The 72,089-nt window shown below is 44.1% G+C and overlaps 1 protein-coding gene and 1 long non-coding RNA gene across 3 annotated transcripts; one reads left to right on the top strand and one right to left on the bottom strand.

Annotated features, from left to right (window-relative positions):
- Positions 1–10,269: 10,269 nt before the first annotated feature.
- LOC120639920 (proline-rich protein 2-like) lies at positions 10,270–11,163 on the bottom strand. Its single transcript, XM_039915838.1, has one exon. It carries the CDS (start codon positions 11,161–11,163, stop codon positions 10,270–10,272), a length of 894 nt encoding a protein of 297 aa, XP_039771772.1.
- A 19,466-nt stretch (positions 11,164–30,629) lies between these two features.
- LOC120639794 lies at positions 30,630–33,026 on the top strand. 2 transcript variants are annotated; one of them, XR_005661668.1, is made up of 3 exons: positions 30,630–31,164; positions 31,285–31,349; positions 31,615–33,026. It is a non-coding gene; the product is annotated as an uncharacterized LOC120639794 (long non-coding RNA). The 2 variants fall into 2 exon arrangements; XR_005661669.1 differs by having other exon boundaries at positions 31,254–31,349.
- Positions 33,027–72,089: the final 39,063 nt, after the last annotated feature.

Below are 72,089 nucleotides of genomic sequence, written 5' to 3'. Positions count from 1 at the left end.
AGTATCCAGGGGCTATGCTTTGGCAACGAACCTCAAGTATTTTGCACCTCTGAAGGTATGTTTAGTCATAGATGAGAGATTAGCCTGTTCAATTATATTTTACCATTTTGATCATAACGGATTAACACATTTGAAGTGAATAATTTGTAGGATGAAGCCAAGTTTGTGGTAATGATAAGGGTAGTCGAAATCAAGGGTGCACGGGTATTTGCAGAGCATTTCATAGAGACACTGCCAAATCATAATGTAAGTACATTTAAACTCCCTCAAGTCATAAATAAGTGATATTGTAGATTTTGATGCACCATCGTCAAAACATACACTACTAGAAAAGAGGCATTCGTCCACCTCCAGTTAGTACCGGTTGCTTTAAATCCGGTACTAATGCCAATTTAGTACGGATTCTATATCACAGTGCTCCCCGGGGCCATTTAGTACCGGTTTTTAACACCACCCGGTATTAAATTCCACTATTTAGTACTGGTTGTTGTAACGGCTCGGTACTAAATGCCACCTGGGGCTCCCAGCCATTTAGTACAGGTTTTTAACACCACCGGGTACGTACCGGGTGGTGTTAAAAATCGGTACTAAATAGCCTGCCCAGGTTACATCAAAAGGATAGCATCTCCTATCTACTCACATGTGTTGTGTGAGTGGGATGGTAGAGGAGACTACGCACGAGGCCACAGGTCATGAGTTCGAACCCCATGGCGTACGCGCATTTATTCAAGCATATTTTTTAAGTGATGGTGCATTTAGTATCAGATGCTATGACCGGTACTAAATGGACCTCTCATTTAGTATCGGGCAGTTGGTACCAGCTGTGGCAGCCGGTACTAATGGCGCCTGCCGCCTAGTACTAGTGCCATTTTTGTAGCTGTGATAACCCTGACTAATACTTTTTACTACAAAATATTATAATTGGTCAAAATGTATACTTTTATAAAACAACATAGATATATCTACTCATATTATTTTTAAATATCTAAACTCAGCATATAAAAATAATTTGCTTTAAAATCTTAGAACGAATGGTATGATTGACTATGGATAAGACCAAAACGCCATTTATTTATGGCTCAAGAGAGTAATATGGATCAGTCGCCCCTCGATCATTGATTCATCGTATGCATGGCATGCAAGTAGTTTTAAACGCGGTGGGCAGCTTCGTCTGCCTCAACAAAGACTACCATCCAACTCGTGTGTTCCCCGAGATGTCCACCAAGCTGCTGCAGTCCTTCTCATCGGACGACGACAAGCTCAATTAGCTCTATGGTAGTCTACTCGTGGGACCTCGTGTAATAATATAATAAAGATCTATTCCTACATAAGCCGTCACGGGCACTTGCCTGAACCTAAAGAAATTGTCTGTAGTTTTAGTTCGGATCACACTGTCACAGATGTATCTTCGTGACTCTGAATATGATTTATGAGTCCCCCTACAAGTCTGCAAAAATTGGCAGAATTATAGGCCACTGTGAACACAGAAAGATAACGATAAAGATAAGAGAAGCGACTGTGCCTCGTCCCTATTCCTTGTTTCAATTTGATTTAATATGTCTGCTACATGATGATTACTCATGACGATTGCTGATATGTTGAGTCACTCGTATAGCCACTGATTCAGCTGGGTCATCATTCCATATATTGTATTTAGATTATTATAGTTTTGGGAGTCACGACGCATGTAAAGGGAATAGAGGTACACTACCACAGAAAACACCTGTAGCATCGTGTTGACAGCCAAAATTGGCACTAACCGGTCTGACCGGTATGACCGAGCGGTCTGACCGGTCAAGGCACTGTGGCCTGTCCGGCAGGGGCCGACCGGTCTGACCGGTCCAGGTAGAGTCCGAGTACAACTAGAGATTTTTATAGATTTAGATATATAAACAGGATTTTTGCGGGATAAGTCCACCCCACCCTATAAATATAAAGGGTCACGGCCGATTAGAGAATACAATCGAACAAAATCAATACAAACTCTACTTTTTATCTTCTTCTCCAAACCCTAGCTTTTCCAACCCCATCTGCTGTTTTCCCCTCGTCTCTGTGACGTTTGAAGGCGTTCTAGGTGGCCTGCCGATCCTAGAACAACCCTACGTGCGCCTACCCTGACGGGGTCCCTCCCGGGTTCGCGTTTGTCGGCCGTCACCGATTCTCACCGGCGACCGGTCTGACCGCTCCACGCAGAGAGAGCTGCATCAAGCTCTTTCTCGCGCCGCACGATCTAGTGCGTTCATGTGTTGACCGAGATTTGCGACAACATACTTTTTGGCGACTCCGCTGGGGAAGAAAGATCTTGGTTAATAGAACCGATCTAATCTACTCCAAAGAAGATGGGCTCCAACACAGAAATCGACAAGGAGAACATCATCCCTTCATATGAGCATCTTCCGGAGGATGTTCATTTGCTGCTGGAGGAGCGCAAGAAGAAGCGTGATGAAGAAGATCTACAAGCGGCGCTTGTGAGCATCAAGGTCGGTCGATGCGGCAAAGTCACCAAGATCAAAGAGATCGACTTCACTTCTACCTCCTCGGATGCATCTACTGAGGTAACATCTGCTGCAACTGCTCCACCTTCTGGTGTTACTATGGAACAAATTCAGAAATTGTTAGCTGAGCGTGATATTTATTGGGTTAATTGGCTTAGCTCTAAGGAAAGGGAATCGGCTGGTAAGAAACCAAAATCAGCCGATAAACCTCCATCTGTTTCTACTTCTGAATTTTATGTTCCTCAACCATCGGCAGCATCTCCTACGAGTCAACCTCAATATGGGATGCCGATAAATTATTTCAGTGATCAAACTGTTACACCCACATACACTGATCCTATTATGAGTATTCCTGGTTCGGCCAACATTAGCCGAACGAACGAGATTGTTCAGTACACACCACCAGAAATCTCCAGGAATTCAGTGCCACACCCCGGTCCTATCTCCGACGAGATGTTTGACCGATATGTGCAGCATTGGCAAAACCGGCAAAGACCGGTATATCAGCCCGGTCAGACCGGTTCCCCCCAACCGGTTCGACCGGTCGTACCGACCGGTCCGACCGGTCCATCCGGTCAGTTTGTTTCAAACCAGCGAGAGGTATCTACATCCACACAACCAAATTCTTCGAGTAATTTCGATAAAATACTTACTGATTATAAGAATGATTTGGCTAATCTGTTTAGGGAAAGTTTTGGAGTGGATGTTAGAAGTAAAACCCGCACATACCAAAAGCCGTATCCTACTTCGTTTGATTCGGTTGCATACCCTGCTGGTTTTAGGTTGCCTGAGTTTGTTAAATTCAGTGGGGAAGATACTAGGAGTACATTTGAGCATATTAGTCAGTATCTTGCCCAATTAGGAGAAGCTGGTTCAATAAACGAGTTGAAAGTACGTTTATTTTCTTTATCTCTAACTGAAACCGCTTTCTCATGGTTTTCATCTTTGGTACCTAATTCTATTGGTTCATGGGAACAATTAGAGCAGAAGTTCCATGAGCACTTTTTCTGTGGGTATGATGAGCTTAAATTGTCTCACTTAACATTGGTTAGACAATCGCGTGATGAATCTGTCAATGATTATATAAGACGGTTCCGCGATACAAAAAACCGATGCTTTAGTGTGAATATTGCAGAAAAGGATTTAGCTGATTTGGTTTTTAATGGCTTGCACTCTCATATTAAAGAAAGATTAGGGGGCTATGATTTCTTTACTGTTACTCATGTGCATCAAAGAGCTTTGGCTATAGAAAGCCGAAGCAAAGAGCCTCAAGATTCTCAAAGACATCATCGTTCTAGTGTGCATACTTTAGAATGCAATTCAAATTGTTCGGACGATGAATCTAATGATGTGTATGCTGCTGAGTTCGCTTGGCCATCTCAAAATAAACCATTTACTTGTTCTGCTCTTAAGCCGATTCAGAAAAATCGGCAAGATGAACGATTTACTTTTGATGTATCCAAGTGCGAGAGAATATTTGATGAGTTATATAGGATTGGATATGTTAAGATGTCACATACTCTACCGCTGCCTGAAGAGTTGAAGCGGCGAACATATTGCAAGTTTCATAATATTTTTTCACATGCTACTAATGATTGCAATGTGTTACGTAGACAAATTCAATCCGCCATTAACGAAGGACGATTGGTTACTCCTAATATGCAGGTTGATCAGAATCCTTTCCCAGTGCATGTGTTGGAATTGAAAAATCCTAAAGTGCTAGTTCGGCCAAGTCAAGCCGAATCAACCAAGGGGAAGAATGTAGTTATTGGTGATGAAAGACCTGAAAAGAAGCTGATACAGGAGATCCCTCAAGGTGCAAAAACACTCGGGGGGGCAAGACAAGAAGAAGGCCGACAACAAGTCGACCGGTCTGACCGGTGCGCCCAGTAAATCTGGGAACTCCTCCAAAATTAAGACAAGGCCGAGTTTTAAAGAACTCTTGGCTAAATATGAGAAGGAAGGGAGTGCTCAGAGACAGAAGGGGCCACCAAGCAAAGTCAAGGATATGGGATCATCGTCAAGACATCAAGAGCAATCGAGTCAAAGTAATTATACATCATCTAGTGGACCGATTGCTCCATGGTATTGTTGGTATCCTTATTTTTATACACCTATGGATTATAGTAGGATGCATATGCAATCATATTATATTCAATATCCTCCTATGTATCCAAATCATGCATTATTACAAAGACCGATTGTTGCTAGCAATAATCCGGTCAAGCAAGATGTTGATTGCAGCAAAGAGAATGGGAAGAGCAAGGAGCAAGATTCAAAGTATTTACAGCAGACGTGGTGTCCCTCAAGTTTGTCTCATACTCAGAAGCGAAGGCTGCAACGTATGCGCAAGATGGAGGCAATGGGACAACAAGTGGAGACCGTGCCAAAGACGTCAACGACATTGAAGAAGGTGTGGCGGCCCAAACAAGTTGTTTCAACATTGACTTGAGCAAAACATGGCTGATGTAGTGTTAATCATCGCCCTTAGACAATTTTGGCTCAGAAGAATGTTTTTTTGGTAAGCAAGCTTTACCAAAAAACAGGGGGGCATATGTTGATAGCCAAAATTGGCACTGACCGGTATGACCGAGCGGTCTGACCGGTCAAGGCACTGTGGCCTGTCTGGCAGGGGCCGATCGGTCTGACCGGTAGGTCCGACCGGTCTGACCGGTCCAGGTAGAGTCCGAGTACAACTAGTGATTTTTATAGATTTAGATCTGTAAACAGGATTTCTTGCGAGATAAGTCCACCCCAGCCTATAAATATAAAGGGTCACGGCCGATTAGAGAATACAATCGAACAAAATCAATACAAACTCTACTTTTTATCTTCTTCTCCAAACCCTAGCTTTTCCAACCCCATTTGCTGTTCTTCCCTCGTCTCCGTGACGTTTGAAGGCATTCTAGGTGGCCTACCGATCCTAGAACAACCCTACGTGCGCCTACCCTGATAGTGTCCCTCCCGGGTTCGCGTTTGTCGGCCGTCGCCGATTCTCACCAGCGACCGGTCTGACCGCTCCACGCAGAGAGAGCTGCATCAAGCTCTTTCTCGCGCCGCATGATCTAGTGCATTCGTGTGTTGACCGAGATTTGCGTCAACACGTCGGCTCAGATGATCTGTAGCTGTGGGAAAGCAATTGACGATATGCATGTGACGCTATAAATCATATTTGTAGCCTGTGAGGACATGACCTCCGTGCATACGACCATGCTTGGAGAATGGCATAGAGACCAAAGAGATCAGCAAGGATTTTCAAATCGAGATGGAGGCCCAAAGCTAATCCGGTTTGAGTCGCCAATGGGAAGCCCAAATCAAGTTCGAGTCCACCTCGGAGTTCAGGAGCAGCACGCACTAAAAATGATGCCCAAGCCGCATACGGAGTCCAATTTGAGCGTTCTTTATATGCATGGAAAGATAATTTCATAGAGTTTCCAATGGAACTGGTTTCAGGCCCAAATTCCATCGGAGTTGATAGGAATCGTCAAAACAAGTGGACGTCCAAAATCTATCAAGGTGCTGCGACACATCTTTTGGGTCCATTAGGGATGTGTCCAGGGGGTTATGCACACCCTAAACCTCATATTATCAGTAGCCACTGCCTCATTAGGGTTTGGGGTTTTGTTTGAGTTTAGTTTTCTATCGAGAAATTGAATCGTTCATTGTAACTGTGTCGATTAGTCCTTTTACAGTGATCCAGGGCCTCTGTTCTTGTTCTACTCGACTGTGGCGATTAGTCCTTTCATGTTCAGAGCATGAACCTTTTATTATCCTATTTTGCCTCATTTACATCTGCAATTTCAGATTGTGTTCTTATCGTTCTTGTTTGTGTTCTTCGTTTCACTTGCAGAAAATTCAATTGGGTTGTGCTCTGCTGATCACCTTTGGAGCAGCGGTGTAACGGTGGTGGGTTTCGAATCCTTGCTAGTTAGAAGCCTTGATCATGAGTTGAGTGTTCCACAAATCGAAATTACCATACCTCTTGGAAGATCCCCGCGCTTGGCGCTATAAATTGGTATCAGATTCCGGGTTTGCCGTGAGGTATTACAATGTTTTTCCCCTCTAGATTCGTTTTGTGTTTCCCTTACCTAGAGTCCATGAAAAGCCATACACAAACAGTCTTGTTTATCGCTGTCCTATCACCCTTTGTGCCGGTGCAATTTTTTATTTTCAGATTGCTTCACTGAATTTTAGTCCCTCCGTTGTCGTTGTGTTTGCCGTGTCTAGGTTTGTTGAGTCCAGCTTGAGTCAAGTCGTGTCTCTGTGTTGTGGTGTCTCACACTTTGGTTCTATTGTGCGCATTCATGCAAATATGTGAACAAAAAGGTTCCAAGGGCTGTTGTTAGCTAGTACCATGTTGTGCCAAAAAAAAAATAAACAGCAGCAAGATTTTCTACCTACGCACGTGGAGAAAAGTTAAAGAGTCTACGTTGGCTGTACCTGTACAATTCTTGTGGCACTTTCTTCTATTAAAAAAATCAGTAAGAAAAAGGCAAAGAGGTGCAAAAAGAAAAAGAAAGAAAAAGCCGCACCCCAAAAGCAAAAACGGGAAGGGAAGAAAAAAAATTCAGAAGTGCTTACATCTTTTTTAGTCCCTCTGCTGAGTTGTATCCTTTGCTTGCTTAAACTAGGTCTCATACGAGTTTAGGCCGGTGATGTAGACTAGCTTGGGACTACTTTTCAGTCTTGCAATTTCTGAATTGAATTGTTGCTCATCCTTGCTACCATATTGTGCCTATCCAAGCTCCACATACTTCTGATCAATACAGGTTCACCTTGCAATTGTTACACTCAAGCTACAATAGGTATCATTAACCGGCCACCGATTGTACCACTCGTGTTGCTTTGGTAAGAACACTTGTAAGAGCGCGTGGTAAGATACTTGAGAGTGTGCGACTTTGCCCCTTGACCACATCCTAGTAGATTATAGGAAAATATACATTTGTGTGTTTTCTTGTTTGCTACTAATAATGGCAGGTTATATAGCACTCACCGCTACAGCTACAGTTCCTCCAACAGGTCATTCTAAACGATCACCCCCACCTACTTATGATGGTATATGTGCTGAAAAAAATATTGAGTGGGAACTTGCAATTGATAATGTTTTTTCACAATGTTGTATCTGTGAATGGAGAAAAAATTCAGAATGCCACTAGTATTTTAACAGATAGTGCATCAGTTTGGTGGGATAAGTTGTGTGAATCTGATAAACCTAGAACATGGAACGACATGAAAACCCTTATGGGAGAAACTTTTATTCATGTATCTAGTTGTGAAGATAAGGTGCATTCTTTGGAGGATACATCCCTTGTTGTATGCCCTTCTATGTCTAACATTTTGCAGACCAACCAAGTATATGAGAAAGACACGAATGGCATAACAGGAGACGACATGGTTGCTGCACCAAATTTAATACAAGAGCCATCCATTGCTGTCACACATGTCATAGCTGAGCAGGCGACCAAAGGTACTGAATTTTGTTCTACTACACTCACAGAAGGTGAGCATTCTGTTGACGTGCTGAATTTTTACACCAATGGTGCTATTCTTGAGCAACTATTAGTGGAACCTTCTCTTAATTTACCTTTATCACAAGATAATTTTCTTGATGTTCCTTGTGAGAATGATGACGTGCATGATAATATTTATATTATACCCCTGCAACCATTGATGAAAGATCATGCTATATGTGTATTGGAATCAAACACTTGTGCTGAAAATAGACATTTTCTTCACATTACTAGTGATGTTGATGAGCTGAAATTATTGTCTTCTTTAAATACTTTGGGCTACATTGACTTTGATGTTTGGTGTAACCTTAATTAGTTGGAGGAGAAACTTTTTGCATATGCTGATTTGCCATGGTTTTGACATACATATTGTGGTAGAACCACTCAAATTAATCCGGCTCAAGTGCGCTAGTCATCACCTTAAAGACAATCCAACTATCACACACTTCAAACGGAGTAATCTAACAGTCCAGTCGGGTAATATCCCGGTGAAACCACTTGAACTAGGATCGAACAAAACGTACACAAAACCCGCACGAAGGCGAGCCCAGAGTTTACAACATTCCACAACTTTTACATCACTGAGTCTTAAATTGTATTATAAACCTAGTTTGAAATTCATAAAGGTAGTTCAGAGTTTAACTGCAGCAGAATCAGGTAAGCTTACCGATTATCATATTTCTCGGCATGTGGTTAGTATATTCAAATACTTAACCACCACTACCACACACGCATGAGTTGTTGTGATGGTAACAAGTCATAAATTAATTCACTATAAACTTGTAATCCAATCAACTCAAGTGATAAAGTAAAACACTTTTACCTACATTTCATTGGGGCAGTTATTTATAGAGTATTATTTATAGCTTGGCCTTTTATAGGGACACTAGTAAGTTGGCCCATGCTAACGCTACGGATAAAAAAACAACATATGTAATATTTATGTGTAAGTGTGCTCGTGTTAACGCTACGGATAAATTTCAGACATACAAAGCCATTACATTGTTCCAGGCCAAACTATTGCTACACAACCACATTCATCCCCACGCTCCATCCGCATCTGCTCTCTTCGCCTCCCTCGCGCAGTCCCCAACTGCCACCACCTGCAGGATTCTGCAGCCGCGTGCACCGCCCCTGCGCGTGATCGAAATCAGTTTAGAAATCATAACAGAAAATAATGTTTTCTTTTATGTGCAGGTAAAGTAATTTTGTTTGAAAATTGAAATGCCTCAAGTTTGCCACAATTGGCAGTGTCATCATCACAATATTAGCGGTTGCAGGCTTGCAACACACAAAAACACTATACTATATGGACAAGTGCGCTAGCGAAGTTTCTTCAGAAATAAAAATCTTGCTGCTTATTAATTCGATTTCCTGTATAAAACAAATTAATTGTCTACTGAGAGGCACCATGGGCAGGCGCTGGACACCGGTGCCACGACCGACCGGCCAGCGCCTCCATGTGCACGACGCCCGTAGAGCAGCAGCAGCAACATACAGTTGAGGACCCGATTCACACAAGATTAGACCATTGATACGCCACCCAAGTTCTTGACCTTAACTCAAAACAAACAAAACCAAGTAGATTGTGATAACAAGTAACAAGTTACAAATCTGAAGCACCAAAATTGTACCAAGACAAAGTTAACTCATGGCAGACTTAAAAAAGATCTGCATCAACATATTAACAGTTACTGCCAACATGAAATCCCCGCTCCCTCTCCCTCTCCCTCTCCCTCTCCCTCTCTCTCTACAAATAAAAATTCACCATATGTTAGTATTGTTTGACAAACATGACATATGAAACATGGATATCAGGAAGCATGACACCCTATGAAGTTGTGATACCTATTATTCTGGTAATATATATTCTCATATTATCTGGTTACGAAGCATGTATAAGTGAATCTGCGATAGAAAAGAGCTCTTTTATATTTCTAGATATGTACTTAGTTGGCCAAATCCACTGCTAAAAAAATAATGAGTTGATCATAAATAAAACAGTTAGTTACTCTCCTAAGCAGTAACCTATCATGGTTCCAATGATCATAAATCACAGAAGTAGAAATCTCTCAAATGACAGGCATATTCAAGAAGCAATAAGCAATCGGCACACGTCACTCTCACAAGGAGATATCGACACGAATAACTGCTTCTCCTCTGCGTTTACCTGCACAGGAACCGGTGGGTGGGCGCCGACTGTCGCAGCGCAGCGTATCAATGGCTGCGCTGCCGCCGGCCCTCATGCCAGCATGGCACAAAAGCTACGCCGGCCTGCTGCGCGTCCGGCCAGCACCTCCTCGCAAACGAGCGGCAATGCAGGAGGCCGCGCCAGCGCCGCCGGAAAGGTGAGGGCCGCTCCATGTCGCCCAGACAGAGGAACCCGGCGTCAAGGCAGATCCAGCCAAGAGAGTCTTAGATCCGGCGAGGGAGAGGGTATATCCGGACCCCGGCGGCAAGCCGGCCGCGGCGTGCCTTGCCCCGACGGCGAGCGCCGCACGGAGGCCGCGGAGGGCCTCCCACCGCCCGCGATGGCGGCACGCCGGCCGCGGGGGGCCTTGCCTCGGTAGGCACGTGCAGGGCGCGCCGCACGGCTGCCGCGGAGGCCCTTCACCCGTCCCGGCCGGCGGCGTGCCCGGAGGCGCAGGGCGGCAGCCCCCGCCGGCCTCGGGGCAGGCACGCGCAGGGGCCGCGGCGCACGCCTGGAGGCATAGGGCGGCAGCCCATGCCGGGGAGCAGGCGCGCGCCACACGCCTGGAGGCGCAGGGCGCCAGCCCACGCCGTCCGCGGGGCACGGACGCGCCGCGCGGCCCGTCAGCGTTCCCGGCGGGCGGAGGAGCGCCGACGTCGGCGTGTCCAGGGGGCGGAGGCTGCCCCTTACGGCGGTGTGGCCGGCCGGCGGCAGGGGGCCAAAGGAGGAGGCGGCTGCGGAACGGTGAATGCGTGCCCCGGCGGGTGGAGGGGGCTGGGCGAGCGGCATTGATGCCGAGGAGGGGACGGGCGCGGCCAGACGGCGGTGCAGGAGCTTGGTCGCACTGCGGGCATGCGGCGTCGGCGTAGGCATTGCCAGGTCGGGGGCGCGGCAGGTCGCGTCCGCAGGTACGGCCGGGCAGCGCTCTGCAGGTCATGGTCGGGCGGCGGCTGCTCTGCCATGCCATGGTCGGGCTGCAGGGAAACAGAGTGAAGAGAGAGAGGAAAAAGACCGATTCAAAATGATTTTCCTCAGTAGTTACGTGGACTGTCCACCAGTAATAGGCGGACTATCCGCCAGTAGTGGAGAAAATAAACATAACACCGGACAGTCTGCCAAGGTACGTGGACGGTCCGCCGGCGAGCTATAGGAAAAATTTACGTTCGGACGTCCTAAGAGCAAGGCTTATGGTTTCGCTCGCTCCCGGCGAAAAGAAAGCCTCCGTGGACAGCAATTAATGCTACCGCGGCAGCAGCAGCACGCGGTGCAAGCAGCAGCGGCCAATGAACAGCGAGCGTGACAGCATCGCAGCGAATAGGAGCTCCGCGCGCTCGCATGCGCCTGCTCCCAGCCGGCGTCTCGCGAGACGGTCGTTCTCTTCTCTCTCCTAATTTCTCTCTCTCCCACGTCGGACGCCGCCGGCTCTCCGTCGCCCATAATACTTGCTCTAAGGCTTAATGCAAAAAGTTTGGGTGTCCAAACGTTTCTACTGCAAACGGTCTGCCCATGGAAACCGGACTGTCCACCGCTCGGATTTCAGTTGGCGGTTCGGATGTCCGAACATCCCGACTGCAGACGGTCCGCGCATGGGTACCGGACGGTCCGCTCCAGCTGACATAGGCATTTGTTTTAATTGTAATTGATTATGCATGGTGACATGGTTAATGATCTTGTTAACCACTTTTTAAACACCTGGGGTGTCACACATACTATGCTTTTGGCTAGGGATGGCACCCGCGGGTGTGGGTGCGGGTTTGGCGAAAATCCGCCCGCAGGCAAACCCGCGGGATTGGAAAAAACCCGCCCGCGAGCAAACCCGCGGGTGCATTTTTGCACCCGCACCCGCACCCGCGGATTTCGGGCGGGTTTCGGGTGCCCGCGGGTCTAACAACAGATGTAATAAAAATGTACAAATTCATCAATTTAAACAGTCAAATAACACATTTCTATAAGTAATAAGAGCAAACTAGTATCAAATCCATTAGTTCAAAGTAATAAGGACAAACTAACAATAAATTCATAAGTTATGTGCTCATTTTGTAGTTAGGATAGTTGGGATTGACCTTATCTAAATAGGTTGGGTTGTGGTTTTTTTTTTCCGGACGGATGCGGGTCCACCCGCGGGTGGAATCTCAAATCCGCACCCGCACCCGCAATATGCGGGTGCGGGTGCGGGTCCACCCACGGGTGAAATATCAAACCCGCACCCGCATCCATCGGGTTTAAAATCCGCGGATACCCGCATCCGCGGGTGGAATTGCCATCCCTACTTTTGGCACATATAACATTCAAGGAGACTATACCATACATCGAGTTTATATTTGTGCAAATCTGAAATCTCCTTTGGCTGTGAAAGAATCTGATCAGGTAGATGGATGCAATAGCAATAATCTTGTCATGCCATGTTCCTCTAATTTTCCTTTAAAGACACAAGTTAAATCCAAAGAAGGGGAGCATATGTTTCTAGTTAGTACTCATCTTTTGCAGGATAGTATTGACAAAGATCGTATGCATTATGATCGTGAAGCTTACAAGTTTTGTGACATCTGTATTAGAGAAGACATCCGGACCAATTGGATACATGGTCATGTTTCATCTCACAGTTTCAGTTTCCATTATTTTGGCAACCCCATTTGCTGTCGCATTGTGAAGAATCAGTTTCAAGCACAATCGACACCGAGTACGACTTTTCATCAAGAAAGGGAGGATGATGAGGACATGACCTCCATGCATATGACCACCGCTTGGAGAATGGCATAGAGACCAAAGAGACCAGCATGGATTTCCAAATCGAGATAAAAGCCCGAAGCTTATCCTGTTAGAGTCGCCAAGCTAGACGGCCAAATCAAGTTCGAGTCCATATCGGAGTCCAAGAGTAGCACGCACTAAAAGTGACGCTCAGGCCCGAAGCTTATCCGGTTCGAGTGGCCAAGCTGGAGGGCCAAATTAAGTTCGAGTCCATATCGGAGTCCAGGAGCAGCACGCACCAAGAATGACACCCAGGCCGCATATGGAGTCCAATTTGGACGTTCTTTATATGCATGGAAAGATAATTTCGTAGAGCATACAATGGAACTGGTTTCAGGCCCAAATTCCATCGGAGTCTGGGAATCGTCAAAACAAGTGGACTTCCAGAATCTGTTAGGGTGCTGCAATACCATCTTTTGGGCCGTTGGCCCGTGATCGTGTAGGGGTCCATTTGGGACGTGTCCAGAGGGTTATGCACATCCTAAACATCTTACAATCAGTAGCCGCCACCTCATTAGGGTTTGGGGTTTTGTTTGAGTTTAGTTTTCTTATCGAGAAACTGAATCGTTTATTGTAACTGTATCGATTAGTACTTTTACAGTGATATAGGGCCCTTGTTCTTGTTCTACTCGACTGTGGCGATTATATTAGTCCTTTCATGTTCAGAGCTTGAACCTTTTATTATCCTATTTTTCCTCATTTACATCTGCAATTTCAGATTGTGTTCTTATTATTTTTGCTTGTGTTCTTCATTTCGCTTGCAGGAAATTCAATCGGGTTGTGCTCGGTTGATCACCTTTGGAGAAGCAGTGTAACGGTTGTGGGTTTTGAATCCTTGCTGGTTAGAAACCTTGATCGGTAGTAGAACCGATAATGTAAATTGATTTATAGAAATAGTTGCAAACATCAGGTGAGGGTAGAAACAGTATGTCTAACATCGATTGGACACGGTAGAAACACTATATATAACGTCTATTTGAGGCACCACATGAGGGTAGAAGCGCTATAGCTAACATCAGTTCGAGACACAACGTGAAGCTAGAAACACTATATATAATTTGAATATTTAATTTCAATTTTGCATTCAAATTTGAATCATATTTAATTTTCAAATTGGATTCAATTCATAGAAAACATATTTCATCTAAAAGAACATTCAATCCATAGACAAATTTATATAAACATAAATCTCATCATAAACTGTCATAGTCATAAAAGTATAATTCAATCATGCACATTCCAATAATAAACGCTACATATGTACATGACACCTTATAAAAGTTGCTTCATTAGGGTAGTCCCAGAAACTACTACTAGTTTGTAGCCCATCAGAGTTTTATTTACATAATAAAATCTATGAAACGGACCAACATTTGTGCTGCCAAATATCATTCCTTTGTACATCTGCGATAGTCTCAGGATAGTCGAGCTATCGCATACATCATTTTCATACCATGAATTAAATAAAAGTACATCTCATATCAGAGTATTTATTACATAACAGGGGCATAAGCCAGTACAAGTCCACTGGACTGAATCAGAAAATGAAAATGCAGCATGAAGATGGAAGCTGGGAACTCATCCGATGGGCAAAGACTAAGTGCAGAATGATCCGTAGCCTCAGGCCAATCCATCATCGAAGTTGTCCCCGTAGTCATCAACTGAAAGCACGTAGGTATAATGAGCACGCGAAGGCGCACCCAGCAATACTCCTCCACTTTCAGCGCTGTAGTAACCAAGGAGTTTGAGTCTGGGGAATTTCAAGGATAGATAAGGGCTATTTTGCGAAAATAGCAGTTATCCCTATGTTAGAAACCAAATCAAGTTTTTCATCACAAGGGGGGAGGGGGTTGTTTTTCCAGTATAGTTAGCCGGAGACTGACACTCCACGCTATCTCAGCGTCCCGCTAATCACAAATCTAGGCCGGAAGTAACAGACAAATAGAAGGGAAGAGGAAACACTAGTGTGGGCTGCTTTCTCCAATGGATGTCCATGACTGAGGACACGGCGAAGTACTTAGTTTTCCACCCAGTAAGGGTTATACATCTGTACCCACAAGAAGCATCACCTCGCCGACCCATCAGCCGATATTAGAAGGCAGTCCCTCGTCAAACTAGTGGACTCCTTCCGGGTCACTACCCTCCATGTTGGAAAGCACCACATGCTCCGGTCTAGATCTGTCTGCCTCACAAAGATATGGCCAAGACATGGCACAAAGCCTCCCTCCACCTTAGAGCCAGACCTCTCCTAATCACTGCACCCTGCTTTTCCTGTAGTGATGACCAGAAGATCCGCTCTAGTCCAAGAAGTCCACACTCAATCGTGACTTGTGGTGTGCATGCTTACAGAACCTAGGAGATAGGGGTCAACTACTAAGTCCTTAGGGTTGACCAGAGCAAGTTTCTCCATACAGGCAAGTCAACACTCCACCCTCAACACGGGATACTCCACCCTCAACACGGGATCCCTGTGCCTACTCTGGGTAGTCCTGCTACTCGTAGCCTGGGTCCTCCGAGGGGCCCTACGGGAAGTCGTGGTATTTGGGGCCATTCCTCGCATGTCACCACCGCTACGACCACCACCCCGCCACCACCGTCGCCGCCGGTGGAACACCTTCGCCGTCACGCCGGCCTCACCACCAGCATCACCGTGGCTGCGTCATCGCCATCCTCCACGCCGCCGCACACCACCGGCTCGCGATAGCTGCGCCGTTCATGCCACGCCATCTATGTCACAAGGTGCGCCTCGTCGCGGTGATCCTCCTCGTGCCACTCACTGTCCCTGGCAACCTCGCCACTGGTGGTACTGTAGCCACCATTCTGTAGCTGGCCCTAGACCCGCAAGATAGAGACAGTGAGATAGAGAGGGTATGGGAGGGGTGAGTGAGAAAAGTATTCATTGAGAAAATAGGTCAAAATTTCTGGAAAATTGGTAAAATGTGTAGAAATTCATAGGAGTATCCAAAAATTTCAAATCCAATTTTGTTAGATACCTGGAACTGAACTCTATTGCAATGGATAATTTTTTCCATGTAGTTATATTTCTATTTTAGCTGTATAATTAAATTTTCAGTTTTGTTGTAAATGCAATAAATTCAAATATAATTGTCCAAAAATTAGTTTAGGAATTTTAACATGTATGTCATGCATAGAGATAACTACAGTAAAGTTTCTAGTAATATTTCATGTCTCTATATTTTTGTACACTTTAGATTTGTTTAGAAACTGCTTTAAATTTAGTGAATGTAATTCATTTCGTCATAAAAATTTGTTAGATGGCACGTGACTGGATATACGCTCCGGATCGAACTACCCTAGCGTTCCTCGTTGGTCTCCTTGAGTTTCTGCGTGCATGCCGGAACGTTAATAGAAATTTCATATCGTGCCTGTGCATTGACTGCAAGAACGTGAAGAAATTTTCTGATACGAAGAAAATCCACTTGCACATTCTAAGGAGGTGTTTCAAGGCAGGGTATACATGTTGGACCGAGCATGGGAAGAAGGAATCATGGAGGATGATGCAGACGATGATGATGAAGATGTTTGGAATAATGTGGTGATGGATGATGGCATTCAATTTGATGGCCCTACGACTAATGTGTCGGATGAGCCTCAAGTGGAAACCAATCTCGACCAGATGTTGCGTGAGGGTGGCCGTGACCTGACCGATGAAAGGGACATAAAGAAGTTCAAGCGGTTGAAAGAGGATGCAAGGAAACCTTTGTATGCATGGTGCAACGATGGAGACTCGAGGGTGCACACGACACTGTCACTGCTGCAGTTGAAGGCCAGAAATGGGTGGTCAGACAAGAGCTTTGGTGAACTACTTGGTGTCGTAAAGAAGTTGCTCCCCGAGGAGAACGCACACTACTATAGAAATCTAAACCAAGGCGGGCATAATGGCTTAACCGAGGTGGTTTTTGCAACCGTCTCGGACACAAGGCCATGGTTAATCGTGACCTTTACCGAGGCGGTCATGTAACCACCTTGGTTAATAGTTTAACAGAGGCGGTTTTTTGTGTAATGCAACCGCCTCGGTTATTAAGTATTAACCGAGGCGGTTTGTTTAAAAAAACTGCTTCAGTTAATACATATTAACCGAGGCAGTCAGTCATTATTTGCACGCCTCAGTTAAGGTTTTCCAAAATAAAAAAAAAAGCTTACTTCATTTCGAATTTGAATCTGAAAACAAATTTGAAAGCACATACAAATTAGAAAATACATGTATGAAGGATAAACACACACACACACTGAGTGAATATATTAATTACATTCATGCATGTCACACACTGAGTTCACAAAATCACATCAAATGTTCACTAAGCACCTACTCGAAGAGGTCCGGTAACTTGTAGTCGTTCAAGTCGAGGTCGGTTCTCCAATTGCGTAGCTTCACGTACTTCTCCTCCATCACTAGCTCGCTCTTGGCATAGAAGAACTTTCCATCAACATGACAACATTCGTCGGTGACAACCTTACAAATGTCGGATACTGTTTGAGTGATTGTTGAATTGTCCACCATTGACCTTCGCCACCATGCTATAGATTTTTTGAGCTACCGCCAGCTCGGTTGTATGCTTCGCAAGACCCGAGGCACGCACAAGCATAGTATCCACACAAGACCGAGCCTTCAGGTTGCTTGGCGCACTGCATGCATGTAACACATAGTCATTAGAACACATAGATAGCATGCATGATGTAGTAGCACATACAATTCTTCATACGTACCGGGAATTGTCGCCTAATGCGCAATTTTGTGCCATGCTTCTGCTTCTTATGCTCAGACCTCCGATCATAGCAATCGGGGTCTTCCATGTATTTCCTGTAAGCACTGTATGCCAACCACTAGTGTCAACAACAAATTTAATATACACTTTGAGTGCATAAAAGAATCTGTCGTCACTTACTATCGTAGACAGAATTCAAAATCCTTGTACCCTTTCTTGTTCATGTTGCACAAGGAGTCGAATATGACAACCTTTCCATCCCGAGGATAGATGCAAAATACATCCCAATGGCCCATGATGCTGTTGACACTCCTTAGCGCCCCAATTTATGTACCGCAAGCGCACGGATCATGGTAGCTTTTCCCTTAGAGTACTCCCCCAAGGTTTATCAATCCGTTGACGGACAAAGAACTACCTAAGGTTTTCAATCTAATCTAACGTATCTATCCTAACATGAAGCATGAATTGCACATAAAGAGTAAACCTTTGATAGATATGAGTGTTGTGTAAATATTGATCTCATCCATTAACATAGGTGTAACCATAGCAAAACCAAAGACATGACTAGGCCTATCGTCATCTAGTTGTAGTTCAAGCTAATGAGCAAATAAATCATGCATCTCAAGCAATAGCATCTTTAAATCAAAACCTCCAATCCAACCCCTCGGGAACCCCCCTACTCAGGCCACGCCCTGTCACGATGCTCCCTTTGGACAAAAGCATCCCGAAGCACGCTAGACATGTCGAACCCCCTTGGGTAGATCCGGTATGAACTCCTAGCCACCATAGCTACAAGAACACCCCATGCAATCTATCTCGAGAATATATCTAGGAATAAGCGCACCCAAGGCAAGAACGAAATAAAAAAGGAGAGACATGATCGCTAATAGATTCGGAAGACATGATTATCATTACTCACATAATAGATTTGTTTAGATCATCACCGCCGTGTGCACCCCATCGATGAATCCAACTAGCTCATGAACTCCGCCATGGCACAACCACGCAAGGAGGCCATGGCGGCTAGGGGTGGCCTAAGCCATCTCCTAGACAACTTCGAAGACTTACGGCGGCCGTCGTCTCCCTCCGGTCTTGGCCCTAGGTTTTCGTCGAGTTCAGGGTGGATGGATGCCGCGAGTTGAATAAGGTACGAGCTATTTATGAGTCGAGGAAGCCACCGGTCGAAGGGGAGGCCAAACCGCCTCGGAAACGGGCTAGGCCGGCTGGCTCATAGGCCTAGGCCGTCCGGCCTACCCTCTTTCGGGTCCGCCTCGGTCTCATCTTTCACGTGTAGACTCCTCGCATCTTTTAGAGTTTATGTCCTTCACAATTGCATCCCTTTGGACGTCGTTATCTTGGAGATATCTTCGAGGAAAAGACAGGATAGGGAATCCTTCCTTAAATCTTCATTTGCTTTGCTTAATCCTGAAGTATCTTGATCTCATCTTCGTGGACTTGGTCCTTTGGGCTCTCTTGGAGGATGGATGTGCATGAATGGGCTTCGAATCAACATGGGCTTTGGTCCTTTCTTTGGGCTCTGGCCTTCGTCTTTCTCCGTGTTAGCGCTCGATCACAGGCCTCGTCATTTCATGCTCCAAAATAGGCCAAAAACCTGCAAAAATGAAGTTCCTCCAAAATATATGTGCAAATGTGAAAATGACCAATAATTAGGCCGGGGTTAGGACAATTAGTGATTTTAATATTAAATTCATTCCATTATCAAGGATAAACAAGGGATAAAATGGGTACTTAAGGAGCGCCAACATTCCCCCCATGCTTAAACCTTGCTCGTCCTCGAGTAAGTCCAGGAGCTTTGCTTATAAAGAAATCAGCGTTGCCCCTCAATGTCTTCTCTGTACTTAGTCATACATAACAAGACATATTGCTCTCCCAAGTATTTAGCATTTAAGTTCATGTTGTGACCGGCTACTTTTTCATTATGGAAGATTGACTAGCAATTAAAGAACAAGCCACAATAATAAATAAATGCCATGCTCTCAAACTTAAGCGAACTTCAAATCTTTACCATGTTTCATCGTGAAGAGTTTTCAAAAGAATGCATATCAAACATAAATGAGGTTCTCTTGCAAAAGATCATGGAAACACTCATCTCATCAAGTCGCTAAAGCCTACATTAGATTGTCTTCAACCTATTCTACTCATATATAAAAGTGGAAGGCTTATGTGGAGCTTGGTAGGTAAAAACAATCCTAGCAAAACATTATACTTGAAATATTATCAAACTAAGAGAGATCTAATGGAATTACCGAGACCAGTCAAAAAGGTGTAGCGAAAATTGCCTCTCATGCCATATTTCAATATAATGTTTTGGCGATTAATGACACACACAACACTTGGACTAATATATGTGTTAAGATGATCATTATCAGGCTTATAGGTCCAAGGGATGAAAAGATACAAAACCCCGAAGAAATCAGGTCGAAAGGACCAAGACAGAGGTAATTTGCACTCACCGGTTAAACCGACGTGAGGCAAATTTCATACACCGGTGCAATGAGTTCAGAGAAGACTCAGTCAGCAGAGTGCACCGGATGAACCGACGATGCGAAAAATGATGGTGTCGGTGCAATGGACCCAGAAGAGGAGCCTAGGGTTTAGCGTCGGTTGAACCGACGATGCCTGAAGGCAAGTGTCGGTGCAGTTGTCCAGAGACTCCATTTTTGGGGGTTTTATGAGCTTACATACACCGGTTAAACCGACGATGAATTCAAGAGCGTCGGTGCAATTGATCAAGTAGCCGTTGGAGCAGTAACGGCTAGTTGCTGGGAAAATGCACTCACCGGTTAAACCGGCGATGACGATTTTCCTGAGCGTCGGATTAACCGGCGCTAAGGAAATTTGTCAGCTTTTCTTAACGGCTAGGTTTGGAGGGTTGGGCTATATATATCCCACCCCATGCCTCATTTGGTGTGTGCTTGAGTTGCTGAAGCCTGCTACACTTGAAGAACATCTCCAACCACCTTAGAGCTTCATTGTACATCATATAGGCTTAAGCACACTTGTTAGAGTACTTAGTACTTGATTAGGCTTAGTTCTTGAGAGAACTAGCTTGAGTGAAAGTCTTGCTGCGGCAAGCATCTTGTGTACTCGTCGTGTGACCCTCCGACTTGGTGTGGAGAGGCAACGACACTTTGTGCGGGGAAGGAGACCCCTCTTGGTGAGAAGCTCCGATAGTGAAGACGGTTTATCTCATGCAAATAGATTGAGCCCTAGGATAGAAAGCGATTAGCGACCCTATTCACCCCCTCCCCCTCTAGGGTCGGACACCCGGTGATCCTTACAAAAGGCCATTGTAAAATAATGTTGGAGAGGGAGGAAGATAAAACACACACATTTAGATAGGTGGACATGTGCAAGTGGCAAATGGATGATCCCGAGACACAAATGATGTTCTCATTATCGGATTGCACATGGTTGGAAGATTTGAGTATGGAATAATTCTTCAAAGTAACTTGGAAAATTAATGAAGCCAAAAAGAGCTAAGGAGCATTTTATTCTTCTATTTTTTTCTTTCATTTTTCTTTTTTTCTCCATTTTTATTTTTTTATTTTTCTCTTTCTTTCTTTCTTTTTTTCTTTCTTTTTGCTCCTTAGAACTTTTGATAACATAGAATACTTACCCAGTCATCCCCCCATGCTTGAACGAATGCTCGTCCTTGAGTATGAATAGTGGGAGAACCAACTAGCTAGGGTAAGTATCTCAAATTTACCTTCTTCTTCGTTGAACCGCTTGAATTGGTGTGCGGCAAGGATACACCCATTTCCCTGGATCTTCTTCATGGCTTGTAAGATGTACTATCCTTTTCTGTACTTGATCTTGCTTTGCATTCTAGCTAGGACTTTGATTCTTTGCAGCTTGTCCAAATCCACCTGGCTAGGGTGTGTGTCGATACATCGTACCCAATAATGGCCCTTTGGGTAATATGCATAGGAGATAGGTAGATAATATTTTCCCCTAGTTCCTTGCATACATATGATTGCATCCTGTAAGCACAAGTCGTTGTCATGGCATTGTTAGTTTGATCGTAATGAGCATATCTTCAGCGATGCAATAATCACTTACAGTGCAAAAAGGGTGACTTGTGCGATGTCGAGGTCCTTGCGCCGTAGCAGCCTATGCATGTCGTGGAATTCAACGGTGAATAAACAATCATCTTCAAAGTGGAAGTACTCCTTGGGGGGGGGGCTGACAATGAAATCCTTCATTCCTAACTGAGTAGCATGCATGTACCAGAGATGGAACCTCCAGACCTCTCACGGCTCGTCCTAGACCAGCTGGCCCGAGGGCAATATGAACTTGCCATTCTCGAAGATGTTGGGGCAATCCGGAGTATGGGGCCAGACTGATGGTGGTGTTCGCGGCCTGTAATTTAGACAAGGAGGAGTGGAAAAGTCAGTTAGCATCATCTCTATTGACCACGTGGGGTTGCCATTATTAGCATATAGACCTTTTGAACGTCGTTGAGGACTTGAACTCTTCTGCTATGTTGAACGCCGCCCATTCCTCGATAGTGAGGTGGGCGGGTTTGTCCTCATCTTGCGCTAGAGGCTTCTTAGGCATAGGAGGACATTGCCTTGTGCCCGTTGGACCGCTACTTGGAGGTAGGGTTTCATTACCTGTTGTACCCCCTGTACCTCCTTCTGGTTTGCTCGTGTTGGGAGGGGGCGGGCTATGTCCAGGACTGTAGCCGTGGGCGCCAGCATTGCTGTTGCCATCACCGTCATTGTCATCACCATCGTTGTCATTGTCGTCGTCACTTGGGCCACCCGGAGGAGACAACAACAGTTGCGAGGCTATTGACGCCAGCTTCTGCTTTTCCAAGACAATATCTGCCTTGTTCCATAGCACGCGAGAGCCGATAGCACTGCCGATGATTGTGGCTCCTTCTTCAGTGGGAAAGTCAAGTTCATCACTGTCGAAAGTCATCGGCCATCCATGCCATGTCCACCAAGGCATACTCGGGCGGGATTGGCTTTCCCTGGTACCTGGCTTCAGGGTCGGGTGGCTGTACGAATCCCTGCGCCATAGTCTTCTTCCTCCCCGTCGTGCCTGAGGGCACCTGTAGCATGCCAAGTGTTGGCACCTGTAGCATGCCAAGTGTTGGCTCCGTGATCTCATCGGCTGGGTACCTTTGGGGTTGTGAGGTACCCTACGACATCTGCTCTTGTGGCAGCAAGCTAGCCCGGATGAACATCTCCGTCCTTAGCTCCACCATCTTGGGGTCGGTGCTCGTGAAAGCTTCTTGTATCGTCCCCATGATAACTTCTTTCATTGCCTCATCTCTGCCTTGCTGGATGAGCCCTTCCACGTGTTGACGCAAAAATCCCGCCGGACGGATATCAGCGTTCCACGTACACTAGGACCGCGGAGATCTACTTTGCTTTATCGTACCGAACCCAGATCGGCGCGTGTGGTGTGCTATGGCGTGCTAGTCAGTTTGACCATTCAACTGACAAGGTGAAGATGATTCTTCGGAAGTCAAAAGCAATCGGCCGATCAGGCCGAAGTGATCCTGGCACGGCAGCGATGATGATGTAGCCATATAAAGCGCAATAAACGAATAATCATCCATGAGGCCAATTCCAGCATCCTGATGAACATAAGCAGTTCATCGGCTATCCGAACAGATCTATCCAGTTGATAACAATAAAGCTCGAAAGCTATCGGCTAGAAATCCGATAGGAAATAGAGCGCCGTTGAGCTCTTGATCCACTACGAGTAGAGCCATAAACCAATAAAACTTCGACTAACATAACTATCAGTATTTTCTATATGAAACGACAGCTAGTGATGCATCCGAAAGTTGCAATCTAGAAATAATACCAGCAAGAGGTTAATCTGAACTTCACCAGCCGATAAATCTAATCACAGCAGAACTTGATTCTAGTGGCACTTGAAAGCAACCAAGATTAAGATACAACAGGCTGTAGAACAGTCTATCATCTATTTCAACAAGATAAAGCTAATTAAAGTAATCTGAACAGCTAGACGATATATTCAAGTAGGATCAGCCGATGTGATCTTAATCGAGGCTAGGATAACTGTGATTCTACCACATCTAGTAAGAGATGACCATGCTCACTAGACTGGACAAAATCGATAGCTGGTGAATACCGTAGATCCAGACAGAAGCGATGTGCCGCCAGTTGAAGATCCAAGGTACTCGATAACTAGTGGATAAGAACCAGACTCAACGACAGCGATACGCCCGGAAGTTGAAATTTGGGATATCCAGTGACGGTAACTTACGGCGAACTGGAGATCGAGGCGATGCAGCCTAGCTTGCAAAAGAACTCATCGAAGATCTACATTACTCCTACTGCTAGGGCAAAAAGGTAAAGGTACTGGAAAGGTAGATGTGTTTTGTTTTGATCGACGTGATAAACTCTTCCACAATGGACGGTGTACATATTTATAGCCAAGACAACCTAGCCGGCTACGGCACATCAAACTTGCTAGAGAAGAAATATGTAAACAAACTAATATTAAGATACGTAGATTCTAATTTCCCTTCTATAGAATCCTTGCTATTGAAGCTTCTCTGATTTGGCGGCGGAAAGATTGGTCTGCATGCATGACTAAGCTCGGATCCCACGCTGGAACTTACCTTCTTTACTTTAATCACCTGCGCACCCACGTGATGGCTTGGCCTCTCTGCATGTGGTTTCTTTATTGTGCTGATATCTTCTTATCTAATGATGGAAACGGATAGCAGATATCTGAATTATCCGATATCCGTATTCGATTAAACATCAATATGGATATCCGTATCCGTATTCGAATTTAATGTGGTAGTAAAGTGGATACATCCGAATCCGATTTTCATTGGTTTTCTCTATCTGATTCCACATCCGTATTCGACAATATGCGACACTATCCATATCCGTTTTCATTCAAAAACTATTTACAAAATTATATTTACTTCTCAACACCCATATTACTAATTTTTATAATAAAAGATATAAAAAGATTAAATTTACTTTTAAATATTCTTATTTTATCTTAAAATCACTTCTATATTTTTTACTTATATATAATAAAATTATGTATATGTTCCACATAGTCAACACAAAATTCAATGACCTCCTCTGTGACGTAACCCTTCGCAATGCTTCCTTCTGGACGAGCCCGATTACGAACGTATTTCTTTAGGACTGCAAAGTATCGTCCAAAAGGGAACACATTATAAAGGAAAACAGGACCGAGAATACCAATCTCTTTGACCAGGTGAACTAGAAGATGCGTCATAATATTGAAGAATGATGGAGGAAATATCATTTCAAGACTAACTAAACTTTGGACAACATCCTCTTGTAGCCTGCTTAAACTCGATGGATCGATTGCCTTCTGAGAAATTGTGTTGAGAAATGCGCATAGCTTTATGATTGTTGCTTGAACATTAGCTGGTAGAATACCTCTAAGTGCAACTGGAATCAATTGCGTCATCAACACGTGATAGTCATGGGACTTTACGTGTGCGAATTTCTTCTCTTTCATGTTCAGTAGCCTCTTTATATTCGAAGAGTAGCCTGATGGGACCTTGATACTGTTCAAACTGTCGAACATACTTTGCTTCTCTTCCTTACTAAGAGTGTAGCACGCAGGACCTAGATAATGACGTCCTTTATCCCTTTTTTCTAGATGTAGGGCGGCCCGTTGTTTCATATGTTGAAGATCTTGCCGCGCTTCCAATGTATCATTTGGCTTACCGTAGATACCAAGGAAGCCTAGAAGGTTCACACAAAGATTTTTTGTTAGGTGCGTCACATCAATTGCGTGGCGGACGTCTAAGACTTCCCAATAAGGTAACTCCCAAAAAATACTCTGCTTCTTCCACATAGGTGCACTTCCGTCATCACTCTGCACTGATCTGCTGTTGGGTCCTTTTCCGAATACTACTTTTATATCTTTGACCATTTCAAACACCATTTTCCCACAACGGTGCCTAGGCTTGGTACGATGATCTGCCTTTCCATCGTAGTGAGCATGCCTCCTCCTTAATGGGTGCTTGATCGGAAGAAATCGACAATGACCCATATACACGATCTTCCTACAGTGCTTGAGGTACATGCTGTCGGTTTCTTCTAAACAATGAGTGCATGCCCTATGACCCTTATTGGATTGTCCGGAGAGGTTACTTAGTGCTGGCCAATCGTTGGTGGTTACGAAAAGCAATGCACGCAGGTTAAAATGATCCTCTGCGTGCGCATCCCACATACGAACACCCTCATCTTTTCACAATAATAGAAGATCCTCAATCAGTGGTTTCAGCTTCATACACAACCAGGGAGGAAGGTTGTATATACAAAGTGTCACAGGCCAGGTACTATGGCCACTGCTCTGCTCACCGAAAGGATTCATGCCATCCGTACTTAAGCCGAACCTTATATTCATCGCATCATTTGCAAATGTTGGGAATGTTCTGTCCACTTTTCTCCACTGCGACCCATCAGTGGGGTGTCTCAACATATTGTCTTGTTTACGTTCTTCTTTGTGCCATCGCATCAATTTAGCATTCGTTTTGTTCATGAACAAACATTTCAGACGTGGTATTAGAGGAAAATACCACATCACCTTGGCAGGCACCCTCTTCTTGACACGCATCCCCTCAACGTCGCCTGGATCATCTCGAGGGATCTTATACCGGCATGCGTTGCATACAGGGCATGAATCCAAATTTTCATACTCACCTCGATATAGGATGCAGTCATTAGGACAAGCATGTATCTTCTGTGCCCCTAATCCTAAAGGACAAACAAATTTTTTTTCCTCGTATGTTATCTCCGGCAAGGTGTTACCCTCAGGGAGTAAGTTTTTCATAAGTTTCAGCAACTCCTCGAATCCCTTGTCAAACAAACCATTTGATGCCTTCCATTGCAGTAATTCCAATGTGGTACCCAACTTTTTTTGGTCTTGTTTGCAATCAGGGTACAACAATGTTCTGTAGTTCTCCAACATACGCTTCAGATCTCTCGATTCCTTTTCTGTTTCGCAATCTTCCTCAGCTTCACGCAGCATCTGACCAAGATCATCTTCTACAACGTATCCTTCAGTATCTTCTTCAGGCTCACCCATTGCAGTGTCATTGAAAAAGGAATTATAATTGGCTGCAAAGTCAGCAATCATGTCCTCTTCTTCTACATTATTATCTAGCACAATTCCTCTTTCGCCATGCTTGGTCCAAATATAGTAGTTCGGCATGAAACCACTATTGAACAAGTGACTATGGATGGTTCTTGATGATGAGTAATCCTTCTCATTCTTACAGAATTTGCATGGACAACGAACGAAACCGCCATACTTGTGTTTCTCGGCCGCTTCTATGAATTCATGCACGCCATCCATGAACTCCTTTGAACGCCAATCGGCCATGTACATCCATTGTCGACTCATCTGGGTCCACAATATATTTATATACATCATTGTACTGTACAAATAGTTCATTCATACTACCAATTTATAACAATATATTTATATAATTGATAATACATATAACTATAATAAATAGATACTATTCACTTATCAAATAAATTGAAAAAACATATAAATACAATAATTTGATAGTATTCAAATATCAAATAAATTGATAACGTATATAACTACAATAAGATGCTACAAATAAAAATAATTATCACATATATAAACTAAATCAAGTAATAATTGTTTCTAAAAATTAATTGCTAAGTTATAAAGAAAAATAACTAACCTTTTTTCTAAAAAAAAAGCTTGAGAGGGGGAGGGGCTGGGGTATTTACAGGCTCGGGCTAAAGGCACTGGTTGATTTCAATGACCCGGTGCTAAAATTAATTCAATAGCACCAGGTCAAGCCACCAACCGGTGCCTTAGGCCCGAGCTCCTGACAGCTGCCACGTTTCATTACCATAGGAACCGGTTATTCCTATAAACCGGTGCCTTTAGCGCCGCCTTCATTTGGTACCGGGTGGTGGTTCAGACCGGTTCCTATGGTGACGCATTGGAACCGGTTGGAACCACCACCCGATGCCAATTGCCCTCCACTAGGTCGGTCGATGGCTAAAGGTACCAGCTGCTGTTACAGCCGGTACCAATCGTACCCATCGGTACCGGCTGCAACAGTAGCTGGTACCTTTGGCCAGGACCGATGGCATGTTTTCTAGTAGTGTATAGTTTATTTTTGTTTTAACATAAATCTTCCGTTAGCTCTATCTTTTCAACTGTAGCTCTGTTTTAAGTTTTTCTTGTGCTCTCACGATCGTAGCCTCAACTGTGTTCTTTTGATATTTTTCTTCTGTTTAGTGCTCTTTTCTTAGTTGTGCTTGTTTGCTTGTTTCTTGTATGTTTGTACCAATGCTTGTTGCGAGTAGATAGGAACATAGTTCGAGAGCTGTGAAGATGAAGAGTTGCAAGAGCAAGAGTTGAAGACTCTGAGCAGTTATTATCTGGATTTAAAGCAAGTATATTCCTTGATCATATTTCTATCCTAATAACATTTATTTTAAGTTTGCATGCATTAATATTGATGGGTACCTATTGTCCTATTTGATTATCTTTGTCCTTGAATAGCTGGGTTCTTTTATTAAAATCTTTTGGGTAGTTTGCTTAGTTGCTGAACAATGATTATGGGTGGTTTATAATAATGCTACTTGAGACATGATTATATATTCTATACTCTTTTGGAACAATATGATGAATTTATGAAATTGATTAAAATCAACTATGAAGCGACCACCCGGGAAAACAGCGCAACCACAAGGACTACATGGCTCTGGTTTTGGCTGATTAATTAGATTTCTCTAGCCTGCTAGTAGCTTACCGAAAGACGCAAGAGAGGGGACTAGATTTAAGAGGGGTACTCAGCTTGCCAAAGGGGTTGGTACGCCTACGGGGTACACTCGCTTTGGGGAAGGGTGCACTCGCCTAGCGGCTGAAACCTTAGCGAGCTACAACTTGTTAGAGAATCTTTGTAAAGGCCTCGTAGCGTCCCTATGCAGCCATACCTAAATAAGTGTGGTATTGTGCCTGATCAGCACATGTGTGGTTGGGTTTAAAGCTCTTTGGAACTTTTACGCGACTTGTGTGTAAAGTGTGCAACCTCTGTAGAGTGAAAACTGATATATCAGTCGTACTCATAGTCAAGAGCGGCTCGGACCCTCACATGTCTACTTAATGGAAATCATTGATTAATTCAGTTATTAATTGTTCCACTCCTTGATGATTTTTTTTTACTCCTCATTGATAACTCACCCTTCGCACTTGATTTTTTTTCATTTGCGCCATTCTTGTTTTGCAATTGTTAGACCCCAAATCCTTGCCTATCTTTTGTTTTCTTTTCTGTCCTTGATGACTTCTTGATATCGCTCATGCATCTCCTTTGATGAATAATTTTCTTCTATCTCGATGCATCTAACCTCCTTTTGATTTGTTGGTGATATTTCTTACCCTTACTCCTTGATGTATTTATTTCCAACTTGTCTTTGTAAGCCTAGGTCCTCTTGATATTATTTTCACTATATCCATCTTTCCCATTGTACCTCTTCTTTATCACTTTGGATTCTTTCCCTTGATTAAGAGACTCCAAAATACCTTCTCTACTCTTTTTCTGCTCGTTCAAAATAATTAGATGGTCCATACCATGCCACCTTACCTACGGGCTCCCCAACTCAATTAAAGAATGAAGCTACGAGTTCATTGTGAGGAGTAGTAAGCTTAAGGAGTTGAAGACTACAAAGCATAGAACATCACTACGCCCGAGAAAGAAGAATCGAAGATGCACTTGTCAAGAATGTCGAAGCTTGAAGAGATAGCCCCTGCTTAGGAGGACTCCCTATAGTGTTAATAACAATGTTAGCTTCATTTGTGTGTTTGTGTGACTAACTCTAGTTTAGGATGCTTGATATGCTTGTTGTTGTGTTTGCTTGATCTGACTTCTTGTAATAATTGCTGGTGATGTCTTGCGGGACTTGTGCCTGCAATGACATTGTCCATCCCTCCGTTATTCTATCAATGCCGCCATATCGTTCTGAAGGAAAGGCAAGTACAGAAGACTTGAAGCCAAATCTTTCTCTCTACCGCAGTCGTGTTTTCCTTCTCATTAAAATCCCTTTATCCTGATCTTTCAGCTTACCCTTAGACTTTGCGAATCTCGGGACGAGATTCTGTTTAAGGGGTAGTTCTGTCACACCTCAAAATTTCAATTTTGGGATGTGAATAAAATTTTAGATATAATTATCCATCTTCTGCATATTTCGAGAATTTTTCAGATTTTTTTTGGAAATTATTCTCATTTTCTATAGAGCTAAATTCATTTAATAGAAAGTTCTAGAATCTTTTTCACGAGATTCAAGTATTTTATTTGGACTTCTCGTGTCCCAAACTATCTCCAGGATTTTTCTTGGAATTTTCAGGATATATTTTTCATAGATTAAAAGATTTATCTGGACTTCTCTAGATTTATTTTATGCTTGAAAATATATTCTAAACGACTAAAATCCTTTCCCTTTTCTTTCTGGATTCAACTTGCTTTGTCCCATCGAGTCCCTTATTCTCTAATCTTTCACATTGATCACGCTCGAAATGAAATCTTATTTCGATTTCGGTATTTTCTGGTGATACTGTTTTGTCATCACCGTCAGCTCCGATGATCTCTAAATCCTATACCCAACTATCTTTATTTCAGTCTGTCTTACCTCTCTCTATACACTTTCTCCGTGACCCAAATTCTACCCGTCAACCCAAATCAATCTCGACCCAACCCAACGCTGTTTATTTCAGTCTGTCTTACTTTCTCTTCGGTCCATAATGTCGAACAGCAAATTTAACCTTGTCGGCCCGTTTCTCCTTTAAGCCCTCGTTCAAAATATTCATCCCAGTTTCAAGAAGTTTGCCGATCAGCCATATTCCTTGTCGCATGTCCAACCTGGACTTAAGGCCGAGTCCAAGCCGTACACGAGCACCTTCCCTTGCCACACACACGTGCAAAAAAAAAAAGGGCCAAGCGCCCAGCCTTGCTCACGCCCCTGTAGTCGCACGCCCCCTTCTCGCGTAGCCCTGCGCCGCCGCCAGTATCTCGAAGAGCAGAGCGCCGCCGCCCCTGGTTCGTCTCGCGTGCCTGCGACTCCCTGCTTGCCCTCCACCTTTCCCAGCGCCGCTGGAAGGCCCCTGCGCCGCCCTTCTTGGAGTGCCGCCACCAGGAACATCACGAGCACCTTGTGCCCCCTTCTTCTCGTCGAATTGCAGGAGCACGAAGCCAAGACCCTGCGCCGTTTCTGCTGCAGCTGTGCGCGCTGCCCCCTGCGCGCATCCGCTCCCAACCAATCTCGCGCAGAACGCTGACTTCCAGGCGCAGTGCTACTGCATGCTGGAGCCGATCGCCCAGGTCTGCAGCGATCTGGCCTCCTGCCCGAGCCCTACGCTTCGCCTGCTGTCATGGCCCTGGGAAATCACGAGCACAAGCGTCCTGCATAACGTCTCATCTCACTCGTTTCCGGCTATGTGTGAGTACCTCGACAGCTTTTCCTTGATTTCCTTCTTCTCTCTTTAATTTCCTTATTTGCCTCCTCTCGTGCCCTTCCTGCACCACAAGGATCGTCACCGGAAGCCACGGTTATGTGCAGATCGCCGCCGCCGTCTCCGAGCAGACCAGCGGCGCCTCCTTCCCGGCGAGATTCCGGCTGCTTCGGTAACTCCCTGCCGCAAGTTAGAGTTGTTGTATCATAGTTTTTGTTTCAAAATAAATTCAGCTTATAGTTTATTTTTGTTTTAACATAAATCTTCCGTTAGCTCTATCTTTTCAACTGTAGCTTTGTTTTAAGCTTTTCTTGCGCTCTCGTGATCGTAGGTTCGACTGTGTTCTTTTGATGTTTTTCTTCTGTTTAGTGCTGTTTGCTTAGTTGTGCTTGTTTGCTTATTTCTTGTATGTTTGTGCCAATGCTTATTGTGAGTAGAAAGGAACGCAGTTCGAGAGCTCTGAAGATGAAGAGTTGCAAGAGCAAGAGTTGAAGGCTCTTAGCAGTTATTATCTGGATTTAAGGCAAGTATATTCCTTGATCATATTTCTGTCCTAATAACATTTATTTTAAGCTTGCATGCATTAATATTGATGGGTACCTATTGTCCTATTTGATTATCTTTGTCGTTGAATAGCCGGGTTCTTTTATTAAAATCTTTTGGGTAGTTTGCTTAGTTGCTGAACAATGATTATGGGTGGTTTACAATAATGCTACTTGAGACATGATTCTATATTCTATACTCTTTTGGAACAATATGATGAATTTGTGAACTTGATTCGAATCAACCATGGAGCGACCACCCGGGAAAACAGCGCAACCATAAGGACTACATGGCTCTGTTCTTGGTTGATTAATTAGATTTCTCTAGCATGATAGTAGCTTACCGAAAGGCGCAAGAGGGGGGACTAGGTTTAAGAGGGGTACTCGGCCTGCCAAAGGGGTTGCTACGCCTACGGGGTACACTCGCTTTGGGGGAGGGTGCACTCGCCTAGCGGCTGAAACTTTAGCGGGCTACTACTTGTTAGGGAGTCTTTGTAAAAGCCTCGTAGCATCCCTATGCAGCCATACCTAAGGAAGTGTGGTATTGTGCCTAATCAGCACATGCGTGGTTGGGTTTAAATCTCTTTGGAACTTTTACGCGACTTGTGGGTAAAGTGTGCAACCTCTGCAGAGTGAAAATTTATATATCAGTCGTGCTCACGGTCAAAAGCGGCTCGGACCCTCACATGTCTACTTAATGGAAATCATTGATTAATTCAGTTATTAATTGTTCCAAGCTATTTATTTTCAGACATATATTTCTTTTTCATAAATGCGGGTTGGATCAAATCATAGCTTAGTAAATATGTTGTTAATATTCAACTATTAATTAAAATGCTTACGCTTTATCCAGCCAGCCTATATCCTTGCTTAAGCCTTGCATGTCATTTATTTTTCTAATATACTTGCTGAGTACGATATGTGCTCACCCTTACTATAACCACACTGCTCAGAGGAGAAAGTTGCAATAAAACTGAAGATGTTGCTGAGTTCTAGGTGCACGCAACCCCCGGTCGATTGCCTGTGAAGTGTGGTGCCGTCGTTTCCAGGATAAAGCTGTGTATCTCTGATAGACTTTTATTCGTTGTAAGTCTCTTTTACGTGATATTGTTGTTCATTATTCTATTATGACGTCGCTATATGTATGAAACTTGATCTTAACATACATATAGTTATGCATTCGGTTTTCTTTTAAAAACCGGGTGTGACATTGGTCTTGAACACTTTTGATCGTTTGGTTACACAGATTTTATTGTTATGTAAACTGCAGTCTGGCCAAAAACTGTAGTTTAGATATTCTCTCAAAACCACGTGAACATATCTCTTCCATGAAAAAGCTTCAAGACTCAATTCGAATGAAAGAAAATGGTACAGTATATATTTTTCTCTTACACACACATTTCATTATGTTATGTAGTGCTTTGTTTACTTGTTTGGACATACATATTGTTTCCACCGAATGACTGGTGCTCATGCATGCGTCAGCATTGCTAATCATGATGCCACAGCTAACCACCGCGCTGTACGAGCCTGATCGCGTTCTTGTGCCTATATTAGGACAGGGGAGCACAGCAGAAAGGCAATAGCGAGCTGCTGGTCATGCACAATATAGCAGTAGTTCAATATGCCTCAGACTTGTAATAATCAGCTACCTGCAAACGCCAAACAGGCAATTCATCACTTGGTGAGCGTTATTCCAGGGCGACCATTACCTCGCTCAGGCCGCTGCTAGGTCGCCTTTCCTGGCCAGGCGGCACATCTCGGTGGACGGAGGGCCCTGCGTGCTGCCCCCGAACTCCGTCGTCCGCTTCAGGCCATCCTACACTACGTAAAAAACAAAGAAAAGTGACACATATATTAGTGACGTGAAAAATAACCACGTCACTTATTTAATATTGGTGACGGTGAAATTTACAACACGTCACTAATATCATCACCATACATCTAATATTGATATATCAGTGACGTGTCTAGATTATACGCGTCACTAATGACAGGTAACATATCATTGGTGATGGCTTTCGTTGAGACACGTCACTAATATCGCAATTGATTAGTGACGTGCTTTCTCAAATCACGTCACTATTTGGATCTAAACAGCTAAAATAGAAAAAGTATACACACAACCTGGCCCTGTGCCACCACGGCCTTTCACCTGGCCCAAAACAGGCCCCCGCCGCCTCCAAGCCTCAAGCGCCGGGCCTCCTTCCCCACGCCACCTCTCTGCTGGCTCCTCCCTCTCAACCCTAATCCCTTCGCTTCTCCTTCCTGTGCACCGCCGCCCCCTTTGCTTCTCCTTCCTGTGTGCCGCCTACCAAACGCTGCCGCCCCGCCGCCCTCCTCCCTCATTCGGTCCTCCCTAACCGGACCCGTGCCACCCACACTCTCATCTCCCTCTCCCGTCCTGATCTGAATCCTCCATCAATTCCTCTTCTCATATTCGCATGCGTGATGCCATGGCGAGGCCACGCGCCGCAACTGACTTCCCCGCCCAGGAGGCCAAGGCAGCGGCCCCGGCTGCGAGCGGATGATTCCTCCAAGCCTCATGGATTAGGAAGGACGGATCCACGGAAGCGCAGGTGAAGTCGTCCCCACCTCAGCTACTGCCCATCGCTCACCGGGTGCTATGGTAGGTTCGTTCCTTGATCCCCCCCCTCCCTCGTCGCCCGTCCCACCTCGAACCCCTGAATCCCTGATCCGCCAATTAGTGTTCATTTTCTATTTTAGACAAACCCTGATCCCTGCACGAACAAAGTCCAGAATCGATGTTGCGCCCAATGTTTCGGAACGGAGTGTTGAGGTCCGTGTGTTTTTACCCTAATTTGTAGATGTAGCATTGCAATTCTCTAATTTGGGGTTGTCCGCTTGAATTCCTGTTATTAGGATTGCATTTATGATTGGAATGCGACTTTAATTGGAGGGATTTGGCTAGAGTCTGCAGTTCATAAATTGTAAGGGTACTTTCTGCCCATCGCTAGGTCATCTTAAGATGTGTCATCCTGGCAATCGGTTGAGGCCTAATTGCAATAGCTGCAGCCTGCAGAAAACCCTTTGTACTTTAGGTGTAATATTAACCCATCATTGATCATTTGGTGGCCCTGTCATGTTTCTGCAATCACGATGTTGTGGAGAAGAGGCACATGCATAATTGTTTCTTTCGTTGATCTGAAGTGGCTCAGTGTTAAGAGTGTTGTATATTCTTTGAGGTTCAATTTTTTATTTATTATGATCTAACTAAAATGTCCATTTCTCTTTTAGCCAACATAACATACTCTATCTTTAATTAAGAAAACATATTGTTTCTTTCTCTTAATCAAATTACTGCTTGGTGGTTGTGGTTAGTCCAGTAACAGTTAAGTACACACGGATGTGTCCATTAGGGATGTGTCCAGGGGGTTATGCACACCCTAAACCTCATATAATCAGTAGCCACTACCTCATTAGGGTTTGGGGTTTTGTTTGAGTTTAGTTTTCTATTGAGAAACTGAATCGTTCATTGTAAATGTGTCGATTATCCTTTTACAGTGATCCAGGGCCCCTGTTCTTGTTCTACTCGGCTGTAGCTCGGCGGTACTGTAGCTTCGGCACAGTATCCCGAGATAGTCCCATAGCTGAACTAGACCAGCTTAAAAGACTGGGCTTGGGAAGCTAATAACTCCGGTTCGAACCTTTTGCGCGAAGCGAGGACGAAAGCGCAAGAGAGTTATTTAGCAGGTATCTCGGGTCGGATCGTTACAAAGATGTGCCAAAAAAATAAACAGCAGCAAGATTTTCTACCTATGCACGTGGAGAAAAGTTAAAGAGTCTATGTGGGCAGTACCTGTACAATTCTTGTGGCACTTTCTTCTATTAAAAAAATCAGTAAGAAAAAGGCAAAGAGGTGCAAAAAGAAAAAGAAAGAAAAAGCCACACCCCAAAAGCAAAAAAGGGGAAGGGAAGAAAAAAAATCAGAAGTGCTTACATCTTTTTTAGTCCCTCTGCTGAGTTGTATCCTTTGCTTGCTTAAACTAGGTCTCATACGAGTTTAGGCCAGTGATGTAGACTAGCTTGGGACTACTTTTCAGTCTTGCAATTTCTGAATTGAATTATTGCTCATCCTTGCTACCATATTGTGCCTATCCAAGCTCCACATACTTCTAATTAGTACAGGTTCACCTTGCAATTGTTACACTCAAGCTACAAAAGGTATCATGAACCGGCCACCGATTGTACCACTTGTGTTGCTTTGGTAAGAATACTTATAAGAGCGCGTGGTAAGATGCTTGAGAGTGTGCGACTTTACCCCTTGACCACATCCTAGTAGATTATAGGAAAATATATATTTGTGTGTTTTCTTGTTTGCTACTAATAATGGCAGGTTATAGCACTCACCGCTTTGAGACTACAAAGTTGCATGAGAGCAACACCACTACAGCTACAGTTCAACCAACAGGTCATTCTAAACGATCCCCCCCACCTACTTATGATGGTATATGTGCTGAAAAATACATTGAGTGGGAACTTGCAATTGATAATATTTTTTCACAATGTTGTATGTGTGAATGGAGAAAAATTCAGAATGCCACTAGTATTTTAACAGATAGTGCATCAGTTTGGTGGGATAAGTTGTGTGAATCTGATAAACCTAGAACATGGAACGACATGAAAACCCTTATGGGAGAAACTTTTATTCATGTATCTAGTTGTGAAGATAAGGTGCATTCTTTGGAGGATACATCCCTTGTTGTATGCCCTTCTATGTCTAACATTTTGCAGACCAACCAAGTATATGAGAAAGACACGAATGGCATAACAGGAGACGACATGGTTGCTGCACCAAATTTAATACAAGAGCCATCCATTGCTGTCACACATCATAGCTGAGCAGGCGACCAAAGGTACTAAATTTTGTTCTACTACACTCACAGAAGGTGAGCATTCTGTTGACGTGCTGAATTTTTACACCAATGGTGCTATTCTAGAGCAACTATTAGTGGAACCTTCTCTTGATTTACCTTTATCACAAGATAATTTTCTTGATGTTCCTTGTGAGAATGATGATGTGCATGATAATATTTATATTATGCCCCTGCAACCATTGATGAAAGATCATGCTATATGTGTATTGGAATCAAACACTTGTGCTGAAAATAGACATTTTCTTCACATTACTAGTGATGTTGATGAGCTCAAATTGTTGTCTTCTTTAAATACTTTGGGCTACATTGACTTTGATGGTTGGTGTAACCTTAATTATTTGGAGGAGAAACTTTTTGCATATGCTGATTTGCCATGGTTTTAACGTACATACTGTGGCATAACCACCCAAATTAATCCGGCTCAAGTGCACTAGTCATCACCTTAAAGACAATCCGACTATCACACACTTCAAACGGAGTAATCTGACAGTCCAGTCGGGTAATATCCCGATGAAACCACTTGAACTAGGATCGAACAAAGCATACATAAAACCCGCACGATGGCGAGCCCAGAGTTTACAACATTCCACAACTTTTACATCACAGTCTTAAACTGTATTACAAACCCAGTTTGAAATTCATAAAGGTAGTTCAGAGTTTAACTGCAGCGGAAAATAAAGCGAGTTCTAATCGACGATACAAGATGCCACGATGAAGCCCGTACATGACATCACTCGTTGGTATCATCATTGGTCGGAGTTGTATCCCATTCAACCGACCAACCAGGAGGAAGAGTGCATGGCCAAGTCAGACTAGCAACTATGTCCTCAAAGGTCTCACCTGAAACAAAGTAGAGCCACAAGCAAGGATGAGTATACTAATACTCAGCAAGGATTACCCGACTAGTGGAATATACTTAGCCGATATCTAGATATGCAAGACTTTTGGCTTGAGGGTTTGTTTTGCCGAAAAGCAACAAAGAGTATGTCCTTACTTTCAAATTTTTGCTTCAAAATTCTAGTTCAAATAACCATTCTAAGTGAGCATCTATTCAATAGCATACATGGTGGAAAACAATTATCTTCATCATTCAACCATCTTCATCATCATCATGTTCAGCTTCTTGCTCTATGTGGTAAAAGGGTCAAGCGGTCTCAATGACCGTAAGAAACGGATGATTCGAATCAAATTTGTTAACCTTGCAAGGCAGACATAAACACACGCATGGGAACCAAGTCACCCACGCAAGTTTTTCCCTTTCTTTCTAGCTTGTGGATCAGGGTCGCCCCCCTCGAGTACAAGAGGTCCACGAACCACGGAATGACGTCGGGCGTGGCTGCTCCTACACTCCCATGTGCGCGCATGAGAACAAGGTTCAAAGAGGGTGAGAGAAAAGTCCACTCCCTGGGCCAATCAGGTACTTAAGCTTACCGATTACCATATTTCTCGGCATGTGGTTAGTACATTCAAATACTTAATCACCACTACCACACACGCATGAGTTGTTGTGATGGTAACAAGTCATAAATTAATTCACTATAAAGTTGTAATCCAATCAACTCAAGTGATAAAGTAAAACACTTTTACCTACATTTCATTGGGCAGTTATTTATAGAGTATTATTTGACCTGATTTAGTTCACAAAGGAACGGGGTGGTTTTTCAAAATGTTACTGAGTCATGCAACACAAGTATTCTAACAAATACTAGTCAATCAAGGATATAATACAAATACAGTTGCCTATATCCACTGGTCATGATATTTTTACACAAGGTTAAAAACTTAATGAACAGCCTACTGCAAAAATTTCAGATAATTTCATGTAGCAGATTAACCATGAAAAATAAAGTAAACAACTACTTCTAGAAAAATAAATAAATTGTACAGACCAAACCATGCAAGTAATGGTAATGAAACTTTAACTGAGTGTTTATGATCCTAAGATTAGCTTACTGTAAATTTTTCAGATTTAACTCAGCTATATATAAGGCATGAAAAATAAAACATGAGATAGCTGCATGGACCAAGATAAATTTCCACAGACATTTATACTAAGTTCCAGAGGGCTCAAAACTTACTAAAATGATTATGTACTCAAAGACAAGCTCTAGTAAAAATATTAGATTTTTCCCTGCAGAGAAACTATTTTTCATGATTTAGTACATTTCTTCCTACCATAAATTAGTTGGATCAGTTTGACTTAACCAAAAATTTCCAAAATTTTTCTATGGTAACTTGGCGTGAGGTATTGTAAAAATTAAACTCTTGGAACACAGTAGAGAAAATGTAATTAACAAACCTATCTAACATAGGCATACATCAAGATTTAATTAAACCTATAGCTAGACATGTCCACTGTCTATGAATTTTTTTTACAAAGCTAAACTTCTAGCTTGTAGCACTCTGGCCAAAAATTGCTACCAGATCATGAACAGAACTTGAGATCTAATTAAATGCGAAATAAAGTTGCATTTAATCTAGATTAAAAACAAGTGAGAAAATGAAAAAGTGCATGTAACAAAAGTTGTAGATCTAGTCACAAGGAACTCAGAACAGTTGAGTTTGTATTTTTCTAATTTTTCTACAATTTTTAAACAAATTTATAAACTCACTGAAAAGGATTTTAAAACATGAGATAAGATATCACAAATAGGTCCCTGGAAAGATTTAAAAGCTTCACAGATAAAGCCCTTGGCTGGAGTTTGGTGGAGGGGCAGGCCTGGCCGGCCAAAATCCGGCGACTCTGGTCGCCGGCAGCGAGGGGAAAGAGGGGGGAGGAGCAAGAGGAGCTCGCGAGCTACCTCGTGGTGTGCTCGGTGTGGGTTGGGACGGCCAGAGGCGGCTCGCCAGCGTAGAGAAGGGGCCGGCGGCCGGTCTGGTCAGCAGCGGCGGCAATGGCGTGCGTGGATGGTCTCGGGCACAAGCAGAGGCCGAGCTTGGCCTTTTATAGGGGCACTAGTAAGTTGGCCCATGCTAACGCTACGGGTAAAAAAAACAACACATGTAATATTTATATGTAAGTGTGCTCGTGTTAACGCTACGGATAAATTTCAGACATACAAAGCCATTACATTGTTCTAGGCCAAACTATTGCTACACAACCACATTCATCCCCACGCTCCATCAGCATCTGCTCTCTTCGCCTCCCTCGCGCAATCCCCAACTGCCACCACCTGCAGGATTCCGCAGCCGTGTGCACCGCCCCTGCGCGTGATCGAAATCAGTTTAGAGATCATAACAGAAAACAACGTTTTCTTTTATGTGCAGGTAAAGTAATTTCGTTTGAAAATTGAAATGCCTCAAGTTAGCCACAATTGGCAGTGTCATCATCACAATATATGAGAGGTATAATACAGCATTTCTTTTTTTGCTAACTGAGATATGCAAGAAACAAAGATTGTATAACCAGAAAATCAAACGGATGTTGTAATTCTACATCCTTGTGATTCATGGTGGTGATGACAAAAGAAAAAGGCAAGGAGGTTAACATAAAAAACAATCACACAATAGAGTTTTCTACCTCGACCAAGGAGAATGGTGAACCAGTAGTGCCTCCATTAGCTGCTGGGTTGACACTGCTGAGGAACGAGAGTACTCTATCCTGCTTGTGATGAGTGAATTGTCAACCGTGCGGTGTGATCGTGCGCTTGGTCTTTGGATTGCAGGTACACGGGCGTCAAGTGTCGACGGGGAGCTGCCGTGGAGGTGCTGTGGCCGATGAACCGTGCGGTGGACGGCGGTAAAGGGCAGCTGGGACCGGAGCTCGGACCGGGCTGCAGCTGTGGCGTCCACTCCTGAATCGAGGGCGCAAGCGGCGACGGAAGGCGGGTTTCTTGGTTTGCGCCACAAAACCAAGGAGGCGGACGGCAGTTGAAGACGCCGAGTCGTGGAGGCACGGGCGTCGGTCTCGGGACTGACGGAGGCGACGGGCGTCGACGGCGTCTAGGGTCTCGCTGCGGGCGAGGAGGTGACGGGCGTCGGGCGGCGTCTAGGGCCGTCAGGAAGCCGAGGCGGGAACGGCGTCTAGGGCCACGGCGTGGAGGCGGGAATCTTCCCGCGCGTGGAGTTTTGGCGGTTTTCTCAAAACCGGCCACCTACCCGGGTTTCGCGGACCCTCCAAAACCGCGGATCGGAGTTCATCCACACGGCGACATCGCGGAGAAGACTTCGACTCGAAGAAATAACCTCGACCGTCGGATGAGTCCTTGTATCTTTTTCCAGTTTTGCCCCTACGGGCTTTCTAGTGTTTATTTGAGTCTAGGGGTAATGTAGTCTTTTTGGGTGAGAGTTGTTGGGGTTAAAAACCCCCCTCACCCCCTTCCTCTCTCTCTCTATTTTTGGCTGGACAGAGCACGTCGCCTCCCCGTTTTTCGTTCTTGCCAGCCTCATTTTAGAATTCCAGAAAATACTCTTGTGAGAGATACAAAAATTCGGGAAGTGCACCCCCGATCCGTGCTGTGCCCTCTGGGCGTTTTGATTCACTTGTGTTCGTGATGATCTTGCTTGTGCTGTGATTTGTGTTCTTCACGTTCTTCTCCTACCCCCAACTCTAGAGTCCGCGATTTCTTCGTTTGTGAATCGTTTGATCTCGTTTTTCTTGCCTTGATTTGTTCTATGATGTGAGTTGAGCATTTCCACCGAAGGAAATCACTTGAATCCTCACAAGAACGTAGATCGGGTGAGTTTTGTGTTCGAGATCGGTTTTTGGCTCGTGTCCGTGTGATCTGAAATTTCTCTCAATCCACTCGGTTAATCTTGAAGTTTATTTTGGGAAAATGGTCACCTACATGCGTAGATCATCTGGCTTTAATTTTGTGACCTGAGATCGAGTTTGGATCGAGTTGTGGTTGGATTTTTGGAAGAGGCGATTTCGGTTTGGTGATTTTCGTCTCTGTCCAGCGTGCCGCGGACTGTCCGGGCCACAAACTCCGGACTGTCCGGTGGTCGGCAGCCAGCAGCCAGCAGCAGCAGCTGCTCCCAGCAAGAGACAAGCACCACACACAAGACCGACAGCAGCGAGTGCGTGCGTGGAGCATCAGCATAAGCAGGCAAAGGTGAGTACGGCAGCAGGTTTGTTTAGTCACTTGCAAACATCATTTTCATGCTACAGTCACTAATCATTGCCTAATCATTGCTATTGCCTATCTGGATCTTTGTGACGGTGGTAATTCAAATAATTTATTTACTGCCTGCTTAGCTTGAGTTAATTAGTTTTTGATCTTGCCAATTGGTTCTAGATCTTTACATGCCTTTTTAGAGAAAGCCTTTTTAGCGCTAGCTCGAGTAAATAGGTTTTCGCGTGCTTCCGCTTTGCGTCGAGGTTTTCCTAACCGTTCCTACGGTGAACTCGTCACGAGTTGGCTTGTGTCACTTTGACGGTTAGAAGGGAGGTGCGTCGGGTTGAATTCGGGACATAGGCCTTGTTCTCTTTGGGAATTTTTTAAAGGCTCCCATTCACCCCCCCTCTGGTCGCCTATCCGGTCCTTCAATTGGTATCAGAGCTTGGTTGAGGTTTTCTGTACCTTAACCGGTTCGAAAACCACTCGGCGACCATGGCGAGTCTTGGTAAGATCCTGGTGTTTTTCGGTGAGGACTATGCCTACTGGAAGGTTCGCATGAGAGCCTTCCTGCAGAGCATGGGAGCCGAGGTCTGGGATATTACCAAGAACCAGGCTTACGTGGTGCTTACCACTCGGGTCACTCCTCTTCAAGTGACCGAGCACGAGGCTAACGCCAAGGCTGTCAATGCCTTGTTCGCTGGCGTTTCTCGTGCGGAGTTCTCACGCATCCAGGGTTTTCAGGAAGCTCACAAGATTTGGACGTGCCTTGAGAACTACCACGAGGGCACACCTCAGGTCAAGGCCAGACTGTTCGAGACTCACCGGCGTGAATACGAGAACTTCACACAGGAGCCGGGTGAGAGCATTGACTTGATGTTCAGTCGCTTTCAATCGATTGTGAACAAAGTCAATGCGAATAGATCTGCTGATGCCCTTGAGTACACAGAGCACGAGAAGGCCCTTAAGTTGCTTTACGCACTTGATCGCTCTGTGTGGGATCTCAAGGTGAACACCATCATTGAGTCTGCTGGCTATGAGACTCTGACGGTGAACGAGCTTTTCAGCAAGCTCAAGGCCACGGAGGTGGATAACCAGACACGAGCCAAGCTCAATGGTGCCCCTCCTTCCAAGAGCGTCGCTCTTGTGACTGGCCCAGGTGGTGGATCGGGCTCTAACGCTAACTCTGCTCTTGGCTTTTCTCTTGCCTCTTTGCCTTCTGTTACAGATGAGCAGCTGGAGACGCTGGACGACAACGACTTGTGCCTCCTCATCAACAAGTTCCAGCGCGTCTACCACAACAGGCAGAGGAAGAAGAACCCCGGGTGCTACAACTGCGGCGATTTGAACCACTTCATCGCCGATTGCCCCAAGAAGTCCGGCGGTGACCAGAACAACCACTCCGACTACTACCGCCACCGCGACCGCAACGAGGGAGGCTCCAACAAGGAGCGTCGGCGCCACAAGCACCGCAGTCATGACCAGGGAGGACGCTTCGACAAGGAGTCGCTCAAGAAGCGCTTCCAGTACAAGGCCAAGAAGCGGGAGAAGGCCTTCCTGGTGCAGCTCAGCGACCTCGACAAGAGCTCCGACACCGACCGCTCTTCTTCACTGACCTCCGACGACGACGACAAGAAGAAGAAGAAGCGGGACAAGGAAGCCACCGGCTTCATCGGCCTGTGCTTGACGGCCGGTCGGCGCAAGGGTTTCTGCACCATGGCGGGCGAAGCCGATGGTGCTCGTGCGTCTTCGGGTGGACATGCTACACCGACGCACGTCGACTCTTCTCCTGGATCCGAGAGTGATTCAGAGGTAAACTCCACGATCGACCTGCTTGATACAGAGGTTAGGGAGTTGTACGCCGCTCTCGACAACCAGAAGAGGCTGCTTAAGGAAGCAGCTAGAGAGCGTAGAAAGCTTAGGGCTGAGTTGACTTGTGCTAGGGAGAAATCTAATGAGGATGAGTGCGCTGGCTGCATATCTCACATGAATGATCTTGTTGCTCTCCGTGCCAAGCACGATGAGAACGTCGCGAACTTAGATGTTGCTAAGACTTCGCTTTCTGACGTGTCTCATGAGCTCGCTAAGGCCAAGCATGAACTAGAACTGGTTAAGGATGCTCCTATCGTTAGCGATGTGCTTGAATGTGATGAGTGTCCTATCTTTAAATCCGATCTAGCTTCGTTGCAGTCCAAGTTTGCTACTGTGGTGTGCGAGCTAGAGGAGATGAAGTCTAGGTCAGTTCTGCTTGGTGCTTGCAAGGTTTGTCCCACGCTTAGGTCGGAGCTAGATGAGAAGAACGCTTTGATCAAGTCTTTTGGAAAGACTAAGGTCATAGAGTCTAGCCCACCTATTGACTGCTCTGTTTGCCCTGGTTTGATTTCTGATTTGGATAATCTTGCGGTAGAAAAAGCCAACCTGGAGAATGAGAATACCTATCTTAGGGCGATTCTTAGTTGGGTTTCTAGTAGTGAGCCGCAGTTGGGCATGATGATCAAGCAGTTTAAGCGTGGTGATGGGTTTGGGGTTGGTTACACATACACAAAGTCAAACTTTGACAGGTTGTATGGTAAGATTGGCAAGGCTGCTGGAAACACTGCTAGCTCGAGCACGCAGCCTTCGCTTGTTGACCCCGCGGATGGTGTGCTTAAAGAACCACAAAAAGCACCTCCACAGAAGCAGGTTTGGGTTCCAAAGCCCAATGAGCTGAGGAATCCCCTCGACACGCTCCCTGCTGCCACAGCCCATGTTGCCCAGAAGAAGAGGGCTGCTCCTCCCCGTCCGCAGGCTAGGCCTCCACCTCCCAAGCGTGAGGTGAGGTACCACTGCGAGTTCTGTGACAGGGAAGGTCACCTGGAGGAGTTTTGCTTCAGGAGGAAGCGGGCTGTGAGGAGAGAGCAGGAGAGACGAAACGCGGACATGTACTCTGCTCGGGTGCATGGTCCTCCTTGGCGTGGTGGTAGGCAAGATGCTAGGGCGCGCCGTGTAGGTGGAGGTCAGGGAGACGGTGGTGGTTACCGTGCTCTAGCGGGTGGTCGCTTTGCCGGTCGTGCTCCTGGTCGTTTTCAGTACGGCTATGGACCACGGGACCGAGGCTTTGGAGGAGGTTTCGATGCTCCACGCTTTCCTCGCGGTGGTGTTCGTCAGTCACGCGGTAGACGGGACGAGGGATACGCTTTGCCTAGTTTTGCTAACCCTTCTGTAGAGCAAATGGCTCGACACTGGTTTGCTTCTCACTTTGCTAACCCCAGTGTTGAGACATTTGCTCACCCTTTGTCTCACTACTGATGTGCAGGTTGGAGGCTTGGAGAACAGATGGATCATGGACTCCGGTTGTTCGCGCCACATGACCGGAAATGACAAATGGTTCTCCAGCCTCACCCCGATGCGCTCAAAGGAGTATATTGTGTTCGGGGATAATGGAAGAGGAAAGGTACGTGGACTTGGTGCTGTTCGAGTTTCTGATCGCTTTACCCTGAAAGAGGTTGCTTTGGTTTCGAATCTTGGTTTTAATTTGCTCTCTGTCTCGCAACTTCTTGATGAAGGGTTTGAGGTTCGCTTTAAGGAGGGCTGTTCGCGTGTTTTGGATTCCAGGGGAGATTTGGTTTGCCGGATTACACCTCGCGATCGAGTTTTCTTGGTTGACTTCTCTGGAACTCCTTTTGGCCCTTCTCATTGCTTGATGGCTGGTCCTTCTTCTGATTTATGGAAGTGGCATAGGAGACTAGGACATTTGAGCTTCGATTTGTTGTCGAGACTGAGCTCACTTGGCCCGATCCGAGGATTGCCCAAATTGAAGTTTGAGAAGAACCTTGTTTGCCATCCTTGTCGTCATGGTAAGATGATTGCCGCTTCACATCCGCCTGTTAATCAGGTGATGTCCTCTCATCCTGGAGAGTTGCTACACATGGACACTGTCGGTCCTTCCAGGGTGATGTCTGTTGGTGGGAAGTGGTACGTGCTTGTGATTGTGGACAACTTTTCTCGCTATTCTTGGGTCTTTTTCATGAGAACCAAGGATGAGGCTTTCGAGTTTGTTCGAGACTTAATCTTGAGGTTGAAAAACGAGCTACCCCAGGCCATGCGAGCGATCCGCTCTGACAATGGCACAGAATTCAAAAATGCTTGTTTTGACGTCTTTTGCAGTGATCAAGGGCTCGAACACCAGTATTCTTCTCCCTACACTCCACAGCAGAATGGAGTTGTAGAGCGGAAGAATCGGACGCTGGTTGAGATGGCGAGGACGATGCTCGATGAGCATAGGACTCCTCGCAAATACTGGGCTGAGGCGGTTAACACCGCTTGTTACGTGTCCAACCGCATTTTCTTGCGTGCTTTCATGCACAGGACTTCTTATGAGTTGCGGTTTGGACGCCAGCCCCGTGTTGACCATCTCAGAGTTTTCGGTTGCCGGTGTTTTGTGCTGAAAGATGGAAATCTTGATAAGTTTGAGTCTCGCTCGTCTGACGGCATTTTTCTCTGTTATGCTTCTCACTCTAGAGCGTACCGTGTGCTGATTATAGACACTAACATCGTCAGAGAGACTTGTGAAGTCACATTCGACGAGACTGCACCGTGCAATTCTTCTGTCTTTGAAGTTGCAGGAGATGATGAGCTCGGCACCTCCATCTTTGAAGATGAGGAGGAAGAAGCAGCGGAGGGCGACGCTGAGGCTACCACGCGTGCTGTGGACCCGGCCGTCTCTGCCATGAGCTCGGACGATGACGACGGCCCCAACCCGACTACGTCTACTTCACGAGGGCTGTTCGAGGAGGTGACTCAGGCTACACCAGCTGCACCTGAGGAGGCACCAACTTTGATTGAGGAGGAGGCGACTTCGACAAGGGAAGCACCGCGACACATTCAGCGTCGTCATCCACCTCAACAGATGCTAGGTGATCTCAACGAGCGAGTCACCAGGTCCAAGGTAACAAGTATCGCTGGTTTTGCTCATTCAGCATTTGTTGCCTCTTTTGAGCCCAAAGATATTGGACACGCTCTTTCTGATTCTAATTGGGTCAATGCCATGCATGAAGAACTTGAAAATTTTGAAAGAAACCAAGTTTGGGTTTTAGTCGAGCCTCCACCTGCTTGTAATCCCATCGGAATGAAGTGGGTTTTCAAAAACAAGCAGGGTGAGGATGGTTTGGTTGTTCGGAACAAGGCTCGTCTTGTTGCCCAGGGGTTTTGCCAAAAAGAGGGTATTGATTTTGAGGAGACTTTTGCCCCTGTTGCTCGTTTGGAAGCTATTCGAATCTTTCTTGCATTTGCTGCTTCCAAGGGTTTTAAAGTTTTCCAAATGGACGTTAAATCTGCCTTCTTGAATGGTTTTATCGAGGAAGAGGTTTATGTGAAGCAACCCCCTGGTTTCGAAAATCCCAAGTTTCCAAACCGTGTTTATAAACTCCAGAAAGCTCTGTACGGTTTGAAACAGGCACCTAGAGCTTGGTATGATAGATTGAAAACCTTTTTGCTAGCTCAGGGCTTTAAAATGGGATGTATTGATAAAATATTGTTCCTCATGCGATCTGGCACTGATTTTCTTTTGGTTCAGATATACGTGGATGATATTATCTTTGGTGGCTCTTCTCACGCTCTTGTCTCCAAGTTTTCTGAGCAGATGTCCAGGGAGTTCGAGATGAGCATGATGGGTGAGCTGCAGTTCTTCCTCGGGCTGCAGATCAAGCAAACTCCTCAGGGCACTTTTGTCCATCAAGCCAAGTACACTAGAGACTTGCTGCGGAAGTTCGACATGAGTGACTTGTCACCTCAGCCGACTCCAATCAGCACATCGACGGCGCTTGATGAGGACTTAGATGGCGAAGCGGTGGACCAGAAAGAATACAGGAGCATGATCGGCTCTCTCCTGTACCTGACGGCGACGCGACCGGACATCCAGTTCGGCGTCTGCCTCTGCGCGCGGTACCAGGCTTCTCCGCGCACCTCCCACAGGCAGGTGGTGAAACGCATCTTCAGGTATCTTAAATTCACCCCTGAATTTGGTCTTTGGTATTCTGCGGATTCTTCTCTGGTTTTGGTGGGCTTTTCTGATGCCGATTTCGGTGGGTGTCGGTTGGATCGCAAGTCGACATCTGGCACTTGTCAATTTCTCGGTACATCTTTGGTGTCTTGGTCCTCTCGCAAGCAGGCTAGTGTAGCACTTTCTTCTACAGAAGCTGAGTATGTTGCCGCTGCTAGCTGCTGCTCCCAGATACTTTGGATGAAACAAACCTTGCAGGATTATAGCTTGAGTTTCGGTAGGGTTCCCATCTTTGTAGACAACATGTCAGCCATTAGCATTGCAAAGAACCCTGTCCTACACTCCAGAACCAAACACATAGATATCAGATTTCAATTCTTGTGAGATAACCATGAGAGAGGCCACATAGACTTGATCCATGTCCCTTCAGAGAGGCAAACCGCAGATATCCTCACAAAACCTCTTGAGCAGGACACATTTGCTCGCTTGCGAGGGGAGCTTGGGGTTTGTTACCCCTTTTGATCGCTGACTTTTCTTTGGTTAGCTTTGTAGGTTTTATTTGCTTCTCTTCATTTTCTAGGTTTGTTAGTTGCATTGTGCATATTCATTGTACATGTTTGCATTTTGCATTGCCTCACTTGCACTAGCATTCTTGTATACATTGCTATGATCTTCTAGTGCCTGCTAGTGTGAGTTGATAAATTTGATCATGTATAGCTTGCTCCACTGTGTATATGACATCATCTGAGTTAAGCTATTTTGATTTGAAAATCTAAAAATATGATCACCCTGTCTTGGCTACTAGCATGTTAGGGCGTGTTGATGTGCTGTGCTATCTTATTCATGCTAGTGTGCCGTTTCGTTCAGTAATTCATACTTGAAATGATCTAAATCTGATAAAATTGCTTGAACTGTTCATGAAATGGATTGAAAAGATACAGGTGGGATTGCTTGTTGCACTGATCGAGCTTTCGGGACGGCTCACTTTGCACTTGTGAGAACCCGGGCAAGGCTGTGCATGACTGAAACGAGTGCTTTAAGCTTCTAATTGTCTTTTGGCATAGGCTTGGCCTCGTTGCTAAGTGAAGCATGACAAGCTTTCAACCCCTGGCATTAAAGAATTGCTTGATATAAATTTGATTGAAAAATGAATGTTGGCAACTTGTTTTGGCTGATTTAGCTCACCTGTATGAGTATGAGTAGCACTGCTTTTCATTTCCTACTTGTTAGTGCTAGATCATGGGTGATGCTTTTATTTCTCATAAACTGAACTTGCCTAGCTCTAGACTGATATGATATACCCTGTTGAGCTAGATGCAGGTCTTGTTTATGGATGCACACGTGCTTGTGACTAGATGTTGCTCATATCCTTGTATCCCTGAATGCTTCCACTTACACCTCCTGCATTGCATTCATTGCATAGCATATGTTCAGGGGGAGTTTCAGCTTCAGGGGGAGCTTTAGGTCTTTTTAGACTTGATGTGTGCATGTGCCAACAAGGGGGAGAATTTTGAGAGAAGTGATCGAATAAGGGGGAGACTTGTTTGATTTTTTGAAAAACTTGTTGTGCACAGGGCTTCGAGAGTGAGAGTGCATCATTTTGGGAGAGTTGCACTTGTGAGAGGAAAAAATTTGCTTGGGGAGTTTCTCCTTTGGTTTTGGCTCCTGATTTTCTCGTTTTCCCTCTGCTTCTTGCATGACTGCGTCAAGCATTACCTCTGTCTTTGAGGAGTCATGTTGTGACTTTTGATCGATTGCGTCGAGCCTTTGCCCTTGTCTTAGGGGATCGATCTTTGCTTGAGTAAGTAACTGTTCTTGCGTTTCTGAGCTTTTCGTCACTTGCTTGAGTTCTTCTCTTTCGTGCTTCTTTGTTGTTCTTTGGTTTCACTTCTCTTGGTTCGTTTGTGGTGTGTTGACAATGCACTCATCAAGGGGGAGATTGAGGAACGAGAGTACTCTATCCTGCTTGTGATGAGTGAATTGTCAACCGTGCGGTGTGATCGTGCGCTTGGTCTTTGGATTGCAGGTACACGGGCGTCAAGTGTCGACGGGGAGCTGCCGTGGAGGTGCTGTGGCCGATGAACCGTGCGGTGGACGGCGGTGAAGGGCAGCTGGGACCGGAGCTCGGACCGGGCTGCAGCTGTGGCGTCCACTCCTGAATCGAGGGCGCAAGCGGCGACGGAAGGCGGGTTTCTTGGTTTGCGCCACAAAACCAAGTAGGCGGACGGCGGTTGAAGACGCCGAGTCGTGGAGGCACGAGCGTCGGTCTCGGGACTGACGGAGGCGACGGGCGTCGACGGCGTCTAGGGTCTCGCTGCGGGCGAGGAGGTGACGGGCGTCGGGCGGCGTCTAGGGCCGTCAGGAAGCCGAGGCGGGAACGGCGTCTAGAGCCATGGCGTGGAGGCGGGAATCTTCCCGCGCGTGGAGTTTTGGCGGTTTTCTCAAAACCGGCCACCTACCCGGGTTTCGCGGACCCTCCAAAACCGCGGACCGGAGTTCATCCACACGGCGACATCGCGGAGAAGACTTCGACTCGAAGAAATAACCTCGACCGTCGGATGAGTCCTTGTATCTTTTTCCAGTTTTGCCCCTACGGGCTTTCTAGTGTTTATTTGAGTCTAGGGGTAATGTAGTCTTTTTGGGTGAGAGTTGTTGGGGTTAAAAACCCCCCTCACCCCCTTCCTCTCTCTCTCTTTTTGGCTGGACAGAGCACGTCGCCTCCCCGTTTTTCGTTCTTGCCAGCCTCATTTTAGAATTCCAGAAAATACTCTTGTGAGAGATACAAAAATTCGGGAAGTGCACCCCCGATCGGTGCTGTGCCCTCTGGGCGTTTTGATTCACTTGTGTTCGTGATGATCTTGCTTGTGCTGTGATTTGTGTTCTTCACGTTCTTCTCCTACCCCCAACTCTAGAGTCCGCGATTTCTTCGTTTGTGAATCGTTTGATCTCGTTTTTCTTGCCTTGATTTGTTCTATGACGTGAGTTGAGCATTTCCACCGAAGGAAATCACTTGAATCCTCACAAGAACGTAGATCGGGTGAGTTTTGTGTTCGAGATCGGTTTTTGGCTCGTGTCCGTGTGATCTGAAATTTCTCTCAATCCACTCGGTTAATCTTGAAGTTTATTTTGGGAAAATGGTCACCTACATGCGTAGATCATCTGGCTTTAATTTTGTGACCTGAGATCGAGTTTGGATCGAGTTGTGGTTGGATTTTTGGAAGAGGCGATTTCGGTTTGGTGATTTTCGTCTCTGTCCAGCGTGCCGCGGACTGTCCGGGCCACAAACTCCGGACTGTCCGGTGGTCGGCAGCCAGCAGCCAGCAGCAGCAGCTGCTCCCAGCAAGAGACAAGCACCACACACAAGACCGACAGCAGCGAGTGCGTGCGTGGAGCATCAGCATAAGCAGGCAAAGGTGAGTACGGCAGCAGGTTTGTTTAGTCACTTGCAAACATCATTTTCATGCTACAGTCACTAATCATTGCCTAATCATTGCTATTGCCTATCTGGATCTTTGTGACGGTGGTAATTCAAATAATTTATTTACTGCCTGCTTAGCTTGAGTTAATTAGTTTTTGATCTTGCCAATTGGTTCTAGATCTTTACATGCCTTTTTAGAGAAAGCCTTTTTAGCGCTAGCTCGAGTAAATAGGTTTTCGCGTGCTTCCGCTTTGCGTCGAGGTTTTCCTAACCGTTCCTACGGTGAACTCGTCACGAGTTGGCTTGTGTCACTTTGACGGTTAGAAGGGAGGTGCGTCGGGTTGAATTCGGGACATAGGCCTTGTTCTCTTTGGGAATTTTTTAAAGGCTCCCATTCACCCCCCCTCTGGTCGCCTATCCGGTCCTTCAACTGCAAACTGCTTGTTCCAGGTTCATTAATATTCACTCCCTTCGGGCTCTTACCTGCAAGAAACCCTGCTCTTGAACCCATCCAAGCAAGTTATGCCATCATTTTTCACATGCTAAAGAGTTATAGGACAAGGAACAGCTAGTTTGAATGAACCAGCAAGAATTTAACAAACAATGAGCCATCATTAAACTTTTGTAGAAACACATATCATGATGACACTTCCATTGGCTGAAATTATAACAACCAAGTCCCAACTATATGTACCAGCATTTACCTCCACATGAAAAACAATTTGAAAGTATCTATACTTCACTACGATGAGGACCATTTCAACAACCTAAAGAAAATCACCTGACCAGGTAGAGCTGGAAAATTGGTGCGTTGAATCTTACCTTGCCAGTGCAAGCTTCCTCTCCTCTTCAGATGTAAGCTCTTTACATGTCTGTCTAGTGCAAGCTTCCTCTCCTCTTCAACTCTACCTTGCCACCTGAATGTACCTGGAGTCCTGGACACAGGGAGGGAGGCTTACATTGTATGCCAGCAACAGTAATAACTAATAAGAGAGAAGAGTAGAAATTAAGAGAGGCGAAACTGGAACTTCTGCCATGCACTTGTGCTAGTAAATATAATCAAGTGGTGTTAAGTTCTTGGCAAAAAAAATCATCCTGGAAAAGACAGGTAAAGTTAGTCAAATACTTCAGATGGACTGAAATGCAATTAATAGAACTGACAAAATAGAACTGGTTGAGTTTATGTTCACAACTTCAGAATAAACAAGACAACAACAGAGAAACAACCAATATTAGCAGTTGCAGGCTTGCAACACACAAAAACACTATACTATATGGACAAGTGCGCTAACGAAGTTTCTTCAGAAATAAAAATCTTGCTGCTTATTATTTCGATTTCCTGTATAAAACAAATTAATTGTCTACTGAGAGGCACCATGGGCAGGCGCTGGACACCGGTGCCACGACCGACCGGCCAGTGCCTCCATGTGCACGACGCCCGTAGAGCAGCAGCAGCAACATACAGTTGAGGACCCGATTCACACAAGATTAGACCATTGATACGCCACCCATGTTCTTGACCTTAACTCAAAACAAACAAAACCATGTAGATTGTGATAACAAGTAACAAGTTACAAATCTGAAGCACCAAAATTGTACCAAGACAAAGTTAACTCATGGCAGACTTAAAAAAGATCTGCATCAACATATTAACAGTTACTGCCAACATGAAATCCCCGCTCCCGCTCCCTCTCCCTCTCCCTCTCCCTCTCCCTCTCTCTCTCTACAAATAAAAATTCACCATATGTTAGTATTGTTTGACAAACATGACATATGAAACATGGATATCAGGAAGCATGACACCCTATGAAGTTGTAATACCTATTATTCTGGTAATATATATTCTCATATTATCTGGTTACGAAGCATGTATAAGTGAATCTGCGATAGAAAAGAGCTCTTTTATATTTCTAGATATGTACTTAGTTGGCCAAATCCACTGCTAAAAAAATAATGAGTTGATCATAAATAAAACAGTTAGTTACTCTCCTAAGCAGTAACCTATCATGGTTCCAATGATCATAAATCACAGAAGTAGAAATCTCTCAAATGACAGGCATATTCAAGAAGCAATAAGCAATCGGCACACGTCCCTCTCACAAGGAGATATCGACACGAATAACTGCTTCTCCTCTGCGTTTACTTGCACAGGAACCGGTGGGTGGGCGCCGACTGTCGCAGCGCAGCGTATCAATGGCTGCGCCGCCGCCGGCCCTCATGCCAGCATGGCACAAAAGCTACGCCGGCCTGCTGCGCGTCCGGCCAGCACCTCCTCGCAAACGAGAGGCGATGCAGGAGGCCGCGCCAGCGCCGCCGGAAAGGTGAGGGCCGCTCCATGTCGCCCAGACAGAGGAACCCGGCGTCAAGGCAGATCCAGCCAATAAACTGAATCGTTTATTGTAACTGTATCGATTAGTACTTTTACAGTGATATAGGGCCCTTGTTCTTGTTCTACTCGACTGTGGCGATTATATTAGTCCTTTCATGTTCAGAGCTTGAACCTTTTATTATCCTATTTTTTCTCATTTACATCTGCAATTTCAGATTGTGTTCTTATTATTTTTGCTTGTGTTCTTCAATTCGCTTGCAGGAAATTCAATCGGGTTGTGCTCGGTTGATCACCTTTGGAGCAGCAGTGTAACGGTTGTGGGTTTTGAATCCTTGCTGGTTAGAAACCTTGATCGGTAGTAGAACCGATAATGTAAATTGATTTATAGAAATAGTTGCAAACATCAGGTGAGGGTAGAAACAGTATGTCTAACATCGATTGGACACGGTAGAAACACTATATATAACGTCTATTTGAGGCACCACATGAGGGTAGAAGCGCTATAGCTGACATCAGTTCGAGACACAACGTGAAGCTAGAAACACTATATATAATTTGAATATTTAATTTCAATTTTGCATTCAAATTTGAATCATATTTAATTTTCAAATTGGATTCAATTCATAGAAAACATATTTCATCTAAAAGAACATTCAATCCATAGACAAATTTATATAAACATAAATCTCATCATAAACTGTCATAGTCATAAAAGTATAATTCAATCATGCACATTCCAATAATAAACGCTACATATGTACATGACACCTTATAAAAGTTGCTTCATTAGGGTAGTCCCAGAAACTACTACTAGTTTGTAGCCCATCAGAGTTTTATTTACATAATAAAATCTATGAAACGGACCAACATTTGTGCTGCCAAATATCATTCCTTTGTACATCTGCGATAGTCTCAGGATAGTCGAGCTATCGCATACATCATTTTCATACCATGAATTAAATAAAAGTACATCTCATATCAGAGTATTTATTACATAACAGGGGCATAAGCCAGTACAAGTCCACTGGACTGAATCAGAAAATGAAAATGCAGCATGAAGATGGAAGCTGGGAACTCATCCGATGGGCAAAGACTAAGTGCAGAATGATCCGTAGCCTCAGGCCAATCCATCATCGAAGTTGTCCCCGTAGTCATCAACTGAAAGCACGTAGGTATAATGAGCACGCGAAGGCGCACCCAGCAATACTCCTCCACTTTCAGCGCTGTAGTAACCAAGGAGTTTGAGTCTGGGGAATTTCAAGGATAGATAAGGGCTATTTTGCGAAAATAGCAGTTATCCCTATGTTAGAAACCAAATCAAGTTTTTCATCACAAGGGGGGAGGGGGTTGTTTTTCCAGTATAGTTAGCCGGAGACTGACACTCCACGCTATCTCAGCGTCCCGCTAATCACAAATCTAGGCCGGAAGTAACAGACAAATAGAAGGGAAGAGGAAACACTAGTGTGGGCTGCTTTCTCCAATGGATGTCCATGACCGAGGACACGGCGAAGTACTTAATTTTCCACCCAGTAGGGGTTATACATCTGTACCCACAAGAAGCATCACCTCGCCGACCCATCAGATGATATCAGAAGACACTCCCTCGTCAAACTAGTGGACTCCTTCCGGGTCACTACCCTCCAGGTTGGAAAGCACCACATGCTCCGGACTTGTGTCGAGATCTATCTGCCTCACAAAGATATGGCCAAGACATGGCACAAAGCCTACCTCCACCTTAGAGCCAGACCTCTCCTAATCACTGCACCCTGCTTTTCCTGTAGTGATGACCAGAAGATCCGCTCTAGTCCAAGAAGTCCACACTCAATCATGACTTGTAGTGTGCATGCTTACAGAACCTAGGAGACAGGGGTCAACTACTAAGTCCTTAGGGTTGACCAGAGCAAGTTTCTCCATACAGGCAAGTCAACACTCCACCCTCAACACGGGATACTCCACCCTCAACACGGGATCCCTGTGCCTACTCTGGGTAGTCCTGCTGCTCGTAGCCTGGGTCCTCCGAGGGGCCCTACGGGAAGTCGTGGTATTTGGGGCCATTCCTCGCATGTCACCACCGCTACGACCACCACCCCGCCACCACTGTCGCCGCCGGCGGAACACCTTCGCCGTCACGCCGGCCTCACCACCAGCATCACCGTGGCTGCGTCATCGCTATCCTCTGCGCCGCCGCACACCACCGGCTCGCGATAGCTGCGCCGTTCGTGCCATGCCTTCTATGTCACGAGGTGCGCCTCGTCGCGGTGATCCTCCTCGTGCCACTCACTGTCCCTGGCAACCTCGCCACTGGTGGTACTGTAGCCACCATTCTGTAGCTGGCCCTAGACCCGCAAGATAGAGACAGTGAGATAGAGAGGGTATGGGAGGGGTGAGTGAGAAAAGTATTCGTTGAGAAAATAGGTCAAAATTTCTAGAAAATTGGTAAAATGTGTAGAAATTCATAGGAGTATCCAAAAATTTCAAATCCAATTTTGTTAGATACCTGGAACTGAACTCTATTGCAATGGATAATTTTTTCCATGTAGTTATATTTCTATTTTAGCTGTATAATTAATTTTTCAGTTTTGTTGTAAATGCAATAAATTCAAATATAATTGTCCAAAAATTAGTTTAGGAATTTTAACATGTATGTCATGCATAGAGATAACTACAGTAAAGTTTCTAGTAATATTTCATGTCTCTATATTTTTGTACACTTTAGATAATTCTATTGTATTATTAAATGCATAGTAAACATGTTGTATGTACAAAAATTACAAACAATTCACATTAATTGTAGAATATTATCTCATATTTGAATGTAAATTATTTTTGTTTAGAAACTGCTTTAAATTTAGTGAATGTAATTCATTTCGTCATAAAAATTTGTTAGATGGCACGTGACTGGATATAAGCTCCGGATCGAACTACCCTAGCGTTCCTCGTTGGTCTCCTTGAGTTTCTGCGTGCATGCCAGAACGTTAAAAGAAATTTCATATCGTGCCTGTGCATTGACTGCAAGAACGTGAAGAAATTTTCTGATACGAAGAAAATCCACTCGCACATTCTAAGGAGGTGTTTCAAGGCAGGGTATACATGTTGGACCGAGCATGGGAAGAAGGAATCATGGAGGATGATGCAGACGATGATGATGAAGATGTTTGGAATAATGTGGTGATGGATGATGGCATTCAATTTGATGGCCCTACGACTAATGTGTCGGATGAGCCTCAAGTGGAAACCAATCTCGACCAGATGTTGCGTGAGGGTGGCCGTGACCTGACCGATGAAAGGGACATAAAGAAGTTCAAGCGGTTGAAAGAGGATGCAAGGAAACCTTTGTATGCAGGGTGCAACGATGGAGACTCGAGGGTGCACACGACACTGTCACTGCTGCAGTTGAAGGCCAAAAATGGGTGGTCAGACAAGAGCTTTGGTGAACTACTTGGTGTCGTAAAGAAGTTGCTCCCCGAGGAGAACGCACACTACTATAGAAATCTAAACCAAGGCGGGCATAATGGCTTAACCGAGGTGGTTTTTGCAACCGTCTCGGACACAAGGCCATGGTTAATCGTGACCTTTACCGAGGCGGTCATGTAACCACCTTGGTTAATAGTTTAACAGAGGCGGTTTTTTGTGTAATGCAACCGCCTCGGTTATTAAGTATTAACCGAGGCGGTTTGTTTAAAAAAACCGCTTCAGTTAATACATATTAACCGAGGCAGTCAGTCATTATTTGCATGCCTCAGTTAAGGTTTTCCAAAATAAAAAAAAGCTTACTTCATTTCGAATTTGAATCTGAAAACAAATTTGAAAGCACATACAAATCAGAAAATACATGTATGAAGGATAAACACACACACACACACACTGAGTGAATATATTAATTACATTCATGAATGTCACACACTGAGTTCACAAAATCACATCAAATGTTCACTAAGCACCTACTCGAAGAGGTCCGGTAACTTGTAGTCGTTCAAGTCGAGGTCGGTTCTCCAATTGCGTAGCTTCACGTACTTCTCCTCCATCACTAGCTCGCTCTTTGCATAGAAGAACTTTCCATCAACATGACAACATTCGTCGGTGACAACCTTACAAATGTCGGATACTGTTTGAGTGATTGTTGAATTGTCCACCATTGACCTTCACCACCATGCTATAGATTTTTTGAGCTACCGCCAGCTCGGTTGTATGCTTCGCAAGACCCGAGGCACGCACAAGCATAGTATCCACACAAGACCGAGCCTTCAGGTTGCTTGGCGCACTGCATGCATGTAACACATAGTCATTAGAACACATAGATAGCATGCATGATGTAGTAGCACATACAATTCTTCATACGTACCGGGAATTGTCGCCTAATGCGCAATTTTGTGCCATGCTTCTGCTTCTTATGCTCAGACCTCCGATCATAGCAATCGGGGTCTTCCATGTATTTCCTGTAAGCACTGTATGCCAACCACTAGTGTCAACAACAAATTCAATATACACTTTGAGTGCATAAAAGAATCTGTCGTCACTTACTATCGTAGACAGAATTCAAAATCCTTGTACCCTTTCTTGTTCATGTTGCACAAGGAGTCGAATATGACAACCTTTCCATCCCGAGGATAGATGCAAAATACATCCCAATGGCCCATGATGCTGTTGACGCTCCTTAGCGCCCCAATTTATGTACCGCAAGCGCACGGATCATGGTAGCTTTTCCCTTAGAGTACTCCCCCAAGGTTTATCAATCCATGGACGGACAAAGAACTACCTAAGGTTTTCCATCTAATCTAACGTATCTATCCTAACATGAAGCATGAATTGCACATAAAGAGTAAACCTTTGATAGATATGAGTGTTGTGTAAATATTGATCTCATCCATGAACATAGGTGTAACCATAGCAAAACCAAAGACATGACCTAGGCCTATCGTCATCTAGTTGTAGTTCAAGCTAAAGAGCAAATAAATCATGCATCTCAATCAATAGCATCTTTAAATCAAAACCTCCAATCCAACCCCTCGGGAACCCCCTACTCAGGCCACGCCCTGTCACGATGCTCCCTTTGGACAAAAGCATCCCGAAGCACGCTAGACATGTCGAACCCCCTTGGGTAGATCCGGTATGAACTCCTAGCCACCATAGCTACAAGAACACCCCATGCAATCTATCTCGAGAATAGATCTAGGAATAAGCGCACCCAAGGCAAGAACGAAATAAAAAAGGAGAGACATGATCGCTAATAGATTCGGAAGACATGATTATCATTACTCACATAATAGATTTGTTTAGATCATCACCGCCGTGTGCACACCATCGATGAATCCAACTAGCTCATGAACTCCGCCATGGCACAACCATGCAAGGAGGCCATGGCGGCTAGGGGTGGCCTAAGCCATCTCCTAGACAACTTCGAAGACTTACGGCGGCCGTCGTCTCCCTCCGGTCTTGGCCCTAGGTTTTCGTCGAGTTCTGGGTGGATGGATGCCGCGAGTTGAATAAGGTACGAGCTATTTATGAGTCGAGGAAGCCACCGGTCGAAGGGGAGGCCAAACCGCCTCGGAAGCGGGCTAGGCCGGCTGGCTCATAGGCCTAGGCTGTCCGGCCTACCCTCTTTCGGGTCCGCCTCGGTCTCATCTTTCACGTGTAGACTCCTCGCATCTTTTAGAGTTTATGTCCTTCACAATTGCACCCCTTTGGACGTCGTTATCTTGGAGATATCTTCGAGGAAAGGATAGGATAGGGAATCCTTCCTTAAATCTTCATTTGCTTTGCTTAATCCCGAACTATCTTGATCTCATCTTCGTGGACTTGGTCCTTTGGGCTCTCTTGGAGGATGGATGTGCATGAATGGGCTTCGAATCAACATGGGCTTTGGTCCTTTCTTTGGGCTCTGGCCTTCGTCTTTCTCCGTGTTAGCGCTCGATCACAGGCCTCGTCATTTCATGCTCCAAAATAGGCCAAAAACCTGCAAAAATGAAGTTCCTCCAAAATATATGTGCAAATGTGAAAATGACCAATAATTAGGCCGGGGTTAGGACAATTAGTGATTTTAATATTAAATTCATTCTATTATCAAGGATAAACAAAGGATAAAATGGGTACTTAAGGAGCGCCAACATTCCCCCCATGCTTAAACCTTGCTCGTCCTCGAGTAAGTCCAGGAGCTTTGCTTATAAAGAAATCAGTGTTGCCCCTCAATGTCCTCTCTGTACTTAGTCATACATAACAAGACATATTGCTCTCTCAAGTATTTAGCATTTAAGTTCATGTTGTGACCGGCTACTTTTTCATTATGGAAGATTGACTAGCAATTAAAGAACAAGCCACAATAATAAATAAATGCCATGCTCTCAAACTTAAGCGAACTTTAAATCTTTACCTTGTTTCATCGTGAAGAGTTTTCAAAAGAATGCATATCAAACATAAATGAGGTTCTCTTGCAAAAGATCATGGAAACACTCATCTCATCAAGTCGCTAAAGCCTACATTAGATTGTCTTCAACCTATTCTACTCATATATAAAAGTGGAAAGCTTATGTGGAGCTTGGTAGGTAAAAACAATCCTAGCAAAACATTATACTTGAAATATTATCAAACTAAGAGAGATCTAATAGAATTACCGAGACCAGTCATAAAGGTGTAGCGAAAATTGCATCTCATGCCATATTTCAATATAATGTTTTGGCGATTGATGACACACACAACACTTGGACTAATATATGTGTTAAGATGATCATTATCAGGCTTATAGGTCCAAGGGATGAAAAGATACAAAACCCCGAAGAAATCAGGTCGAAAGGACCAAGACAGAGGTAATTTGCACTCACCGGTTAAACCGACGTGAGGAAAATTTCATACACCGGTGCAATGAGTTCAGAGAAGACTCAGTCAGCAGAGTGCACCGGATGAACCGACGATGCAAAAAATGATGGCGTCGGTGCAATGGACCCAGAAGAGGAGCCTAGGGTTTAGCGTCGGTTGAACCGGCGATGCCTGAAGGCAAGTGTCGGTGCAGTTGTCCAGAGACTCCATTTTTGGGGGTTTTCTGAGCTTACATACACTGGTTAAACTGACGATGAATTCAAGAGCGTCGGTGCAATTGATCAAGTAGCCGTTGGAGCAGTAACGGCTAGTTGCTGGGAAAATGCACTCACCGGTTAAACCGGCGATGACGATTTTCCTAAGCGTCAGATTAACCGGCGCTAAGGAAATTTGTCAGCTTTTCTTAACGGCTAGGTTTGGCGGGTTGGGCTATATATATCCCACCCCATGCCTCATTTGGTGTGTGCTTGAGTTGCTGAAGCCTGCTACACTTGAAGAACATCTCCAACCACCTTAGAGCTTCATTGTACATCATATAGGCTTAAGCACACTTGTTAGAGTACTTAGTGCTTGATTAGGCTTAGTTCTTGAGAGAACTAGCTTGAGTGAAAGTCTTGCTGCGGCAAGCATCTTGTGTACTCGTCGTGTGACCCTCCGACTTGGTGTGGAGAGGCAACGACACTTTGTGCGGGGAAGGAGACCCCTCTTGGTGAGAAGCTCCGATAGTGAAGACGGTTTATCTCATGCAAATAGATTGAGCCATAGGATAGAAAGCGATTAGCGACCCTATTCACCCCCTCCCCCTCTAGGGTCGGACACCCGGTGATCCTTACAAAAGGACATTGTAAAATAATGTTGGAGAGGGAGGAAGATGAAACACACACATTTAGATAGGTGGACATGTGCAAGTGGCAAATGGATGATCCCGAGACACAAATGATGTTCTCATTATCGGATTGCACATGGTTGGAAGATTTGAGTATAGAATAATTCTTCAAAGTAACTTGGAAAATTAATGAAGCCAAAAAGAGCTAAGGAGCATTTTATTCTTCTATTTTTTTCTTTCATTTTTCTTTTTTTCTCCATTTTTATTTTTTTATTTTTCTCTTTCTTTCTTTTTTTCTTTCTTTTTGCTCCTTAGAACTTTTGATAACATAGAATACTTACCCAGTCATCCCCCCATGCTTGAACGAATGCTCGTCCTTGAGTATGAATAGTGGGAGAACCAATTAGCTAGGGTAAGTATCTCAAATTTACCTTCTTCTTCGTTGAACCGCTTGAATTGGTGTGCGGCAAGGATACACCCATTTCCCTGGATCTTCTTCATGGCTTGTAAGATGTACTGTCCTTTTCTGTACTTGATCTCGCTTTGCATTCTAGCTAGGACTTTGATTCTTTGCAGCTTGTCCAAATCCACCTGGCTAGGGTGTGTGTCGATACATCGTACCCAATAATGGCCCTTTGGGTAATATGCATAGGAGATAGGTAGATAATATTTTCCCCTAGTTCCTTGCATACATATGATTGCATCCTGTAAGCACAAGTCGTTGTCATGGCATTGTTAGTTTGATCGTAATGAGCGTATCTTCAGCGATGCAATAATCACTTACAGTGCAAAAAGGGTGACTTGTGCGATGTCGAGGTCCTTGCGCCGTAGCAGCCTATGCATGTCGTGGAATTCAACGGTGAATAAACAATCATCTTCAAAGTGGAAGTACTCCTTGGGGGGCCCTCACAATGAAATCCTTCATTCCTAACTGAGTAGCATGCATGTACCAGAGATGGAACCTCCAGACCTCTCACGGCTCGTCCTAGACCAGTTGGCCCGAGGGCAATATGAACTTGCCATTCTCGAAGATGTTGGGGCAATCCGGAGTAAGGGGCCAGACTGATGGTGGTGTTCGCGGCCTGTAATTAAGACAAGGAGGAGTGGAAAAGTCAGTTAGCATCATCTCTATTGACCACGTGGGGTTGCCATTATTAGCATATATACCTTTTGAACGTCGTTGAGGACTTGAACTCTTCTGCTATGTTGAACGCCGCCCATTCCTCGATAGTGAGTGGGCGGGTTTGTCCTCATCTTGCGCTAGAGGCTTCTTAGGCATAGGAGGACATTGCCTTGTGCCCGTTGGACCGCTACTTGGAGGTAGGGTTTCATTACCTGTTGTACCCCCTGTACCTCCTTCTGGTTTGCTCGTGTTGGGAGGGGGCGGGCTATGTCCAGGACTATAGTCGTGGGCGCCAGCATTGCCGTTGCCATCACCGTCATTGTCATCACCATCGTTGTCGTTGTCGTCGTCACTTGGGCCACCCGGAGGAGACAACAACAGTTGCGAGGCTATTGACACCAGCTTCTGCTTTTCCAAGACAATATCTGCCTTGTTCCCTAGCACGCGAGAGCCGATAGCACTACCGATGATTGTGGCTCCTTCTTCAGTGGGAAAGTCAAGTTCATCACTGTCGAAGTCATCGGCCGTCCATGCCATGTCCACCAAGGCATACTCGGGCGGGATTGGCTTTCCCTGGTACCTGGCTTCAGGGTCGGGTGGCTGTACGAATCCCTGTGCCATAGTCTTCTTCCTCCCCGTCGTGCCTGAGGGCACCTGTAGCATGCCAAGTGTTGGCTCCGTGATCTCATCGGCTGGGTACCTTTGGGGTTGTGAGGTACCCTACGACATCTGCTCTTGTGGCAGCATGCTAGCCCGGACGAACATCTCCGTCCTTAGCTCCACCATCTTGGGGTCGGTGCTCGTGAAAGCTTATTGTATCGTCCCCATGATAACTTCTTTCATTGCCTCATCTCTGCCTTGCTGGATGAGCCCTTCCACGTGTTGACGCAAAAATCCCGCCGGACGGATATCAGCATTCCACGTACACTAGGACCGGGGAGATCTACTTTGCTTTATCGTACCGAACCCAGATCGGCGCGTGTGGTGTGCTATGGCATGCTAGTCAGTTTGACCATTCAACTGACAAGGTGAAGATGATTCTTCTGAAGTCAAAAGCAATCGGCCGATCAGGCCAAAGTGATCCTGGCACGGTAGCGATGATGATGTAGCCATATAAAGCGCAATAAACGAATAATCATCCATGAGGCCAATTCCAGCATCCTGATGAACATAAGCAGTTCATCGGCTATCCGAACAGATCTATCCAGTTGATAACAATAAAGCTCGAAGCTATCGGCTAGAAATCCGATAGGAAATAGAGCGCCGTTGAGCTCTTGATCCACTACGAGTAGAGCCATAAACCAATAAAACTTCGACTAACATAACTATCAGTATTTTTTATATGAAACGACAGCTAGCGATGCATCCGAAAGTTGCAATCTAGAAATAATACCAGCAAGAGGTTAATCTGAACTTCACCAGCCGATAAATCTAATCACAGCAGAACTTGATTCTAGTGGCACTTGAAAGCAACCAAGATTAAGATACAACAGGCTGTAGAACAGTCTATCATCTATTTCAACAAGATAGAGCTAATTAAAGTAATTTGAACAGCTAGACGATATATTCAAGTAGGATCAGCCGATGTGATCTTAATCGAGGCTAGGATAACTGTGATTCTACCACATCTAGTATGAGATGACCATGCTCACTAGACTGGACAAAATCGATAGCTGGTGAATACCGTAGATCCAGACAGAAGCGATGTGCCGCCAGTTGAAGATCCAAGGTACTCGATAACTAGTGGATAAGAACCAGACTCAACGACAGCGATACGCCCGGAAGTTGAAATTTGGGATATCCAGTGACGGTAACTTAGGCGAACTGGAGATCGAGGCGATGCAGCCTAGCTTGCAAAAGAACTAATCGAAGATCTACATTACTCCTACTGCTAGGGCAAAAAGGTAAAGGTACTGGAAAGGTAGATGTGTTTTGTTTTGATCGACGTGATAAACTCTTCCACAATGGACGGTGTACATATTTATAGCCAAGACAACCTAGCCGGCTACGGCACATCAAACTTGCTAGAGAAGAAATATGTAAACAAACTAATATTAAGATACGTAGATTCTAATTTCCCTTCTATAGAATCCTTGCTATTGAAGCTTCTCTGATTTGGCGGCGGAAAGATTGGTCTGCATGCATGACTAAGCTCGGATCCCACGCTGGAACTTACCTTCTTTACTTTAATCACCTGCGCACCCACGTGATGGCTTGGCCTCTCTGCATGTGGTTTCTTTATTGTGCTGATATCTTCTTATCTAATGATGGAAACGGATAGCAGATATCTGAATTATCCGATATCCGTATTCGATTAAACATCAATATGGATATCCGTATCCGTATTCGAATTTAATGTGGTAGTAAAGTGGATACATCCGAATCCGATTTTCATTGGTTTTCTCTATCTGATTCCACATCCGTATTCGACAATATGCGACACTATCCGTATCCATTTTCATTCAAAAACTATTTACAAAATTATATTTACTTCTCACCACCCATATTACTAATTTTTATAATAAAAGATATAAAAAGGTTAAATTTACTTTTAAATATTCTTATTTTATCTTAAAATTACATCTATATTTTTTACTTATATATAATAAAATTATGTATATGTTTATTGCAATATATTTTTATTTCTAATTTTATTTTTTGTATTTATTTATTAACATATTTTTTGATAAATAAACTAGATATCTTTATTTGTATTATTATACTATAGTTTGTACATGTATAACGATTTTATAATCTAAAACTACTAATAAAGAAAATAGCTAAATGTTAACTCATATATCAAGTCAATATCCGAATTCGAATCCGAATCCGAGACGTCCGTTTTGCATTTGTATCCGAGAATATCTGAATCCGTATCCGTATTCGATTTAAAATGTGGTAAAAAATGCTATCTAAATCCGATTCTATGCGAATCTGATCCGTTTCTATTCTTATTCTTATCTCATATTCCCTCCCAGGCATGCATCCTTCTCAAATAATTTAATCCGGCCACCCTCCTTTCTTTAATTACTTTGCATGCATCCAGAGCCGTCGCTTTCCAATGTGAATATGCATGCATGCCCGCCTACGCGTGCAACCCTTTGGAAAGGACACGCATCGTTAGAAACTTGCCGACCGCCGCCCAACTGCACGCCTGATGCTTGTTGTTGCCTGTGACCCTTGCGCACATATACCAATAGCCGACGATCTTCATAATTTAGATTACATCAGATTTACCAAAGTCTGGTGTCAACACAAGCCCCTCCAGTTTCGGAGTATGAAGGATTTATGCTTCGAAACTTTGTAAATCCAATGCCTGAATTTGTTTGATTGCTTCATGGACTTAAGACCTCGGCTCTTTTGATACTACTCTTCCATAGCCGATGCCTTTCTTCAAGTTCCTTACCAGAATTTAACTGATGCCTCTAGTATGATAACCTTGAGACTTCAATAACTGATAGATGAATCTAGGCAAAATGATAGTGATGCAACACCTGACAGATGGAGACCGTAGCGAACTGCAGACCGTTATAAACATTCCTGGTGTAGCCCTTTTTTATAGCCGATGACTTTCTTCAAGCTTCAGTATCGGCACAGTATCCGCGGTGTCGGTAGCACCAAAGTCACATGATCGTCAGCCCTCGCTGCTTAATAATCATCAGTCACAGCTTAACTAGAACATCAGCAAATCATCGGCTACACTATAACATAATCGTCGGCTTCTTGTACCCTCATTGGCTGATGCATGAATCCTGGGCTGAAGTTATAACGGCCTGGCCGTACGCTGAGTACGTGCATGTGCCACTACATATCTCAGTAGAGTCATCTACATATAGTAGCCCACTGAGCCATTGTTTATCCAATTTCAGCACAATGGCTCTGGCAATATATTTCTAGAAGACATTGGTGTATAATAGTCCACATCGGCTGTCCTAATGGGACTTATTTCCATAGCACACATAGCAGATGCGTCGATATTAACTGGCACCTCTTCAGATTACCCTCGTAGAGGTATTAGCCGCACATATGATTCTCGTGAATCTCTGCTGCCAATGTTCTCCAAGCCGATATTCCTCTTCAAGCTTTCTCTTAGGAAAATCCTATTGTTCATCTGTATCGGCTAACACACTTTTGCCCTGCTCTTCAAGTATGTCACGTACCCACATATATGTAACCGCCTTTTGATCTCCAGCAATTGATATGCATTTGTGACTTAACTGATTCTTCAAAATAGGATCATGCAACTCTAGCTGTCGGAGGTTCTGTTAATAGTAGCCGATGAGATTACTCAACAACTGCTACTTCTTTTGTATATTTCCCATCGGCTATATCCAAGGCTAATGTCCCAACAGTCTAATTCTCTCGGGAATCAAACACGCAGCGGTGAACACGCCTCGTCTTGCATGCAAATTTTCTGGGAGGGGTTAACTCATGCCTGCCTGTAGACTGTAGTCTGTCTCCTCAAATGCAAGCCACTCATTACTTCTCCAACCATATGAAGCGTGCATACTTTTCCTTCCACGTGTCTGGCCAATTGTCTGCTGGGCACTCTGAGTTCTTCTGTGGAATCTGAATCTTCCTTTTCATCCTCACTTTGATCATTATATTCTGCTTTGAGATCCGCAGATAACATGCAACCATACAGCAAGATCGGCCTGCAGCTACATGTGGTAGCAACTCTGGCAACACTACAAGAAATGTGGTGATCTATGACGAAAATTTTATGACATTTTAATAGAGCGTCACAATTGCACACAATCTATGACGAATTTAAAGGTATGGACCCTAGGCCCAGAACTTTGTGACGTTTTATTGAATTCATCATAATTGAGCCCACAAAATATGACGTTTTATTGAATTCGTCATAATCGAGCCCACAAAACAATGACGTTTCAGCATTAATGTCACAAAAATCGTCATAGTTATTTTGAATAGTATATGTTTTGGCATTCATCATTTTTATACAGGCGCGGTGGGTTTGAGTCGATCACAACTAACCACCGGGCCCCCTCCTTGGTTGTGCCATGTTTCGTTATTTAGTTTTAATTACATTCAAATCATGTTGGAAATATGCGTATTATTCTATTACCAGATTTTAGTTTGAGGCATATTTCATAAACAAATAAACACAAGATGCGAGCTAGTTATTTTTTATTGGGATCTATAAGATTGTTAGTTTTGCATTTTACTTCACAATGTGGTCTTAATTAGTTACTTAAAAAGAGCAAAAATATTTTCACATATGAGATTCGAAACATAGTCTTAAATCTCAAAGATATAAAATAATGACTTACCAATTATCAGTATGGTTTTAAAAGAGGCGTTACTTTTTTTAGTTAAATTATCAGTATGGTTTTAAAAAAAGGGCACAAGGGGGGTTCGAACCCAGGTCTTCGGGGTTAAGAAGGAGCATCACCTTTCCATTACGCTACACATTGTTTGTAGTTCATGGTAAGATGTTATTTTTTTTATACAAGGTATTCCATGTTTTAATAAGAACAAAAGAAGGGGCGCAAGAGTGGTTCGAACCCTGGTCCTCGGGTTAATAAGGGACATCACCTTTCCATTACGCTACGCATTGTTCATAGTTTATTGTAAGATGTTATTTCTTTGATACAAGGTATCCCATGTTTTAATTCGAACAAAAAAAGAGGCGAAATGGGGCATTGGGGGTTCGAACACGGATCACCAAAGCATGAACCTAGCGGCCTAGTTCTAGCAGCATGTATATATAATTACTACACGATAAATATAGTTCAAATTCTAAATAATTTCATTAAACCCGCAAAAAATGATTTAAACTATTAAAAATAGTAAATGAATTAGAATGGAGTTCGAATAGTTTTTGAGTTCAAAACCTTGTTCAAAGTCTCTAAACCTTTTAGTATGTTCCGGGCCTAAACCACCTATTCTTCTTCCTCACATTGGTCTTTTTCGCCTGGCCCAAACAATCAGCGGAGCTGGGCCGCTTGCGGCCCATTTCCTTCCCTGCGATCTCCACCTGGGCCTAAAGCCCAGTCAGCCTCGAAGCCCAGCGCCCCACCTCCCTTACCTGCTGACGCCGAAGGCGCAAATCGCAAGTGCGCCAACGCCTCCAGCCGCTGACGATCTGGTCCCACCTGTCGGCACCCCTTCTCCCAGCCTTCCTTCTTCCCTGTTGCAGAGGACGCCGCCGGTCTAAAAGAAAAAAGGACGCCGCCGGTCTAAAAGAAAAAAGGACGCCGCCGCCGGGTCCTGGAGCATGAATCACGCGCCTCCCCCTTGTATCCCGCCCGTGTGGACCCCACCCGCCTTTGCCGCACCTCCCCTGCTCCCGCAAACGAAGAGCTATCCCGCCCGCGTGGACCCGACATGCATGGTCCAAATGAAGAACACAAAAGAGCTAGCTTTCTCTTTTTTAATCTAAAATTAAAACTTGTGACTTGTATTTCTTCGTCATTGAGACTCCAAATTTGATGATTTTTTTCCTAAATTTTTCTAAAAACAATATCTTTCATTCCATGGCATTTGTTTTGATATTAATCATCATTTCTTGGATCGCTTTTAAATAGCTTATTTCCTTGCACTTTAGTAGATAATAGAAACACATGTTTTTGATGAACAAATTGTAATATAACTTTATATTTTCTAATGTTATACTAAACATAAGGTTGTGTCCAAATTTTAAGTTCACAAGAGTTCAAAAATATTGGGAGGTATTCAAATCTCAAAGTTTGACTTGAGTTGTATGAAACAATACGAGAGATCCATCCATTTTATAAACAATGTATACACCAACTTTTTTAAAAGTTTATGAAACTTTGATGTCAATATTATACACCAATAAAATGACAATATGGCAATTTGCAAAATATTTGGAGAAGTTTTCATTATAATTATGATTATTTCATAATAAAGTTGCAAGTAGAAGTTTGAATTATCAGTAGCAAACATTTGAATTTTTCAGCTATTTTCATGATATGAGCTATAATAGAATAGAGAAACATAAAATATATTTTTGAGGGATTTTTTGGATATTATTCTCATTATTTTATATTAAAGTTGCATATAAACTCGCAAAAATTCATTTAAACAATTAAAAATAGTAAATAAGTTGTAAAATTATCGATACTTGTAGAAGAAAATTTATATAAAGTTAACTATATATAAAAAATATATTGGTGTCTATAAAATAACTATTTGAACATGTTACTTTACAATGGTGTTATAAAATAAAAAAAATAAAAAGATGCCCTCCTATTTTTCAGGATTATTGTTCTGAATGTGCATGGGTTGGAGGGGGAGCTAGCTTTGGACAAGGTTGTTGTCGTGGGAGCCTGCAGCACGTTTTGTGTTGGATGAATGGCATCTTGCTTTTGTGAAAGCATTTGAGGTTAGAATGTTTTGCCCCAAAGAATCTTGTGCATGTTTCTGCAGATAATCTAGATAGGTTTACAGGTTTCTAATGCCAAACTTTATCTGTCAAATATGAAATTAAATAAGCCTTTGAGCAAAGCAGAATTATGTAGGATTTGAATTTTGTTATAACAAAATGATGCACAATGCATATTGATAGAAGATACTACCCTGTGGGTATTCTAATTTGAGTTGACCCTGTCCCTTGAAGCCTCTAACCGTTCCTTTTTGTTTGCGGCTCTGTGCCTATGATGGTCCACCCAGATATGGTAACTAGGACAATTCAACTTACATTAAAATGAGTATGTAAATTGAGCTGCAAGTTCCATCTTTTAAGCAATCATGCAAACAGTACTAATATGATATGCTCGAGCTTGTATTACACGTGAAATTGCATACATGTAGTGTTTACAGTTTGCATATATCTTCTAAGTTTAGTATGCAAATGAAATGCAGTCCACATGATTGTTGAACTTGGATCAATTTACTATCGACATCTGATTTCTAAGAGAGGAGAAATGATTTATTGGGCAAGCATGCTTGCATTCTCCAATTAAAGTAAAGAGTCATATTGCAGTTTGCTTGTCACTAAGATTTGCCCAATGTCTTATTCTTTTTGGGCCTCTTTACCTATGTGATATCTTTTAATGTGTAGTCATGAGATATTGTAAATCTATATGTATCATCTATTTATTTGATCTGCTACTGCTAGTGCTCTCTGCAATTTGATATGCTAATCAAGTGCAAGCAATGTGGTCTACAGGTACCGGCAGGGATATATAGGCTAAAGCTCCATATTGCTGGGATCCGTGGCCAGGTTAATATGGAATCTTTAACTCTAATCGAAGTTACTTTGCTTGATTTTTTAGCAGCTCAGTTCGCTTTCAACTAGCTGTCAGTGCCTGCAACTTCTTCTCTTCTTCTCTTGGATACAGGTAATTGTTTTGGCGTGGTGCAGAAGCCCAGGAAACAGCACAGACTCTACTTTTAGGTGAGCAGTAGTTCAACAATTTGATTGCAATGTCTTTGAAACGCCTCTATCAATTTGAGTAGTCTGATTGCTCATTGTTCAATTCAGTGCCACATAATTCCTAGTGCCACACTTAGCTTTTAACAAAAAGAAAAGACTACACTGCTACTGGTTTGCAGTCAATTTAATTGCGATGCTCATCCTGTCATGCATGCTTGATTGAACAGAGCTCTGATTATTTATAGATCCAGCAATACCCTGTGTAGCTGGTCTCATTTGGTGCTAGAACATTTGGTTTGCATGTCAAATCAGCAATTCTTCCATATTGAGTGAATGTCAATGCATAAATATGTACAAACTATAATACCCTTTTGTTTTGCAAAAACTAATTTCTTGTATCCGAGTCACTTTGCTTAGCTTCTCTATTTTTCCTTTTCAGAAAGATTAAGTTCTTTGCATGCTTGCAATTTTCAGGGAGAGAAGTACAAAGATCAAGAACAAGTGCATCGAATTTGTTTGAGTGCCTCTACAGGAAAAAGAGAAATGATGCACGTTATGTACATATTGTCATTGCATATTAGCTTTCAAATACAGCTTATAGCAATTCTGGATGAAATTTTTTATGTGATTTAATGTTGTATGTGATTAAATGCTCGATCAAAATTTATTTATGTGATGAGATGTTAATTTCTTGTTGATATATCTTGGGTTATCTTGGGTTGGGCTGAAATGATCATGCGGTTTATATGGGCTGTGTAAATGAGGCCCAAATTGGCTCACATGCCTGCTGCTACATCACTGTCCATGTCAATATCCATGTGGTGCCATGTCATCACCACTTTCCACGTCACTGCTACGTCATCGATCATGTCAAATTACACGTCATCATTGTTATCCACGTCATCGCCATGTCAGCAGCCATGCCATCTTCCATTTCCTCATTGTGTGACATGGCAATTGAATCTGTGACGAAAATTATACTGTTCGTGACGTTAATTTTCGTCATAGAAAACGGGCTTGGGTTGGGCTTCGGGGGGCCCGGGGACATTCCATGACGGTTTTAAAACGTCATGGATCAAGCAATCTATGACAAAAATTTAAGAAATGTCACGCGGTGTGATCTATGACGCTCAATGCATGATGTTATTTGAGATCGTCATAGATACTATTTTATGACGGTTTTTCAGTGATCTGTGACGAAATTCAATCGTCATGGATCAACAGATTTTTTGTAGTGCAATATAGATTGATCTTCAAAAAATAGTGATGATGCCCCTCTGATATCTATATTTTGGAATGGTTTCCCCGAGGATAATAAACACGGGCATCAGCTTCTTTCTTGATCTTTCAACTATGGACACGATGGGTATCTTGGTGCCTGTTCTTGCCGATGTGTGCACGCACAGCTTTCTACTTTTAACCAGCCGATGTCTGATCATCACAGCCATGGGAGATATCTGGCTATTTAAATAACTTGCATGATCAACAGGTCTCATCATCAAGGATCGGCTAATGTCAGCACTTATCCACTCGTCGCGTACTTCTGACTAAAGAGTCTGATAGC

This window comes from Panicum virgatum, chromosome 7K (genome assembly GCF_016808335.1).
Source record: "Panicum virgatum strain AP13 chromosome 7K, P.virgatum_v5, whole genome shotgun sequence".
NCBI classification, from domain to species: domain Eukaryota; kingdom Viridiplantae; phylum Streptophyta; class Magnoliopsida; order Poales; family Poaceae; genus Panicum; species Panicum virgatum.
The sequence above is the reverse complement of the archived record's forward strand: the minus strand, read 5'-3'. Positions and strand labels throughout refer to the sequence as shown.

Bases quoted from the DNA above. Each gene is read 5' to 3' on its own strand.
- LOC120639920 (XM_039915838.1), bottom strand. From the start codon at position 11,163: ATGGCATGGCAGAGCAGCCGCCGCCCGACCATGACCTGCAGAGCGCTG.